The sequence below is a fragment of the Oncorhynchus kisutch genome, linkage group LG10, assembly GCF_002021735.2.
Source record: "Oncorhynchus kisutch isolate 150728-3 linkage group LG10, Okis_V2, whole genome shotgun sequence".
Classification (NCBI taxonomy): Eukaryota; Metazoa; Chordata; class Actinopteri; order Salmoniformes; family Salmonidae; genus Oncorhynchus; species Oncorhynchus kisutch.
The window spans coordinates 9,564,591-9,627,924 of NC_034183.2; the positions used below are offsets into that span (position 1 = coordinate 9,564,591).

At 42.8% G+C, this 63,334-nt stretch overlaps 4 protein-coding genes across 7 annotated transcripts in view; all 4 read right to left on the bottom strand.

Moving 5' to 3' along the window:
- Positions 1-170, bottom strand: part of LOC109897707 (creatine kinase U-type, mitochondrial) — a 10,519-nt gene extending 10,349 nt beyond the window's left edge. The window contains exon 1 of the mRNA XM_020492235.2: positions 44-170. The gene's annotated coding sequence lies outside the window, so the exon portion shown is untranslated. The remainder of the gene's footprint in view (positions 1-43) is intronic.
- Positions 171-3,607: 3,437 nt separating this feature from the next.
- ticrr (TopBP1-interacting, checkpoint, and replication regulator) lies at positions 3,608-19,963 on the bottom strand. Of its 4 annotated transcripts, none has more exons than XM_031833033.1 (22): positions 18,884-19,963; positions 18,525-18,795; positions 18,057-18,295; positions 17,334-17,559; positions 16,059-16,203; positions 15,674-15,816; positions 15,180-15,392; positions 14,671-14,816; positions 13,087-13,181; positions 12,737-12,833; positions 12,538-12,620; positions 11,883-12,107; positions 11,590-11,674; positions 11,339-11,408; positions 10,769-10,906; positions 10,571-10,661; positions 8,593-8,651; positions 8,275-8,406; positions 8,055-8,158; positions 4,752-7,035; positions 4,496-4,624; positions 3,608-4,336 (listed from the first exon to the last, which is right to left on the bottom strand). In XM_031833033.1, the coding sequence occupies exons 1-22, from the start codon at positions 19,559-19,561 to the stop codon at positions 4,221-4,223; spliced, it is 5,769 nt and encodes a 1,922-aa protein (XP_031688893.1). In that variant the 5' UTR covers positions 19,562-19,963; the 3' UTR covers positions 3,608-4,220. The 4 variants fall into 4 exon arrangements, with proteins under 4 accessions (XP_031688893.1, XP_031688892.1, XP_020347827.1 ...); XM_031833032.1 differs by having other exon boundaries at positions 4,496-4,627; positions 11,590-11,671; positions 18,884-19,962; XM_020492238.2 differs by having other exon boundaries at positions 4,496-4,627; positions 10,775-10,906; positions 18,884-19,962.
- A 4,419-nt stretch (positions 19,964-24,382) lies between these two features.
- Positions 24,383-29,644, bottom strand: LOC109897445 (zinc finger protein with KRAB and SCAN domains 8-like). Its single transcript, XM_020491935.2, has 2 exons — positions 29,208-29,644; positions 24,383-27,305 (listed from the first exon to the last, which is right to left on the bottom strand). The coding sequence occupies exons 1-2, from the start codon at positions 29,401-29,403 to the stop codon at positions 26,299-26,301; spliced, it is 1,203 nt and encodes a 400-aa protein (XP_020347524.1). The 5' UTR covers positions 29,404-29,644; the 3' UTR covers positions 24,383-26,298.
- Positions 29,645-38,465: 8,821 nt separating this feature from the next.
- Positions 38,466-40,605, bottom strand: LOC109897446 (uncharacterized protein C11orf96 homolog). The gene has a single exon (XM_020491937.2). The coding sequence runs from the start codon at positions 40,234-40,236 to the stop codon at positions 39,811-39,813; it is 426 nt and encodes a 141-aa protein (XP_020347526.1). The 5' UTR covers positions 40,237-40,605; the 3' UTR covers positions 38,466-39,810.
- Between the last annotated feature and the right edge of the window lie 22,729 nt (positions 40,606-63,334).

Consider the following 63,334-nt stretch of genomic DNA (forward strand, 5'->3'; position numbering starts at 1 on the left):
TGTGACACATTACAGATGTGAAATATATGTAGGATAGTCTCACCTTGTTTCAGCTACTGGATGGTACTGCCCAGTGATGCATTTGGCAGCCCCGGCAGACCTGTGAGGCGTGGTGGCTCCTTATCTCCCTTAGAGTTGATTGTGCCTACACACATGACTAACGCCTACCAGTTAACCTGAGACACACACAGTCTACGAAAACAGAGCCGACCAAGGTCCGTTTGCGTCGCTCACTGGAGTTGGAAGATAAAGGGAGATGTACTTCACAGCTCTGACCTTTGAACAGGAAAGGGTGATTTCAGAGTTAGACTATCAGGTGCCTTATCAAATATACCTGCTGATAAGGTAAGGACAAAAAACACACACAAAAAAACACCCCGACAGGTTTACTGCCCCTCCACTGGGTCCAGTGATGGAGACTGAACTAAAATTGTTATAAATAATAGGCCTAACTTGTATCTTGTTTGAAAAATTGTTACAGGTACAGAAATAAAAACTGGGAATGACAAAAAGTGGTTCAGAACATACAGTTGAAGTCGTAAATTTACATTCACTTAGGTTGGAGTCATTAAAACTAGTTTTTCAACCACTCCACAAATTTCTTGTTAACAAACTATAGTTTTGACAAATCTACTTTGTGCATTGACACAAGTCATTTTTCCAACAATTGTTTACAGACAGATTATTTCACTTATAAGTCACTGTATCACAATTCCAGTGGGTCAGAAGTTCACATACACTAAGTTGACTGTGCCTTTAAACAGCTTGGAAAATTCCAGAAAATGATGTCATGGCTTTAGAATAGGCTAATTGACATCATTTGAGTCAATTGGAGGTGTACCTGTGGATGTATTTCAAGGCATACCTTCAAACTCAGTGCCTCTTTGCTTGACATCATGGGAAAATCAAAAGAAATCAGCCAAGACCTCAGAAAAATAATTGTAGACCTCCACATGTCGGGTTCATCCTTGGAAGAAATTTCCAAATGCCTGAAGGTACCACGTTCATCTGTACATACAATAGTACGCAAGTATAAACCCCATGGGACCACGCAGCCGTCATACCTATCAGGACGGAGACGCGTTCTGTCTCCTAGAGATGAACGTACTTTGGTGGGAAAAGTGCAAATCAATCCCAGAACAACAGCAAAGGACCTTGTGAAGATGCTGGAGGAAACAGGTACAAAAGTATCTATATCCACAGTAAAAGGGGTCTTACATTGTCATAACCTGAAAGGCCGCTCAGCAAGGAAGAAGCCACTGCTCCCAAACCGCGATAAAAAAGCCAGACTACGGTTTGCAACTGCACATGGGGACAAAGATGGTACTTTTTGGAGAAATGTCCTCTGGTCTGATGAAACAAAAATACAACTGTTTGACCATAATGACCATCGTTATGTTTGGAGGAAAAAGGATGAGGCTTGCAAGCTGAAGAACACCATCCCAACCGTGAAGAACGGGGGTGGCAGCATCATCTTGTGGGGGTGCTTTGCTGCAGGAGGGACTGGTGCACTTCACAAAATAGATGGCATCATGAGGCAGGAAAATTGTGGATATATTGAAGCAACATCTCAAGACATCAATCAAGAAGTTAGAGCTTGGTAACAAATGTGTCTTCCAAATGGACAATGACCCCAGACATACTTCCAAAGTTGTGGCAAAATGGCTTAAGGACAACAATGCCATCACAAAGCCCTGACCTCAATCCTATAGAAAATTTGTGGGCAGAACTGAAAAAGCGTGTGCAAGCAAGGAGGCCTACAAACCTGACTCAGTTACACCAGCTCTGTCGGGAGGAATGGGCCAAAATTCACCCAATTTATTGTGGGAAGCTTGTGGAAGGCTAAAGTTGCCCAAGTTAAACAATTTAAAGGCAATGCTACCAAATACTAATTGAGTGTATATACATTTATATAAACCCACTGGGAATGTGATGAAAGAAATAAAAGCTGAAATAAATCACTCTACCATTCTGACATTTCACATTCTTAAAATAAAGTGGTGATCCTAACTGACCTAAAACAGGGAATTTTTACTTGGACTAAATGTCAGGAATGGTGAAAAACAGAGTTTAAATCTATTTCACTAAGGTGTATGTAAACTTCCGACTTCAACCAAATCTAGTTTGCACGATGACTTGCATGAGTACCCTTGCCGGAAAACTAATGACTAATTTTATTCCCCAGAGCTAACGCCTAGGCTTTAGATTATGGCCACATTGAGATTTTGTGTCCGTAAAAATCTGTATTGAGCCAATAGTTTTTCAAATGGAAGTCATCGGTTGCTGGATGAATGACAACACGATTGTTTATGCAAATACACACAATATGTCCGCCTTTGTTAAGTATGCAATTAATCTGAAAAAAAAAGTAGATAATGATGTAGGTCTATCCTCATGTAATTTTTGATTTCATTCAAGTTCATGCGTCTCAGTGTGGGCTTAACCTTCAGCCAAATAGGCTAGCACAATCTTGAATAGTGTAAACAACCCAGACTTGATACCTGGTCAGTCACATACTGAACATTCAGTGATCAATGAACATTGGAGGGAGATTCTAATGATAAAGAATGTTACTTATATATTTTTAATAAACACTAATAATTGTGGTTTTAGTTTTTCACATTTGATTTAATTCAAATAACCATATATAATAAGATATTTAAGTTAACTATTTTATATTGTTTCGTGAATAGGTATTTAAAATACTTTAAAATATAAAATCGACCACAAACAATCTTGAAATATTGATATTTAAAGATTCAACTTTTACACTATAGCCAAAAGTATGTGGACACCAATTCAAATGAGTGGATTTGGCTATTTCAGCCCTACCTGTTGCTGACAGGTGTATAAAATCGAGTACACAGCCATGCAATCTCCAAAGACAAACTTTGGCAGTAGAATGGAACGTACTGAAGAGCTCAGTGACTTTCAACGTGGCACCATCTGGCAACGTCGCCATCTGGCAGTCCGATGGATGACTGAGTTTGAAGGATGCCAGAAGAATTCTACCTGTCCCAATGCATAGTGCCAACTGTAAGGTCTGGTGGAGGATGAGTAATGGTCTGTGTCTGATTTTCATGGTTCGGGCTAGACCCTTAGTTCCAGTGAAGGGAAATCTTGAAGCTACAGCATACAATGACATTCAATAAATCTGTGCTTCCAACTTTGTGGCAACAGTTTGGGGAAGGCCCTTTCCTGTTTCAGCATGACAATGTCCTCATTCACAAAGCGAGGTCCATACAGAAATGGTTTGTCGAGATCAGCGTGGAAGAACTTGACTGGCCTGGAACACCGACTGCGAGCCAGGCCTAATCGCCCAACATCAGTGGCCGACCTCACGAATGCTCATGGCTGAATTGGAAGCAAGTCACCGCAGCAATGTTCCAACATCTAGTGAAAATCCATCCCAGAAGAGTGGAGGCTGTTATAGCAGCAAAGGGGGGACCATATTAATATGAATCCATATTAATGCCCTTGATTTTGGAATGAGACGAGCAGGTGTCCAATTCAGCCCAGTGATGGGTAACTTTACTAATCTAGGTGTACAAATAATACCGTACAAATCATGCGTTTTAAAAAGAGTCAAATTATTAATGTTAATTGCTTTATTTAAATGAGTTTAGCTTTTATTTACAAAATAATTTCAATATATAAACATATGTACATATCTTCCCTTATGAAAAAATAGTATTGGTGAAAAAAAAAAAAGAAGAAATCGACCGACCGACAAACTAGCCAATAAATAAACATCATAAATCTCTTAAACGTTCATGATGTGACTTGATTGTAATATAGTTCAACTAACGCTTTTGATCCAAAGAGGGGAAAATTTTGACCTTATGGAGTCACAAATATCCCAAGCAAGTACTTCAGTCACACACATTCCAAACCAAAGGAACCAGCCATCAACCCAGGGTTGGAGAAACATCCAAGTGTTCAAAGATATTCTCTTTAGGGTTGTGGCAGAACTTTTTTTCTTCTGAGGCGTCATATGAAATAATCAACATTTGGGCCCCCTGTTTAAAGAATACCTTACAAAATTTCTGCTGGATTGAAAGAAGTCTGACAGGGTGACTGCTGGGTCAGTCCAGGCTACTCCAGGTGAGTTCAGGCCAGGCTAGTCCAGATCAGTCCAGGCCAGGCTAGTCCAGGTCAATCCAATCCAGTCCAGGCAAGGTCAGTCCAGGTCAATCCAATCCAGGTCAGTCCAGTCCAGGTCAGTCAAGCAGTCTCTTCCTACTGTCGGTGTTTCTTGTGGTTGACCGCCTAGGGTGCTGGCTGAAGGGAGAGCGCTCCAAATCAAACTCCATCTTCTTCTGACAATGGGCTTCATCTAAAAGACAATCAGATGTACATTTCTTTACACATCACTTTGCCTTTTCTGAACTAAATGGCATATTTTAAAATTCCTAGCTGAGATATTACAAACAAAACAGTGGTTGTAGAATAATAAACATACATACAAGCAAATTAAGTCTGAGCATAATCTCACCTATAAAATTATGAGTTCTCTTGGTGGCAGAACCTGCCTTCCCCTTGAATAACATGGGCGACTGAGTGAGAGCTAGAATCCCACTGGCAGACACTGGCTTCCTCACCTTAGAGCTCGGGGGTGTTACCACTGCTGAAGATAATCAATCAAACCAACAAACAAAAAAATCAACTATTGCTAAATCAATAAACAGATGGAAAGTTCACCATTAGAGGAATCATATGAATAAATTAAATTAATAAAAAAATAAACTCACAGTGAACAGTTCCAGTGGCCAAGATGGAATCTTTATCTTTCAGAGGCTCGGCACCTTTAGCCTGCTGAACCTGGCTCTCCATCCAGTCCATGTCCTCCAGCTGGTCCAGAGGAGAGCCTGCTCTTTTACCAGGGGAGGGCCTGGTAACCTGGCTGGACGTGGGAGTCAGTAGTAGTGCGTCAGTCTCCTCCGTCTCCTTCAGTCTGTAGATACCCTCCAGCTCTGCCTCGTCCAATATCTCCAGCCCCTCTAGCAGGAGCTCCTCCTTCAGTCCCCGCTGCTTTCCGCCCACCACCCCAGGCCGAGCCCTCTTCTTGCGGGGCCAGCTGTTGAGGCTCTCTGGGGTGGACCTCCCCATGCTCTGGGGGGACGGCGTCAGGGGGATGAGCTCAGCTGTGCCCAAGGGGGACATGGTCCCTGCAGGGTAGCGCGTGGGGGTGTAGGACTGGCAGATGTACGTCTGGAAGCCCCCTTTCCCCGGAGTGCCCTTGGCGGGAGTGCCGTGGGTGCATAGCAATGGTGAGACGTGACCAGGGTCTCTGTGTTTGGAGCAGAGCGCAAGAGGGCTGTCCGTGTGGGGGAGGTTCATACGGTCAGTGGGAGTCTGAGACACTGCAGCCCCATCTCCGGCATTGAAAGAGTCCATGCGTTTTAACTTAAGCTTGGGCAGCCCCGACGCTTGCATCTCCAGCTCCACTTTGTATGTTAGGGGGTTTGGGGTGACGAGCTCCTTCTTGCGACTTGTGGGGGTTCCTGAAGTCCTGGGGGTGGAGAACCGACATGGTTCAGTGGAGTACCCCCAACGGACTGCCGCCTCCCTCTGCTGGCGGTCAGGGGTCTGGCGGAAACCGTAGCTTCTCCCAGGTTTACTGGTTTCTAAGGGTCTTGGCTGTTTGGTAGAGGCTTCGGTGAACTGGAAGACTTGGTCGGTCTTTGAGGGTTTCCTGGAGAAAGATATGTTCATCTTGAGGCCGTCAGTGATTTGGGTCATGACCACTTTGGCCTCGGAGATGTCGATGCTCTCGTCCTCGGAGGTGGTGCTGAACTGGGAAGAGTCAATCTGCTGGGAGCTGGCCTCCATCTCTCCCCCCAAGGCCTGGGAAGACGGCTCCCTCTCGTGGAAGTCTAACGGCACATTTAGGCTGGACACGGTGTCACTGGTTTCCTTACTCGTAAGATCCGTGCTTTCTTCTACAACAGTTAAGCTCCCATTGGACAGGGATATCAGATTCTGCCTGGTTTTAGCTTGCACACCCTGGCCAGAGCTAGTCCTGGTCAAATGTTTAGCTGAAGAGGCGGTGACAACTGTCGTTTTATTCAGTTGGGTTTTGACAGGAGTCTTTGGTGACGTTACGGACCGTGACAATCCTGAGGCCCTTTTCGTCGGTGTGCGCATGCCTTGGTGCAGAGGCATGGAGAGAGATTCTTCAACAGGGGTCCCTCCAGAGGGTGTGAGCATGCCGTGGGCAGGGCTCAGAGATTTCCTGGGGGTTGGGGTGGTGGGAGTGGGTGGGTGGTGAGGAGGTGGTGTGGAACCAGAAGAGGGGTGTTTCTGAGTACCATCAGGGAGGTCCTGCTCATCCTTAACAGGTGTGTTGAACTTTCCCATAAGCCGTTTGGAAGACCTCGGGCGTCCACTGTTCTCTGGCGTCACCTCAACGCCACCTGCGGCAGAATTTTCCGGAATCCTGGACAGAGACCCTCGGGGGGAAACTCTGTGCGATCTCTGTACTACTTTTTCTGGAGTTTTAGATATCGCCCGTTTGCTGCTAGGACTCTTAAGTGGACTGCAGAACTTGTCAGGTGTGTTCATCAACAGCCTTGGAGAGCGTCGGGTGGAAAGGTGAGGCGACTCAGGCACCTTGAAGGGTGTGTTAGTCTCCGCGACTCTAAGTTTCTGTGGAGATGGGGACCAGGTGACGTGCTTCCTGGGCGTTCTGGAGCAGGGTGGGCTCTGGAGCAGGCTAGGGCAGATGGGAGACAGACGCTCCAGTAATGTCTTGACCGGAGTCCTCAGGATACCCTTCAGAGGGCTCTCCTTTTGGGGCGTCTCCAGCACCAAGCTCCTCCTGGCTGGGGATCTGAAGGGGCTGCCCCTCAGGGCCATGCCACCCTGCCCGTGAGAGGGCCCTGCCATCTGGCTGTCTGTGACTGAGTAACTCTGGACCCTGGAGGACCTGAAGTTCTTAGGTGTTCTGGGGGTCTGAGGGCTTCTTGGTGTCTTGCTCCCTCTAGCAGACCTACGGTATCTACCAGGCGACTTTGTGGGAGTATTCTTTGGACTCTGAAAAGCAAAACCAATAAAGTATTTCCAATAAGTATCGCAAATTAAAACTCAGCATTGCTATTCTTTGCTTGGGAGAAGACAAATTGTGGAATACAGTGCATTTGGCAATTATTCAGACCCATTCACTTTTTCCACATTGTTACGTTACAGCCTTACTCTAAAATGGATTCAAAAAATAAAAATCTACACATAATACCAAAGCAAAAACTGTTTTGATACATTTATAAAAAATATGACATTTTACATAAGTATTAAGACCCTTCTTGGGTATGACGCTACAAGCTTGTATTTGGGGAGTTTCTCCCATTCTTCTCTGCAGATCCTCTCAAGCTCTGTCAGGTTTAGATGGGGAGCATCGCTGCACAGCTATTTTCAGGTCTCTCCAGAGATTTTCAAAATCGGGTTCAAGTCCGGGCTATGGCTGGGCCACGCAAGGACATTCAGAGACTTGTCCCAAAGCCATTCCTTCGTTGTCTTGGATGTGTGCTTTGGGTTGTTGTCCTGTTGGAAGGTGAACCATCGCCCCAGTCTGAGGTCCTCAGCGCTCTGGAGCAGGTTCATCACCAAGGATCTCTCTGTATTTCGTTCCGTTCACCTTTACCCTCGATACTGACTAATCTCCCAGTCCCTGCAGCTGAAAAACATCCCCACAGCATGATTCTGCCACCACCATGCTTCACCGTAGGTATGGTATTGGCCAGGTGATGAGCGGTGCCAGGCATTGGCATTCAGGCCAAATAGTTCAATCTTGGTTTCATCAGACCAGATAATCTTATTTCTCACAGTCAGAGTCCTTTAGGTGGCTTTTGGCAAACTCCAAGCGGGCTGTCATGTGCCTTTTACTGAAGAGTGGCTTATGTGTATTGTGTGTAGATTGATGAGGATTAAAAATATGTTTATATCCATTTTAGAGTAAGGCTGTAACGTAACAAAATAAGGAAAAAGTGAAGGGGTCTGAATACTTTCAGAATGCACTGCATGACAACTGACGAGGTTCAACGAGATTAAGTAGTTACCTGGAAGACATCAGAGTTAGACAACTGCCTCCAGCTGGACCTGGACTGTGTGGCTTCAAACAGAAGACGTACTGGAGACCGTACTGACCGCAGGTTTACCGCACCTACAGAAATTGAATGATCAATGATGTCAATGTGTGTCAGCTGAAAGACTCCACAGAATATTGAACGGTGGTAACTATATGGATACACCTGAAATAATGGTGTTTAGTCCACCTACCTATTTTGCTGTCACTGAGCGGGAGCTGAAAGGAGAGAGCTTTGTCCAGGTTGCGGGAACGAGGCTGGGAGCTCGAGTAGAAACTGGAATGTCTCCTGGCAAACTTCTCCAATCTTGGACTCCTCCTCAAGTCTGTTATAAATATAATTTCTCATGTCTTTTATATTGTCATTTTAAAACTATTAAAACCACTGATTATTTATCAACTTATACAATTGCATTGTTGATATGGTTGATATTAGAAACGTTTATGAGCATCTCAGAAATGTGCACAGGACATTGAGTGTTTCAAATACACTCTTAGCACCAGTCACTGACCTTCTAGGGGCTTCACTGGCGACTCCTCAACGATGCACTCGTCTGTCGGGACAGACCTCCTGACAAATCAAACAGACAGGACATTTCACTTATCCACTATCGTCCCCACGATGTACTGCTACCAATTCAGTTACAGTAATAGGCTCTCCAACGATGCAAGACTCCCCTTTTTCATATATGAATCAGAGTAAATGAATAACTCATATTAACTAATATTAATTTGTCAATCAAACACTAGTATACTATTTAATTCATACTAGTTAATATTAAAAGCATTCCCCCCCCCCCCTTGTAATCTCAATATCAAATCATTTCTGGGTAACAAAATAATTAGTTTACTGTGATTGTTTCAAATTAAAATGGTCAACAAGAAAAGAAAATGGCTTCTTAACAATTTCTCAAAACATAATTTTACTAGAAGTGGTCTGAGTGGAGAGGGGAAAACAAGTTGGCAGAGAGTTTTGAAACTCTTTCTTATTGGTTCATTAACTAATTTACCACCTGGTCTATGGACCCAGGCAGGCCAAAACTCCATCCCAACAAAACAGGTAGTCATTTCAGGCAGTCTTTTCCAACAGCTCTTACACTAAAAAGGCATTCTCATTTTTACAATATCAAGTAATTATTCCTACCTCATTGTGTGGAAATACACAAAAATATAAAACCCAACCTGCAACAATTTCAAAAAGTTTACTGAGTTAAAGTTTATATAAGGAAATCAGTCAATTGAAATACATTCATTAGGCCCTAATCTATGGATTTCACATGACAGGGGTAATACAAAAATGCATCTATTGGTTTCAGATACCTTTTTTTTAAAAAGGATCAGAAACCCAAGTCAGTATCTAGTTTGAGTAATTTGTCTCATGCAGCGTGACATCTGTCATATAGAGTTGATCAGGCTGTTGATTGTGGCGTTGACCCACTCCCTTTTCAAATGGCTGTAAGAAGTTGCTGGATATTTGCGGGAACCGGAAAACACGCGGTCGTACACTTCGATATGTCTGGTAAGGATACAGGCCATAGAAGAACTGGGACATTTTCAGCTTCTAGGAATTGTGTACAGATCCTTACGACATGGGGCTGTGAATTATCATGCTGAAACATGAGGTGATGGCGGCGGATGAACAGCAAGACCATGGGCCTCAGGATCTCGTCACGGTATCTCTGTGCATTCAAATTGGCATTGATAAAATGCTATTGTTTTCGTTGTCCGTAGTGTATGCCTGCCTGTACCATAAACAGCTCTGGTGGACATTGCTGCAGTCAGCATACCAATTGCACGCTCCCTCAATTTGAGACATCTGTGGCATAATACAGTCAGGTCAAGACCCTGGTGAGGACGACGAGCACACAGATGAGCTTCCCTTGAACCATTCCTGACAGTTTGTGCAGAAATTGGTTGTGCAAACCCACAGTTTCATCAGCTGTCCAGGTGGCTGGTCTCAGACAATGCCACAGGTGAAGAAGCCGGGTGTGGAAGTCCTGAGCTGGCGTGGTTACACGTGGTCTGTGGTTGGACGTACGGCTTATGGTAGAGAAATGAACATTTAAGTCTCTGGCATCAGCTCTGGTGGACATTCCTGCAGTCAGCATGCCAATTGCACACTCCCTCAAAACTTTAGACATCTGTGGCATTGTGTTGTGCTGTTTTGTCACACATTTTAGAGTGGCCCGTTATTGTCCTCAGCACAAGGTGCACCTGTGTAATGATCATGCCGTTTAATCAGCTTCTTGATATGCCACACCTGTCAGGTAGATGGATTATCTTGGCAAAGGAGAAATGCTCCCTAACAGGGACGTAAATACATTTGTGCACAAAATTTAAGAGAAGCTTTTTGTGCATATGGAACATTTCTGGGATCTTTTATTTCAGCTCATGAAACATGGGACCAACACTTTACATGTTGCCTTCATATTTTAGTTATATATAAATATCTTGTATAATCAGGATTTTAAGAAAACATGTTGGACTCACCTGCCCATCTGTTGCCTGTGCAGCAGACGGTTGGACACCTGCTTATGAAGGGGCGTCTCCGTCACCTTTTTGGTCAGGAGGGAATGTCGATCTGAAAGGGCAGATATCCTCTGTCAGTCCCAGGTGCTAACAAAACCTTTTAAGTTGTGTTACTAAGCTCTTGGAATGTTGAACTATCATGGAACTCAGTGTCGTTACCACCACCTTCTGTTGCCTGGGAGCCTTTACGCTTCAGTCCATCCATGGCTGAGACAGACCGACTCCTGGGCATCTTGGCCTTCTTGGAAGGGGACATAGTCTCCTGGTTGAACAAGTTCCTCCGGACCTTTGTGACCTCTGTAGACCAAATGAAGTGGTATTAACATTGGACAATTACAGCACAAGATGGCTGCCTGCCCTACAGGACACCTAGGGCGGGCCCAAGAAGATCATCAGGGACTCCAGCCACCTGAGCCACACCCTGTTCTCCCCGCTTCAATCACTCAAGTAGCGGGCAGTACAGGAGCATCATGACAAGAACTGTCAGACTGGCCAATAGCTTCTACCCTCAGACCATCAGGCTGCTGAATAGCCACCACTGCTACCAGTTCCAACCCACCACCCTCTCAACAGTCATTTACCTTACCTGCTGATTCCCCTATGGATATTCTAAGATTTTCACTGTACCCTGCAATCACACCTGCAACCCTGTTCATGTAACTATTAGACACTGAATCTGTGTGTATGAGACAAGGAGTTTGTTGATCTAACAGAGTTGGAGGAAATGACCTTGTGCAGCCTGCTTTGGGGGCGGTTCAGCGGCTGGTTTCTCCACAGCAACACAGAGCTTAGGCTTGGCCTGTTCATACGACAGAGAGAGAGAGATCAACATTTGGGTGATAAGTAAGTTCATACTGTACATCCATCCAGACAGGACTAACAAAAGATCAATATTACAAATTTGGATCTTTTGTTAGCCTATTTTATTGGACTTTACAGCTGTGGTAGAATTTTTTTTAATGTATCCCGTCTTAGCTCACCGCTCTGGTGGTCTTCCTGGGCACCTCGATCTGTAGACTCTGGGATGCTTCAGTCATGCTGCGATGGCGAGTCAGCCTCCCACTCCTCAAACACAACACGGGTTAGTTAAGGAGGGTTATATGAAAGTGTACTAACGGGTTAGTTAAGGAGGGTTAAATGAAAGTGTACTAACGGGTTAGTTAAAGAGGGTTATATGAAAGCGAACTAACAACAGACAACTTGGAACAGTCATTGTATCACATCCACACAGCTGCACCACAGCAGATAAAGCCTCCGGACCCAGGTAACTCACCTCCTCTTGCTGGCGGAGCGGTCGCGGAGCTCCTGTAGCCGCTCCCCGCTATCGGAGGCCATGCTGAGGGCCGTGGAGAGGGGAGGAGAGGAGGAGACGCTGTCCTTGGTCACGGACTCGTCGCTGAAGAAGTCCGAGGGCAACACGGCTGACAGGGCGGCGGGCAGCTGGGTTCCCAGGCTGTGGTATACGTCTGCTAGGACCCTAGGGATGGTCGTCAGGAACCTGACAGCCCATAACACCATTTATTCTAACTTTTTATAAACTGGGTGGTTCGAGCCCTGAATGCTGATAGGCTGACAGCCAGGGTATATGAGACCGTATACCACAGGTATGACAAAACATGTATTTTTAATGCTCTAATTACTTTATTGGTAACCAGTTTATAATAGCAATAAAGCACCTCGGGGGGTTTGTGGTATATGGCCTATATACTACGGCTAAGGGCTGTATCCAGGCACTCCTCGATGTGTCGTGATTAAGAACAGCCCTTAGCCGTAGTATATTGGCCATATACCACACCCCCTCGGGCCTTATTGCCTAACTTTATATAGAGCTATTTTTATTGTAACTTTATATAGAGCTATTTTCCTCATCTCCTTAATCTGGATTCAACCCCTAAAGTTGAGTCCGATTTCACAGAGAAGAAACTCACACAGGAAGGACCTCATCTTGCAGGAACTTGGCCAGGTACACCGGGTCTTTGGTTAGAGAGATGATCCTCAACATGTCAGCCACCTGGGAAGAGGGAAGGAGAAATCAAAGCCTGTCAAATGACTCTGTTTTGAACGGATTCAGGTAGGAGGAAGTAATATGATGGGTTGTGGAGGTGGCAACGATTAGTCATTTCCTACCTCCTCCACCGTCTGCTCCACATCCGGTGTGTCGGCCTGCTGCTCAGAGGGGAGGAGTCGGCACATCTCCAACCTGAGAACCGCCTGCAGCTGGCACCTTAGAGAGACATAGTGTTGGTAATTGGTCATGTTCAGTAGGGCAAACAGTAGTAAAACATTATGAAACCAAAAACAAAAATGAGCGTTTCTTATTGGAACAGCCCAGGTAGTCTGTTTCAGTCGGTTTGGCACTCGATGAAAGCAATCCTCTATTTAAATCACACTTTTCGGTGAAGACCATAAGTTACTGTTCAATATAATAATAATATTTTGAAACCAGGAGACTACTTTGTTTAACAGTCACTACTTACTCTCTGAGTTTGCTGTCGGCGTCAGGAGTGTTGCTGTAAAGCTGGCGGATGGACTTGCTGGACTTGAGCAGGTTCTGTTGGACGAACAGCCAGACCTGCCGGGCAGAGAGAAAGAGTGAAGTCAGACGTATTCCGACGAACATAAGGAAGTGGAACCCTTGTATTAAGGTTGGCCGATATCCGCATCTACATATCATCTAACTTGTTCAATATCGAGATAAATCAGTTTTAGTGCACGTGTAACCTTTATTCAATTAGGCAATTAAGTTAAGAACAAATTCTTATTTTACGACGAAGGCCTACCCCGGCGACGCAGGGCCAACTGTGCACCGCCCTATGGGACACCTAATCACGGCCCGGATGTGATACAGCCTGGATTCGAACAAGGGACTGTAAGTGGCACCTCTTTCACCGAGATGCAGTGCCTTAGACCACTATGCCACTCGGTAGCCCCATGATATACAATATCCTAATATTCTCCCAAACCTACCTTGCATTCACATTTTTTATCACGTCAAGTCAGGTATTACATCACATTAGCCGTTTATCACGTCAGGTATTACATCACATTAGCCGTTTATCAAGTCAGGTATTACATCACATTAGCCGTTTATCACGTCAGGTATTACATCACATTAGCCGTTTATCACGTCAAGTCAGGTATTACATCACATTAGCCGTTTATCACGTCAGGTATTACATCACATTAGCCGTTCATCAAGTCAGGTATTACATCACATTAGCCGTTTATCACGTCAGGTATTACATCACATTAGCCGTTCATCATGTCAGGTATTACATCACATTAGCCGTTTATCAAGTCAGGTATTACATCACATTAGCCGTTTATCACGTCAAGTCAGGTTTTACATCACATTAGCCGTTTATCAAGTCAGGTATTACATCACATTAGCCGTTTATCAAGTCAGGTATTACATCACATTAGCCGTTTATCAAGTCAGGTATTACATCACATTAGCCGTTTATCAAGTCAGGTATTACATCACATTAGCCGTTTATCAAGTCAGGTATTACATCACATTAGCCGTTCATCACATCAAGTCAGGTATTACATCACATTAGCTTGTTTACATCAAGGGAAGAAGAGATAGTAAGTGACCTTCAGGATTTTCAAACAGAACATGTCCACTAGGTATTTTCTTCTCTACGTCTTTCTTACCCACAGGTCTGGGTTGGGTCCCTGGAACGTCTTACCCCCGGGTCTGTCTTACCTTACCCCCGGGTCTGTCTTACCTTACCCCCGGGTCTGTCTTGCCTTACCCCCGGGTCTGTCTTGCCTTACCCCCGGGTCTGTCTTGCCTTACCCCCGGGTCTGTCTTGCCTTACCCCCGGGTCTGTCTTGCCTTACCCCCGGGTCTGTCTTGCCTTACCCCCGGGTCTGTCTTGCCTTACCCCCGGGTCTGTCTTGCCTTACCCCCGGGTCTGTCTTGCCTTACCCCCGGGTCTGTCTTGCCTTACCCCCGGGTCTGTCTTGCCTTACCCCCGGGTCTGTCTTGCCTTACCCCCGGGTCTGTCTTGTCTTACCCCCGGGTCTGTCTTGTCTTACCCCCGGGTCTGTCTTACCTCCGGGTCTGGGTTGGGCCTCAGGAACATCTTGACTGCAGAGAGGAGGTGCTGGGCCTCAGTGAGGAGGGAGGAGTCTCTCTCAGCCACCGTCTTCTCATAGCCGGCCTTCAGGTGGGACACCAGCTCGGCCTCGCTCTTGAAGTCTGACAGGAGAGTAGGCATGGAAGTTTGTGACAGTTATTAACTGGTGTGATGTTCAGTACATTCATTGAAGATAAACAGAAAGTACAGAGCTGGCATGATTTCCTATGCTACATAGAACACCAAGAACCAACTCTGTTCTACAACAGTAAAATGTTTTATTTGAATGCTTTGTAATATACCCATCTTCATTCCGCTGAGAATAGGCCTCTTATCAATCAATTGACCATTAAAAGCTGAATCTGAACCATTGAGACTATGGGTTAGCCCTTTGAGAGCAGAACACTTAAGATATATCCCTGTTGTTGTGGTGGGGGCCAGACAGACAAGACACTTACATTGGGCCAGACAGACAAGACACTTACGTTGGGCGTGGGGTCCAGTCTTGGCCCTGTTTCCTGAGCGTCTTTTCCCCAGCCTCTCCTGTCCCCTGCAGCCCTCGGACCCCGACGCCCCCACCTCAGTCTCTCCCGCCTGGCTTTTCTGGGCCTTGACATTCAGACGGGCCACGTTCAGCATCTGCAGTGAGCGGCTCATCGTCTTCATCTTCTGCCTCACTGGAGTGCGCTGGGCACCCCCTGCAGGCGGCAGGAGAATAGACAGACAATCAGCAGGGGAAGAACAACATGATAACAAGTGTCTCGTCATTGTAGGTTATGAGCTGCTACCCCGATGGCGTATCACAGAAGAATCGAAAGCCATCTGTTCACACGAGAAGCTCACTGCTTAGTACAAAATAATATAGAGACATTTCTAAAATACAAACAGAAGTCACTGACAATTGGGGGAGGGAGAGTGGGGGGAGAGATATGAGTGGGGGGGGGATATGCAGTCAGTAGGGTCTGAGGCGTTTCCTTACGTTTCTTCCCAGTCTTGTCACTGTGGGACTGGGAGGTCATTCTCTGGTAGAGTTCTGCCAGGCTGATGACCAAGTCCTGCTGAGGGCCCGACAGCTCCTCTTCCTGACCCTCGGTTTCACCCTCTGGCACCGCATGGAGCAGCCTGGACACACACGGACATGGAGATAGTCAACAATAGGTTAAAGGTCATGATAAAGCAGTTCAGCTACATCTTTTATATACGTGTAAGAAAGACACTAACCACCGGGAAATTGTTATTTGGCCCTAGATCTATGTATTTAAAAGTTAGGCGACAGTGTTCTAATGACATATTTAATATTAAGAAATTGTGATGTTTCAAATACACATAATTACAGACATAACGGTAAAAAGGGCAAATCATACCTCATTGACTCCATTAAGTGGGAGCTGACTCCTGATTGGTCTGCGTGCGGGAACCAGCCCTCCACCAGCCCAGCGGTCAGAGGGCTGGACCAATGGCTGAGCTCCTGCTGTGCCCAGTCAGGAACCTGGTGCTCAACTCGAGGAGCTGTGGAGGAAGGACAGTCTGTTACGATAACACTGCACCAATAAACTAATAGAGTGAATCATTTTCTGGAGATCTGTAATTTAATTGAAAACTCAATTTGAAATAAAAGGTAAGAAAAGTCAGACAATTAAAGTGACAGCAATGCCACAGAAGCAATGTGGAGCTATCGCTCAGACCCTACCGGTGCCGCGAGTCGTCTCAGACCCTACCGTCGCCGCGAGTCGTCTCAGACCCTACCGTCGCCGCGAGTCGTCTCAGACCCTACCGTCGCCGCGAGTCGTCTCAGACCCTACAGTAACCGCGAGTCGTCTCAGACCCTACAGTAACCGCGAGTCGTCTCAGACCCTACAGTGACCGCGAGTCGTCTCAGACCCTACAGTGACCGCGAGTCGTCTCAGACCCTACGGTAACTAAGTCGCTAGTCGTCTCAGACCCTACTGTAACTAAGTCGCTAGTCATCTCAGACCCTACTGTAACTACTAGCCGCGAATCGTCTCAGACCCTACAGTCACCGCAAGTCTTCTCAGATCCTACGGTAAACGCGAGTCGTCTCAGACCCTACGGTAAACACGAGTCGTCTCAGACCCTACGGTAAACGCGAGTCGTCTCAGACCCTACGGTAAACGTGAGTCGTCTCAGACCCTACGGTAAACGCGAGTCGTCTCAGACCCTACGGTAAACGCGAGTCGTCTCAGACCCTACCGTAAACGCGAGTCGTCTCAGACCCTACCGTAAACGCGAGTCGTCTCAGACCCTACCGTAAACGCGAGTCGTCTCAGACCCTACCGTAAACGCGAGTCGTCTCAGACCCTACCGTAAACGCGAGTCGTCTCAGACCCTACCGTAAACGCGAGTCGTCTCGGACCCTACCGTAAACGCGAGTCGTCTCAGACCCTACCGTAAACGCGAGTCGTCTCAGACCCTACCGTAAACGCGAGTCGTCTCAGACCCTACCGTAAACGCGAGTCGTCTCAGACCCTACCGTAACCACGAGTCGCAAGTCACCTCAGACCTTACTGTAACTACTAGTCATCTAGTCATCCCAGACCCTACTGTAACCACGAGTCGCAAGTCATCTCAGATATGTCGAGGCGTATAATAAAGACAGAGGAAACAGAGCCAATCATAACCTCCATCTCCCTCCATGATGTCATAGAACCCTCCCAGAACACTGCTGACTATCTCGGGCAGGTCTGAGGAGTTGTCCGCCGCTGCTGGTGCGATGATATCCATGGTCAGGGTGTGGTAGCCGGAAGCGACACTGGGCCGAAGGACGGTGAGCAAAGCCGTGAGGGCTGAGAGGGGAGACAGGAAGGCCGAGCACGGCAAGTCTCCTCCGTCACTCACCTCTGCAAACTGTGGAGACAACAAACTATTTATCAGCCCCAAAAACATTGATCATTTTGACATTACAGTAAAATAATAATTTTGATAGTTATTAGCCTGATCGGTTGGGAGCATCATGACCATTGTGGAGCGGACCACACAGCGGAGTGGACCACACAGCGGAGTGGACAACAAAGTGAAGTGGACCACACAGCGGATTGGACCACACAGCGGAGTTGAGTGGACAACACAGCGGACGGGACAACAGAGTGAAGTGGACAACAGAGTGGACAACAAAGCGGAGTGGACAACAGAGTGAAGTGGACAACACAGCGGAGTGGTCAAATGTTTGTTTCAGTTTAGATTAAACCCTCTCATTTCAAATTGAACACAACACACTGACAACTAAACCAGGAAGACAACAGTAGTTCTATGTCCGACACATTGTTGCCATATTGGGTGGTTTTATTCCCATTTGGAAAGTGTCAACAGAATCTGGCAACATTGGCGCTATGGTGTGGCTTTACCATGTGAAGAGCCTGGGCAGAGAGCTCCCTTAGTAGCTGTTGGAAGACAGCTTGGCCCTGGTCTGTGTGGTTGTTGATGGAACACTGCAGCACCCAGGACTCTGAGGATGCCTCTGTGAGGGAGTGGGCGTCCCAGCCCTGAAGGACCCCTTTCAGACACACCTCCACGGGGGCCGGGAGGAGCCTCTGTCTGAGGGCAACCGGCTCCAACGTCACCCTGCAGCTCTGTGAAGCATCACCTGAGTACATGACAAACAGCACACAGGGGAAAAACAGCATGTTGATGTGAAACCAGATGGTTGTACTCCTATATCAATGATGAATACTATTCACTACTACAAGATTTACAAGTGTGGCCTTTTATTGTGGTTTGGTTAACATGTGTAGGCATAATAGCTTTATGTCATGAGAGTTATCCAGTGACAGGGAGATTTTCCAAATGACAGTTCACGTCCATGCATCACAAACCTTGCCCCCATCTCAGGACTCCCCCCAGGACAGGAAACGCTAGGCGGTACAGTCGTTCTGAGGACAACAGGTATCCCATGCTAGAGTCGAGTGGAAAGGTCTCTCTCCCCAAAATGGCATCTGAAGGGGAGTCTACGGGGGACTGAACACTGGAGGGCTTGTGAGGACAGCAGAGGTTTAGCAGGGCGTCCATGGGGACGACTCTACCACCCATCTCCCTCAACATCTCAGAAAGCATATCTGAGCCCCAGTGCTCCTCACTTCTCATAACCTGGAATGAGAAAGACAGGTCCGCAAGTATTTTAACAGATTCCCAATTACATTTGTCCAGTTATTTGAAAGCAACTGTCACTATTTACCTGGACGTATGAAGTGCTGTCCACCCAGTGAAGGACAACTTGACGTTGGACCAACATTTCATGGAGTCCCTTGGGTAGGACACGGTCAGACATGTCTGTGTGACTGGCACCTACAGGGATTCCAGCGAGGGACACATATTCTCCTAAATCTGCCCTAGAGTGAGGACAGCTTGACAAGAGGAATAACACATTTCTCCCCAGGCTTGACAATTCATCCTCTGGAGAAAGAGGGCCTCCTTTACCTGCTCGACCTCTCCTGGGTCTCAATGTCAATTTGGTGGGAGAGGTGATATCTGGTCTGTCCCATTGGAAGTCCAACAAAGCTTCTTTCAATGCATTCTGTATGGAAGCAGCAGGGCTGGTGGGTTGATTCCTTGGCCGAGCCGAGATTGTCTTCACACTTGCATCGAACTTTAATTGAAACTCCACCTCGAAGTCTTCAAAAGTTTTGTCTCGTAGTTCTTTAAAATCAGAGCCCCTGGATATCAGGTTACCATTGCGTCCAGTTCTTGATTGACAGAATTTGTAACCCCATCGCACCTTCTCGAATCCATACTTATATCCAAAATGAAGCAGAATACGGAGAATGCCCTGCTTCAGTGGATGGTTTTTGACATTGACGTGTCCTGATGGCCGATAATCCACATCAATGACAAAAACTAAGTTATGCAAAGCCATAGCTGGAACGGAACACTTGCTCCATGTACACCAAGTAGATAGTAGTCACGAAGTTAGCAAATTTCTCAGCTGGTTGAACATGAACTGGCTAATGCTAACTTCAGATACAACAGTTGCTAACGTTAGTTAGCTTGCTAGCTTCTTGGCTCAAGCTAGCGAAACAAGCTTTGTTTACGATTTTTTGTTTGTTTACCATAAACCGGTTTAGGAATGAGCAGACGCCCGCAACAATATAGTTACGACGTGTTGAATAGCTAATTATTTAGACGCAAAATTGCCACACGTTTGTTTTTTGTTTTTATCATATTAAAACGTATCTACCATTATAGTTTTAAAGATTCGCCATTTTACAGCTCCTTCTCTCCTCAAACTCTTCGCGCCCCCGACTCGAAGCCCCTCCCTCTTTGCTGTGATTGGTAACATTGCACTCGATCGTATCTCATTCGCCCAATGTGAGTAGAATACTTGTCGATGATTTGCCACCACTGTCACAGTAATCTCCGATTGGATAACTATAACATCAATCATCTCTGTAAAATCTAAATACCCTATCAAAGTTCCGTAGTGTTTTTGAATGGGCTCCACGCTAATATCAAGTTCATGAAAATGAATTCATGAAAATAAATCAAATTAATTCATGAAAATATCATGTGAGTGCTTCAAATTCCTTAGTGTCCACATCAACAACAAACTAGATTGGTCCAAACACACCAGGACTGTCGTGAAGAGGGTACGACAAAGCCTATTCCCCATCAGGAAACTCAAAGGATTTGGCACGGGTCCTGAGATACTCAAAAGCTTCTACAGCTGCAACATCAAAAGCATCCTGTACGGCAATACTTATTTTCCACCATAATTTGCAAATAAATTCATTAAAAATCCTACAATGTGATTTTCTGGATTTCTTTTCTCATTTTGTCTGTCATAGTTGAAGTGTACCTATGATGAAAATGACAGGCCTCTCTCATCTTTTTAAGTGGGAGAACTTGCACAATTGGTGGCTGACTAAATACTTTTTTGCCCCACTGTATATACTGTACTCTATACCATCTACTGCATCTTGCCTATGCCGTTCTGTACCATCACTCATTCATATACTTTTATGTACATATTCTTCATCCCTTTACACTTGTGTGTATAAGGTAGTTGTTGTTGAACTGTTGGGTTAGATTACTCGTTGGTTATTACTGCATTGTCGGAACTAGAAGCACAAGCATTTCCCTACACTCGCATTAACATCTGCTAACCATGTGTATGTGACAAATAAAATTTGATTTGGATTTGATTTGCTGTAAAATATTCTCTCATAAGGCTGCCGAGTGGGTGTGGTATACGGACAATATTCCATGGCTAAGGGCTGTTCTTAACCATGACGCAAAGCGGAGTGCCTGCATACAGCTCTTTGCCGTGATATATTGGCCATATACCACCACTGTATGCTGCAGCATAAATTATGTAATATGCCAGGGAAATATGTACATACTGTTGCTAAGAAAGTAATACTAGGTGTATGTTGTGTAGTCAGCTATTAGTAGCCCATATGCCTCACCCTAATAAGTCGGTCTCTTTCCCCCTCATAACTTAGCCTACTGTTCTGACTTGGTGGTGCAGATGTAGTCTATAGCCTGTTTTAGAGAAATGTGATCATCTAATATTGTAAGAGGTGTCATTGTCTGCTTATATGCCCCCTTTATTTATCCTATTGTTCTGACCTGGTGTAAAGGGAGAAGAATACTGAAAGAACGGCCCATCTTCTGAATTCTGTCACTGTACATTACAAAAGTATTGACAAAAAAATTGCTATATTGACTACGTCCGTCTTAGCTCGCTCATGAATGTATTAATCTAAATTATGGATTGCCTCTTATCCGCTCATCATTCCCTTATGCCATAGTTTGTACATCTCAATGGGTTATAAGCCTATTACTCATATAGGTCTATTTCATTACTCTTATTCATCATTTCAGGAAATGTTGGAATTATTTAAGTATTTTGCATAATTTGTGTGTTATATTAAGCTCATGTGCTTTTCTTGAGGAGGAAGGGGTACGATATAATGTTGTTGGGTCTGTAACCATGTAGGCCAAAGAAAGGTCTCTTCCCATTCAAATATTTTTAATAGACATGTGATTCCAGTTGATATCGCGAGGGTTGTTTTGTTTACGCATGACGTATATTGTCTATAAAAGTGGATCTTCATGATTGTATTTTCCTTCCTTTTGAGACCACATGGGCCTAATAAAATACTTCAAATGGTAAGCTAACAACTGACTCTGGGTCTCTGTCTTTCTCCCTCTGTGTGGTGACTTAAAGAAGAGTAAAGTTAAGGCCACAACATCTTACTGAATGTATCTGAATTTCTGTCGGTGTCCGTTATGTAAGTGTTGAACAAATAGGCCTACCTCATCGCAGCTCGTTTGTTTGCATTTGCTTATACTTAATAATAGAACAACCATTATGAATTTACTGAACATAAATGTAATAATGTTTGTGTATAGTTCAAAGGTCAAAACTCATGTCGAGGTTCATTATTATTGAAGGAGAATGCGTTTTTTCTCGACTCGCACAAATCCACAAGGAGTCAGTAGAAACCGCATTTGTTTAAGCAATTCAGCCATAATCAGCTATGGTTTTTAAAAAGGCAGAAAATGAGGCTGAAGGAACTGTTTCGCTGCCAGACAAGGCTCTATTGATGTGTGGCATGTGTAACGGTGGTAAGGATCTACTCCATGGTGCAGAAAAGAAAGCTCTGCAGTTGGGACAGCTTTATGTAGGCCATAACAGTTTGTGGGCACCGTTTGTCACCGTTACAGGGCAATTCATGTATTCTTTAGTGTTGTGCTGTGGCTTTGCAGGCTGCATAAAAAAATGGAGTTTGCCAAAACAAGATTTATATGCTAAAATCGCCACTGAGGGGAAGGACGTGGATCAGAAAACCAGTAAGTATATGGTGTGACCACCATTTGCCTCATGCAAAGCGACATCTCCTTCGCTTAGGGGAGCTGTTGATTGTGGCCTATGGAATGTTGTCCTACTCCTCTTCAATAGCTGTGTGAAGTTGCTGGATATTGGCGGGAACCGGAACACGCTGTCGTACACATTGATCCAGAGCATCCCAAACATGCTCAATGGGTGGCATGTCTGGTAAGGATGCAGGCCATGGAAGAACTTGGGACATTTTTAGCTACCAGGTATTGTGTACAGATTCTTTCGACATGGGGCTGTACATTATCATGCTGAAAACTTGAGGTGATGGTGGCGGATGAATGGCACGACAATGGGCCTCAAGATCTCATCATGGTATCTCTGTGCATTGAATTGCCATCGATGAAATGCAATTGTTTTCGTTGTACAAAGCTTATGCCTGTCCGTACCATAACCCCACCGCCACCACAGGGAACTCTGTTCACAATGTTGACATCAGCAAACTGTTTGCCCACATGACGCCATACATGCTGTCTGCCATCTGCCCGGTACAGTTGAACCCGGGATTCATTCATGATGAGCACACTTCTCCAGCATGCCAGTGGTCATCGAAGGAGAGCATTTTCCCACTAAAGTCAGTTACGACGCCGAACTGCAGTCAGGCAAGACCCTGGTGAGAACGACGAGCACACAGATGAGCTTCTCGAAGACGGTTTCTGACAGTTTGTGCATAAATTCTTCAGCTCTGCAAACCCACATTTTCATCAGCTGTCTGAGTGGCTGGTCTCAGACGAACCCACAGTTGAAGAAGCCAGATGTGGAGGTCCTGAGCTGGCGTGTTTGCACATTGTCTGCGGTTGTGAAGCCTGTTGGACATACTTTTCTATGGTAGAGAAATTAACATTAAATTATCTGGCAACAGCTCTGGTGGACATTCCTGCAGTCAGCATGCCAATTGCACACTCCCTCAAAACTTGAGACATATGTGGCACTGTGTTGTGTGACATAACTGCACATTTTTAGAGTTGCCTTTTATTGTCCCCAGCACAAGGTGCACCTGTGTAATGATCATGCTGTTTAATCAGCTTCTTGATATGCCACACCTGACAGGTAGATGGATTATCTTGGCAAAGAAGAAATGCTCACTAACAGGGATGTAAACACATTTGTGCACAAAATTGAGAGAAATAAGCTTTTTGTGCATATGGAACTGGGATCTTTTATTTCAGCTCATGAAACACGAGACCAATACTTTACATGTTGCGTTTATATTTTTGTTCAGTGTAATTTTACATTTACTATGTTATGTCTTGTCTGAGACCAGGCTGCGGGTCACAGGTCTACTGTTAAAGTCTGTGGAAGTCTTCACAAAGTGGACTTTATTAGAAACAATCATTTCTGGTAATCTGTTTTGAAATGCATCTCAGGGTGATGAGTTAGTGGCCAGACTGATGTTATTGACGCATTGAATCAAATGTATACTTTCCAGAAAATATATTTTTCTATTACTTAAAGAGTATTACACATACATTTTCTCCTAAAGCCGCTCATTTATGATGTTGCTTTAATTTTGTATGGATTAATTTGCTCCTGATGAATAATTGATTGTCCCAGATCATCCTGTGCTTAAAGCCTATACGTTCAGCCTTAAAGTTTATGACTAAAATACGTTTTTCAATCAGAATTCTTTGCATCTCTTAGTTGTACACGTACCACAAAAATCTCAGCAGGCAACTTAAGAAGTCCACTATCACGCAATACATAAAAAATGCCCACTGTTACACTCGTACCTTGTTGTCTGTCCTGTGCAGTTGAGGCATTAGAAGTCGTGGGCGTGTTCCAGTGGATCAGTTTTTATGAAGTCGGTGCAAATCGGTTAGACATCTCTTCAACCAGTTAATTGAACACGTTTATTTTGAAATTATAAAGAACAACTTTAATCAACAATGGCAGCTCAAGATTCACAATAGTGTTTAGTTTGTTAAAATAGAGACCTTGAAAATGTTTTCTGTTGAAAAATAAAACACTTAAATAAACTATAATTATTGATTTATGTTGGCCTAGATCGGCGGCGCACAATTGTCGCAGCGTCGTCCGGGTTAGGGTTTGGCCAGGGTAGGCCGTCATTGTAAATATGAATGTGTTCTTAACCGACTTGCATGGTAAATAAAAGGTTAAATATAAAAATAAATAAAAAATAAATAAAAAATCTCTCTCTGGTACAAACAATATATTTTGAAAAAATGTCCTTTGTCTGGGCTCTGTCCATTTTATTGCCAAAAACCATGTACAACAAACTACAACGTGTTTCAAACCTGATATAAAAATGTACCACATCACACACCATTAGAGCTTTGTTAACAGACATATGACAGTAGTTGTCATGTATCAGAAAAAAATCATAAATTACATTTCTTAGAAATGAAAGAGATTTCACTGAAAATTAAAGTTTGTCATACGTTTTCAGACTTGAAAAGAAGAATGACAACATCCCAGTACCGAGTTTGTACTGGTAACCCGTGTTATCGTTTGTGTATTGTGTATTATTATTTCTCTATATTGTTCGGAAGGTCCTGTAAGTAAGAATTTCACTGTTGTTTACGAAGCATGTGACAAATGAAATTAGATTTGAATCCCAAATGAATGGACATTTTTACATGTAACCTTTATTTAACTAGGCAAGTCAGTTTTAATAACAAATTCTTACTTACAATGACAGCCAACCGGGGAACAGTGGGTTAACTGCCTTGTTCAGGGGAACAGTGGGTTAACTGCCTTGTTCAGGGGAACAGTGGGTTAACTGCCTTGTTCAGGGGAACAGTGGGTTAACTGCCTTGTTCAGGGGAACAGTGGGTTAACTGCCTTGTTCAGGGGAACAGTGGGTTAACTGCCTTGTTCAGGGGAACAGTGGGTTAACTGCCTTGTTCAGGGGAACAGTGGGTTAACTGCCTTGTTCAGGGGAACAGTGGGTTAACTGCCTTGTTCAGGGGAACAGTGGGTTAACTGCCTTGTTCAGGGGAACAGTGGGTTAACTGCCTTGTTCAGGGGAACAGTGGGTTAACTGCCTTGTTCAGGGGAACAGTGGGTTAACTGCCTTGTTCAGGGGAACAGTGGGTTAACTGCCTTGTTCAGGGGAACAGTGGGTTAACTGCCTTGTTCAGGGGAACAGTGGGTTAACTGCCTTGTTCAGGGGAACAGTGGGTTAACTGCCTTGTTCAGGGGAACAGTGGGTTAACTGCCTTGTTCAGGGGAACAGTGGGTTAACTGCCTTGTTCAGGGGAACAGTGGGTTAACTGCCTTGTTCAGGGGAATAGTGGGTTAACTGCCTTGTTCAGGGGAACAGTGGGTTAACTGCCTTGTTCAGGGGCAGAACGACAGATTTTTACCTTGTCAGCTCGGGGATTCGATCCAGCAACCTTTCGGTTACTGGCCCAATGCTCTGACCACTAGACTCCCTGCTGAAAACCATCTAATTTCCTGGTTTGATTTGGTTTCTTATCTTTTCCATTCATTTGGGGGTGAAGGCAAATAACTTAATCTACACAACAGATGTTGTGGGATGTGATTTATCTTCACAGACTTCTTCAGTTCTGAAAATGTCTAACTTGGACTTGAGAGTGTAACGTTTGTAAAAAGGGCGTAATAAATAGTTGATTGGAATTTGATAACGTGATAGCGTTCCGTAAAAATGGCCATTGAACAGATTCCCAGATTTCAGACTGTAGCAAGAGCCATGACCTGAGGGGTGTCCTCTTGATATAGTCTCTACCTTCCAACAACACATTTTACACAACGTGCATTGTTATGTGTTTTCAGTCATTGGCAATATTTATTCTGTGAGTTCGCAGATGTCTCTTCAGACTTGCTGCTAACTTCAAGTAAGTTCCACACAAATGACATTGAACTCCTTCCCCCGTATGAGTCCTCATATGCACTGTCAGGTTTCCCTTGAGGTTGAAGCGTCTGCCACATTCGTTGCAGCAGTGTGGTTTCTCCTGTGTGTGAGTCATCATATGCTTTGTCAGGCTTCCCTTCTCGCCGAAGCACTTGCCACATTCTTTGCACTGAAACGGTTTCTCCCCAGTGTGAGTCCTCGTATGCTTTATCAAGTCTGACTCGCAGTAGAAAGCCTTGTCACATTCTTTGCATGGATGCGATTTTTCCCCAGTGTGATTTTGCCTATGCAGTTTCAGACGCCCTTTTGTCGACAAGCATTTCCCACACAAATCACATTTAAAAATCAGCCCTGTATGCAGATTAACCATGTGATTTTTCAGGCTTTCCTTGTGAAAGAAACGTTTGCCACATACCGTGCAGCGATGTGGTCTCTCCACTGTGTGAATCTTCATGTGTCGGGTCAGGTATCGGTTTAAGGCGAAACACTGGCCACATGTATCGCACATGTATGGTCTGTCTTCACTGTGCCGTAACTGCCGGTGCCTTTCCAGACCACTTGCTGTCGCAAAGTATCTTACACACACATCACACTTTGGATCCGTCAACTCACTGGTTTCTTTTCTTGGCCGTCCTTGTCGTCTCTTTAACCCCGATAGAGGTATTCTCTTCTCCACTCCATGCACTTCTCCGCCATTACTTTCATCATTGTCACTTTCTGGATTTACTTCCGAGGGGGGCTGATAGTCACTGGTTGATTCTGATTCTCTGTTGCCATCAGATTCCTTTTGGTTCTCTACCGTTATGATGTTGAAAGAGTTCCAAGTAGACTCTTCGGTATCAGACTCCACTGGCCCCAGATAGGAGCTCCACTCCTGCTGCCCCGAGTTAACCTTCTCTTCAGAGACAGTGAGCCGCTGGAGGTCTGGAGGAAAGGAGAAAGGATGAAATTTGATGAAAACTTAAAACGCTGAAAAGAGACAAGAAATAGGGCTCTACCTCTATTTCCTGTCTTGTTGTGTCAGATGTAAGTGAAGTTACATAACATATGTATTTGAAAACCAGCTATAGGCTAAGGCTAACAAAGGCTGAGTACTGAGGCTAACAAAGACTGAGTACTGAGGCTAACAAAGGCTGAGTACTAAGGCTAACAAAGACTGAGTACTGAGGCTAACAAAGGCTGAGTACTGAGGCTAACACAGGCTGAGTACTGAGGCTAACAAAGACTGAGTACTGAGGCTAACAAAGGCTGAGTACTGAGGCTAACAAAGGCTGAGTACTGAGGCTAACAAAGGCTGAGTACTGAGGCTAACAAAGGCTGAGTACTGAGGCTAACAAAGGCTGAGTACTGAGGCTAACAAAGGCTGAGTACTGAGGCTAACAAAGGCTGAGTACTGAGGCTAACTGTGTACGGTGGCAATCCAACAGTTGGCTTTTGCTTGTGAATTTTTTATTCATTGGACTGAACAAGCATGATGCGTCCCAGTAAATAGCCCAGGTATTATCAACTTCACATCGCCTACCTTACCTAATAAATCAGACATTTAAACACATTCTTCATATACAGTCTGAAACTAATGACTGGGTAAATTCATATGAATTCAATCGTTTTTTGACAGTGTACCTTTTGATTTAAACAACAAAAACTTTCCATACATGTTTGTCCACGGAAGAAGTGGCAAAACATTGTCAAAACATTCAGGAGATTAAGGTGCTCTAAGTTGACCCATTTTGCATACCCCACCATACCATGAGACATCCGTGTCTTCTTCACTGGAAAAGATACAAAGATACAGGCGTCCTTCCTAACTCAGTTGCCGCAGAGGAAGGAAACCGCTGAGGGATTTCACCATGAGACCAATTGTGACTTTAAAACAGTTACAGAGTTTAATGGCTGTGATAGGAGGACTGAGGATGGATCCCCAACATTGTAGTTAATTCACAATACTAACCAAATTGACCAACCTGGTCTCAAAACATTTCATATGATTCTGTATGTACATTAGAGAAACAGCATGTTTATATGGTTACAGATGGCCACTTAAGACAAAAACAAACAAAAAAGGTGTTTGGTCGGGGTGGATCTGTGGGCATACAACGCAAACGTCTAGCAACTCAAAGATTGTCAGTTCAAATCTCATCACAGACAATTTAGATTTTTTTGCTACTTTTCAACTACTTTACAGTGCATTCGTGAAGTATTCAGACCCCTTCCCCTTTTCCCACATTTGGTTAAATTACAGCATTGTTCTAAAATGGATTAAACAAAAAAATAATCCTCATCAATCTAGACACAATACCCTATAAAGACAAAGCAAAAACTGTTTATGAAAAACAAAGAAATAATTACAATTTTTTTTTTTTTTTATAGAGACCTTGGTGATTGTATGAGTGTAATCAGATTGAAAACATTGGGAAATGTTATTGACATTGAACAGATTATATAGCCTACTAAGCAGATGTGTAACAAATTGTGTTTAATTTGTAGCATAAGGCCTATGAATTGGGCTGATATGTTCTGTTGTGCTGACTATTGGCTGAGAAAAACAAAACAGGAGTTCCCATACCTGGAATAAATCAAATTTACTTTCACCCCTGAAAATACAGTTGAATCACGTTTTTGATTGCACTGGGCCTTTAACCATTTTAAACGTCAACTCAATAGGGTGATGTCAGTTGGACGTCCCAAGGATCTCGGATTAATTTGAGTCAGTAGCTAGATAACTATGTGACTAAGTGATGTATTACGCAAAGCCTCTCAAATCAAATGACACAAATTAGGCTACAATGTAAAATGAATGTCAAATAGAGAGACGTAGTCACAAACCTGCTAATCTATGCAACTTTATCTCTGGTTTGAAAACCAAATCCAGCAGTCTTCGTAGACGTGCATTCGCCCGTTCCAAACGGGATATTTCTTCCTGATACTCTGCGATCGTTTTTTTAACTACTACAGATATCTCCAAAGGAACTGCTGTTAATTTTTCGTTGAGAAACACATTGATCTGCTGAAGTTTAGACATGCTTGGGAGCAAAGGGATTAGTGGGAGAATATATAATTATTTGCTATTCAAGTGTCACTATAACTACGGGTTTGAGAAACAGGAAATTACGTTTTCTTATTTGCATTTGTTTGGCGGATCGCAACAAACTGGAAAGTTGCACACACCGCCGCTTACTGTACTGGAGTGTGAGTCCGGTCACGGTCTACCTACACAATTATATTATGTTACCAAAACCTGTATAAATCCATACAAACCTCACCCCCCTACCCCAAATCCCATCCAACCTGTCTGACCAATCAAACAAACCCTACCTACCTGAATCACACAGTTCACAATATAATAAACATGTCCAACAGTTTCCTCTACCGTACACCCATCACCAGTGTTTAATTTGAGCCGGATCCTGTACACATCTCCGTATTGGAATATTTCGTTCTGGAACCTTTTGGCCGGATCCGGTACCTCTCGTGACATGAAAAATAATTGGCACTTTTTTTGCAACGTAAAGATTATAATTAAAGCGATTAAAGTTAATTATAGTGGCCTCTTCGTTAATTGTTCCCCCGGACCTGATATTCTAAAAGTTGATTCGGGTTGAGTCGGCCCGGCGCGCCTGCTCTCACACAGAACTAGAATGAGATTCACTTTCAATTATCTCTCGTCCTCTCTCTGCTCTGACAGACATGAGCCTGCAACTCTAATCTTTCCAGCGTTGCACCTTTCGGTTACTGGCTCAACGCTCTTATCCACTAGGCTACCTGTCGCCGATTGCATGGTAGTGTGCTTGATTTTATACACCTGTCAGCGACGAGCGTGGCTGAAATAACCGAAACAACACTAATTTGAAGGGCTGTCCACATACTTGTCTATGTATAGTATATAATATTTTGTTTTCTATCCATGGAATTAGTCCACTGTGTCACCAGGATGGAGTTAGAGTTTCATGTTTTTTTACGCATATAAAGCTATTTATTTTAGTCTATTCAAACAGACCCCATTTCAGAGGAAACAAACACTCATGAATTAAGATCAGGTATGGCCAATTAGTGGGCGTGGCCAACACACCTGAAAACACGTAACAAGATAGAGGACAGAGAAAGTTTTGTTGATACTGAGAACGTAATTGATGTGTGTTTTTAAATAATATTCTTTAAACTAAAGTTTTCTTAACGTTATCGGGAAATATGAAAACATAACTTCAAATAGAACCACGAGGAAATGTTATGCTGATGTATGGAAATTCCCTCAGAACGATGTTGTTTCTTAACATTCTTGGAACAAATTTGAGAACATGACTTTAAATAGAACCCTGAGGTAACTTGTAGGAAACGTTATGCTGAAGCACTAAAATGACACAGAACGTTGTTTCTTAATGTTCTCTGAACTACTAGAGAACATTCCCAATGTCAAACCAGTTGGACGTGGTCTAGAAAATGTACAAAATTGAAATGAAATGTAGTAACCATGTTTGAACTTTTAGGAAACGTTCTGTTAAAGTAATTTAAGTTCCTTAAATATGAATGTTCCAGCGCCAAGCAACTATCCTGCACCATTCCCAGAAAGTTGTGGAAAGGTTGTATGCAAAATAACCATATGAAGACCACGCTCGCCAAGCTCAAAGAAACATATATTCTATATTCTCAGAACAATATGTGCTTGCTGGGAAATGTCTTATTTTCAAATATTTGAATACAAACTGATGTTCCAATGTCAGTTTAGGTTTGTGTGCCGCCGATAAAAATATATGGTATCAGATTTTATGTATAGAACATGTTTGGGAGTCCTCGAACGATTTCCATTGGGAATTGTTTATGCCTGTTGCCGCCAGCAGGGAGCGTAGAAGGAATACCAACCAAGTGTGATAGGTTACAAAATTGTATTTTTAACAGTAAAAGACGAATGCTCCAAAGGGTGTTATTGAACAAAACTTTCCATACAAATTTGCCCATGTTAGAAGTGGTCAGAAAGTATGAATGAATGAATGTCAAAACATAGAGGTGAGGTGATAGAGATAGAGGTGCTCAAAGTTGACTCATTTTGCAAACCCGACCCTAACATGAGACATCCATGTCTTCATCACTTCAATTTGAAAAAGTTTACAAAAAGGGTTGCCAAACTATTTGATAATTTATTGAAAAAAAAAACAGTTTTCATAACAAGTATGTCGTTTTTTAACCTTTATTATATTGTCTAAAAATGTGTGGAATCAGATTTTTATTCTCCATTTTTGCATATGTTGTAATTTTGGCCCTATTTTACATAATCTGAGGTGTTACTGTTGTGCCCTCCTTTGGATGGGACACAGCGTGCTCTTGAATACAGGGTGGATGTCATGTTCTGGCTGTATTGAAATTTGGGTACATTATAATGCTAACTGTACATTATGATGCTAACTATAAATTATAATGCTAACTGTACATTATGACGCTAACTGTACATTATGATGCTAACTGTACATTATAATGCTAACTGTACATTATAATGCTAATTGTAGATTATGATGCTAACTGTACAGTATAATGCTAATTGTAGATTATGATGCTAACTGTACAGTATAATGCTAACTGTACATTATAATGCTAATTGTAGATTATGATGCTAACTGTACAGTATAATGCTAACTGTACATTATAATGCTAATTGTAGATTATGATGCTAACTGTACAGTATAATGCTAACTGTACATTATAATGCTAATTGTAGATTATGATGCTAACTGTACAGTATAATGCTAACTGTACATTATAATGCTAATTGTAGATTATGATGCTAACTGTACAGTATAATGCTAATTGTAGATTATGATGCTAACTGTACAGTATAATGCTAATTGTAGATTATGATGCTAACTGTACAGTATAATGCTAACTGTACATTATAATGCTAACTGTACAGTATAATGCTAACTGTACATTATAATGCTAATTGTAGATTATGATGCTAACTGTACAGTATAATGCTAATTGTAGATTATGATGCTAACTGTACAGTATAATGCTAACTGTACATTATAATGCTAATTGTAGATTATGATGCTAACTGTACATTATAATGCTAACTGTACAGTATAATGCTAACTGTACAGTATAATGCTAATTGTAGATTATGATGCTAACTGTACAGTATAATGCTAACTGTACATTATAATGCTAATTGTAGATTATGATGCTAACTGTACATTATAATGCTAACTGTACAGTATAATGCTAACTGTACAGTATAATGCTAATTGTAGATTATGATGCTAACTGTACAGTATAATGCTAACTGTACATTATAATGCTAATTGTACATTATGATGCTAACTGTACAGTATAATGCTAATTGTAGATTATGATGCTAACTGTACAGTATAATGCTAACTGTACATTATGATGCTAATTGTACATTATGATGCTAACTGTACAGTATAATGCTAACTGTACATTATGATGCTAATTGTAGATTATGATGCTAACTGTACAGTATAATGCTAACTGTACATTATGATGCTAATTGTAGATTATGATGCTAACTGTACAGTATAATGCTAACTGTACATTATAATGCTAACTGTACATTATGATGCTAACTGTACATTATAATGCTAATTGTAGATTATGATGCTAACTGTACAGTATAATGCTAACTGTACATTAACTGCATTTGCTGCTAATAATTGTACCTGCTGCTATTTAGTATTTTAATTTGTTAATTTATATATAATGTACGTACATTTTATATGATTTAATTTGTAAAAAATGTTGTCTTTATAATTGTCATGGGGAAAAAAAACATTAAAATAAAATAAAATAAAACGACCCCAAAGCAAATAATGAGGTGGAAAATATCCATCAATGTAATGACCAAGTCTACATGAGGCTCATGATGTTGGCCTCGTCAAAACATCTGATTGGCATCAGTGCTAGTTGTAGAATATGTCCTAAATGGTACCCTGTTCCATATAGACAACTGAGATCTCAGTTTTCCTTTGGGTTCCCAAGTGGTGCAGCGGTCTAAGACACAACATCTCAGTGTAAGAGGTGTCACTTCACTACCTGGTTCAAATCCAGGCTCCATCACATCTGGCTGTTATTGGGAGTCCAGTAAGATGTTGGCTGGGGTAAGCTGTCATTGTAAATAAGAATTTGACTTAAATAATCAAATGAGGTGACAGAACAGCACCTTTTATTTGAGTGTATTTTCATAGATATCTGTTTTACTGTTTAGAAATGAAAGCCCTTTATTTACCCGCCATTTGAAGATCAAGACTTTAACCTTTGGGATAAATATATATAACAGCTATATTTTGGTTGTTATATATATATATTTGGTTGTTATATATATATATTTGGTTGTTATTTATATATATTTGGTTGTTATTTATATATATTTGGTTGTTATATATATATATTTGGTTGTTATATATATATATTTGGTTGTTATATATATATATTTGGTTGTGTTTCAGATGACTTTGAATGAATTCAGGGGTCGTTTGAACTTTTTTCACGCAGAAAAAAAGTTAAACACATATGAAATATCTTGCTGCATGTTGTAAATACAGATCTGAAATGCTTCGTATTGTAATTTTTTCAGCATCAGACTCATTTTGCGCTACTGGAATTCGTAATAATTTACGTCAATTGACAGTTGATAGTAGGATCGGATGATAGGCTTCAGGCTGCTCATGATCGAAGAAAACGGAAGTGTTTTAATATAGATGTTGGAAAAATACCTCCCTGCACTTTCTCATTGAAAAAAATCTGCATATTTGGACCAGCGCGCGGAGGGTTGTGCGCGTGCCATCTCTGCAGCGGGCAGCCACGAGCCTCGTTAATGTCACTCAGCCAGAATGCCCATCCGTTTTATATTTTCCCCCTATCCTTGTTAGATACTATGCACGTTGACAGCAAACATCCTCGCCATGTGATTTATCTGATCAGACCTAAAACATGCAAGGAAAAGTTATCGGGTGAAATTATGAAGCGAGTGTACAGAAATACTGTTTCTCTCTATCCAATCAGAGCAGCAGGATCTACGTACAGCCCGGCCTTCTCTTTACTACAGACAGGCAAACTAGCCAGTTGAGTTATTTAGACCACGTAGAACCTTGCACATGACTGACTGACATGAGAAAGATACTTGATGGCTCCTGAAAATTTTATTTTTCTTCCGATCTCAGATAATTACAAAAAAGTACTTGGATTATAATCGTATCCTGAAAATAGCACATATCCCTTAGATACTCGTTTTGTCGGAACAGGATTTACAAACCGGCATGCTGACAGCTCTGACTGAGGTGTAGTACTTTTCTCGGTGTAGCCAGTAAAATACAAGGTTAACTTCCAACAAAACATTAGGAAATGTAGATGTCTCCATTCTTTCTATGAGAAATATGAGAAATATGGCCACCATGCATCGTTTTTTTTTTTATTATGCATGCCAGCAAAACCACTACACAACACTAAACAATACATTAATTGCACTATATTGGTGACAATCGATGCCAACAAATTGTTAGGGCCTACATAAAGCTGTCCCAACAGCACCATGGCATGAATCCTTACCACTGCTACACCTGGCTATCAGCGAAGCCTTGTCTGGCAGAGAAACAGTTCATTCAGCCTAATTTACTACTTTAAAAAAACCATAGCTGATATGGTTGACTTGCTTAAACAAATGTGGTTTCTAATTACAATTGAGATGTACAAACTATGGCATAATGGGACGACGGACAGATAAGGTGCAATCTTTAATTTCAATGAAGACATTAATGACCGAGCTAAGACGGATGTAGTTAATATAACTATTTGTTTAGCCCATTTGAAATTTACAGCAACAGAATTCAGAACATGGGCTGTTCTTACCGTATTCTCCCTGTACACCAAGTCAGAACCGTAGTATAAATAAAGGGGGCATATAAGCAGACAATGAAAGCTTTTACAATATTAGATGATTACATTTCTCTAAAACAGGCTATAGGCTACATCTGCACCACCAAGTCAGAACAGTAGTCTAAGTTATGAGGGGGAAAGGGACCGACTTTGGGGAGGCACATGGGTTACTAATAGCTTACTACACAACATACACTTAGTATTACATTCTTAGCTACAGTACACATATCTCCCGGGCATATTACATTTTATGCAGCAGCATACAATACATGTTTGGACTCACCTTGTTGTGATGTGCTCACCACAGGAAGGTGGAGCGGTGGTCCTTGTGGGCAAATTTTGTCATCTAATTTGTCATCAAAGTCTGGCATTCTCTGGATTTATGGTTCTTTCAAGACTACTGAGAACTCTGAAAAAAAAAAGTTGAATCAGGACATCAGTGATCTTCAGGTCAGCGCTCTAGAAAGAGGCCTGAGTTCCCTCTTAGAAAAGAGACCCTTAAACCCAGACTTGGACCACACACCCACTCCACTGAATAGCAGGCTAGTGATTGCTATGCAACGCTTGCAGTTAGCCACTGATTCCTTCCAAACCACTCATTGTTAAATTTGCGATTTCAACTTGTTGTGTAATGTTTATGTCCGATACGATTTATCTACATTGTCTTTTCATGTAACAAGGATTGAAAAGTAGATTGTTGACTTGATTCATGACGATGACTGTTTGTCTAGCTTGCTAGCTACGATTTTGAAAGTATGACGTGGATATTATCAGTCCAATCAAAGCTACTGTAGATATAACGTGATTTGACGTCATTTTATCTGTGGTCAATGACATTGAGCCTTCTTGGATGGGCACTTCTAATGCAACTCTATGGCAGCACCCAAGGGACTTGAACTTTCGAGCTCTCCTCGTAGATTAGAGAACATTACCAACCCCTACGCTCCATATTGTCGTCTGCTGCACCGCCGCCGCCGCCGCCGCCGCCGCCTTTTGCATTTTGGAGTGGCCTTACTTAAGAAAGCAAAAAGAGACCATGTGTGTATGCGGCTTTATCAACTCAATTATTATTATTTTTTACATTGTTTGCAAACAATACAGTATGTGATACGTGCTAATGCCCAAATAACATGCAAAACAGACAACAGCTAAACATGTGGGGCTCCCCATCTCCCCTGAATGACGGGTCACCATTTAACGTCTGTGTTTTTGCATGTACATTGATATTTTAGTATTTAGGCAAAAATATGAATTACTACAGTATTTACACAACAAACTGTTTTTCTAACAACATTGTCCAGGTTCATTCCATTTTAATTCAGTCAATTCAGAGAAAGAAAAATCAATTCAAGAATTTAAAATCTTAACAGGATCATCAGATTACAATCTGTTCACAATGTGTATTTCGATCGTCTACACACCTACAAACATGGGCACAATCAGGATGTGGGCACCATCAGGACAAAGGACACATGCTAGCACAAGGTATAAACGGGGCTAGAGATTCCTATCTCAATGAGACTCACCTTCGGACACATCCAAAATAAGCATGACTCAAGCAGGAGTTCTGCGAGAGCCTTTGTCGTTTACTGCCTTCTTGGCACGACTCCTGTCCCCGCCAGCCTCTCTCCCTGAGACTCCATCTGATCTCGATCTGAAACTGACCTCTTTATGTAAGAGAACAGACTGTTACATAAGTAAATATCAGAACAACCGATGATTCCACAATGCTGCACAGAACATATTTTTTTATTTTTTATGAATCAGAACACAAACACATCAAATAAACAGTAGACTTAACTGTTCATGGAGACGACCTGGGGTGAGAGAAAGTGTTAATTATACTCGTGTATATCAATATCCGAGCGGCCAAAATGCATCAGCACAGTGAGGGCCACCATCTGTGAAACATTAACAAAGAGGGAACTGAACATGTTGTTGTGCCGGAATGGTTCCTCCTGGCCAAAATGTCAGAGAGAGTTAGCATCAGGGTCATTGAAGCTGTGTTGTGTATCCGACTGGGAGGGAGGTGTTGCCAACAGCCAAGTGTGGGGGAATGAAAATGAAAGATGCAGTTCATTTTGCTGACGTTTTTTCGTACATCACATTTTCATCACTCTCTCTCTCCCATCTCCACGGCAACAGTATAAAAAATAGGTTGTGGGAGACGGAGGGCGAGAAATGGAGAGATGAACTAGAGTGGCCAATCTGTCACCACGACACGAGAAATGAGAAACACATCTCTCTTTCCTTCTGCCTCCTCTCTCCCCTGCTCCCTTCCTCCTGTCCTGTCCTCTGATCCTTGACACAAATGTTTGTAGACTTGAATCAGCTGGTAAAATAAGCAAATACGATTTGAGATTTGTCAACTAGTGAAGTGCATGGTAAACACAGGGTCTAGTGTGTGTTTTTTGTTGTTGTTGTTGAGTGAATGACATTGGCCATTTTATGTGCATGCAGTTGTCATCACTCAGAGATGGCTGGAGAACAGAAAGTGGTTTGTGTTCGGACTTCTGGATCTGTTGACGTCGTGACACTAGCAGGGTTCACAACCAATTCACACAACGTTGGTATGGATTGGAAAATAACATGATGTGTATAGATGTGTCTGCACACATAATCACACACACATGAATCAAGTGCGCGCACTCACACACACACACACACACACACACAGTGTTATCCCAAGATTTAGCTCTACTGTGATTATTTTTCGTTGCTGCACCTGCACCACACACATCAACAAAGTCATCTAGCTGCTTCTCTCTTTCTGTAGTTACACTTGAAACAGGAGGCCTACTTTTTGTATATGTGCGCCAACCATCAAGCAGGTGCATGCCTAATACAGTCTAGCATTGTGTGCTCAGTAATGTACTGGTGAAATGGCCACTGATGAACCTGCTAGGCCTATCATTTGTCACTTGTCATTCAGCAGCTGAGAGTCTTCTAGAGGTCTCCAAGGGTCAGCTGTGTAGGTGCCCCCTCCCCTAAAAAAAGAAGAGGGATGTTCCCCAATGCTGGAAGGGAGGCCTAAGTGACAGAAATATTGTCCCAGAACTCATTGCATATCTCATCCTATAATGATATAATAGATTGATTAACATAGTATCATTCAGTTAACGTTCAAGCCAAAATTTGACGTAAAGAATAAGCAACTAAAGTTCTATCGTGTTTGCATGTGAGCAAAAAGAGAAAACAACAGGATATATTTGCAAATATTTATTAAAGTACAACATAACAAATATAGATGTAAAACAAAAGTATAAATGATATTTATCTTAGAAATCAAGAGTGACTTTAAGAAGTCAAAAGAGGCAACGAACAAAATAAAAGGTATAGTTTTGGCATGTTATAAACAAAATAAGAGAATACATATTTTCACGTCTGGAAAGCGCTTTTTTCGTTCCTATCTTCAAGATGAAGGATGAGAGGCGTTTGCTATCTGTGCAGCTTCACACAGAAGTAAGAGCTGTGCCAAAAGCGTTTTAAAGTATCTCCTAACTTTTGTTACCATTGAATCACTTTCAGTGGTCGGTCGATGCTTTCAGAGTTTAGTCAGTCAAATCTCGAATTAGCATTTTGTTGTTGTTGCTATTGTCATTACTACACTTCAATCTCCTTGAAGCAGAATATAACAGGTACAAAAAAACAAAAACAAGGCCTCCTGTCCTGAAGTCCTCGGCAGTAGAAAAGGAATCTATCTGAAGAGGTGTATTCAACACTGTGTCAAAGCTAATGTGCTAACCCTAGCTTCTCTGAGAAGCATTAGCAATATAATCCAACCATATTACTAGGTAGAGTTCTTTACAAAAAAAATGCTTCAAATGCATATACCATAGCCACATACACTGAGTGTACAAAACATTAATAACCCCTCCCTTCCTTGCTCTCAGAACATCCTCAATTAGTCAGGGCATGGTCTCTACTGACTTGCCTAGTAAATGAAGGATGGCCCAGTTGTGTCAAGTTGGCAGGATGTCCTTTGGGTGGTGGACCATTCTTGACAGACACGGGAAATTGTTGAGCGTGAAAATCTCAGCAGTGTTTCAGTTCTTGACACAAACCGGTGCGCCTGGCACCTACTACCATACCCCGTTCAATGGACCTTCAATGTTTTGTCTTGCCCGTTCACCCTCTGAATGGCACACATACACAATCCATATCTCAATTGTCTCAATGCTTAACAATCCTTCTTTAACCTGTCTCCTCCCATTCATCTACACTAATTGAAGTGGATTTAGCAAGTGACATCAATAAGGGATCATAGTTTTCACCTGGATTCACCTGGTCAGTCTATGTCATGGAAAGAGCAGGTGTTCTTAATGTTTTATATACTCAGTGTATATCGATATGCTAATATACAGTATATTTGTATGTAGAAACATATATTTTCAAGGAGAATGGCCTCTATATACACAGGAGCAGCTTGGAGATCAGTCGAGCTCAGTTCATTGGGCCCCCGTGTGCAGCAAAAAATTGTAGGGAAAAGGGGGCGTGTCAGTGCCAGGAAGGCGGCGTACGCGTTCTATTTCTCCTCAGGCTCCGCCCCTCACTGGGCAGTGTCAGAGTCACTGGAGTCCAGGCTTTGCTGTGGGGGCGTGGCTGTGCGGCGGCCGGTCGTTGGGCAGTAGAGCGCCTGTGTGCTCCGGCGAAGGTTCTCCAGGGACTGCAGGAAAGACCGGCGCGCCCTCTCCTCCTCCAGGGGTGAGGCGCCCTCCTCCTCCACCTCAGCGATCTCGGCGAAGGTGACGGGCTGGGTCTTGAAGCGGGCCTCACGGGGTCGACGGGGGCGGCTCTTGCCACGGGCAGGCCCCTTGGGGACGGGGAGCTGCTGGGGGAACTCCTCCATGGTCGAGGAGAGCAGGTGGGCAGGCAGCACGTGGTGGAATCCCTGGGTCTCCAAGGGCATCTGACGGACAACAGCCATATGGTGGAAGCCCTGGGTCTCCATGGGCATCGGACGGACAACAGCCATGTGTGGAGCACTGAGTGTGAAAGCACGTGTGAAAAGCAGTTGTTTTTTTGCGTCCCAAAGTTCTTCTCACTCTTTATTTGGTGCCTCCTCTTCTGTCAGAGGCTCTTTCTCTGATAGTGAAGCAGAGTTCTCTCACAAACACATCAAACTCTCATAGAATCTTCCAAAGTCGCGGATGATGAAACTCAGTGTCTGTACCAAAGAGCTGCTCTGTCAAGCCTTGGCTTCTGTTTTCCAATTCTCTAGTATTTGAATCCTAGTAGAGCCCGTGTGAGTGGAGATCCAATATATTTGTCCACACAGTTCTTCCTTCTTGGTTCTCTATAGCTCTGCTACTGACACAGACAGTTCCGGCAATGGCTTTTATAGCTCTGTCTCGCTACCCAGTCAACTTCACTGCCCCTCCCTCATTCTCTCTCTGTGCCATCAACCCCCCCCCCCTCCTCTTAGTCACGGTTCCGGCTTCCATATCAGTCGCCCAGAGTCAGTCTCCCTAAATAAACAGAAACGGAGTGAGAGAGGAGGAAGGGAGAGAAGTGTGTTTGGTAGAGATGGGGAATGGTGGAGAGAGGGAACGAATGTAAAGGGAAAGACTGAAACAAACAAAAAGATTTAGAGGGATCCTAGATGTGTATAGGTTAGATCATCCAAATGGTTGTGGGGGGAAACCATATAGCTAGTCAGCTGTGCTTGCAGTGTACATATGCATGGTTACACGCAAAGATAAACATTAAGGTATTAAGGTATGCAATCCCTACATAAATACATATACAGTGGGGCAAAAAAGTATTTAGTCAGCCACCAATTGTGCAAGTTCTCCCACTTAAAAAGATGAGAGAGGCCTGTAATTTTCATCATAGGTACACTTCAACTATTACAGACAAAATGAGAAAAAAAATCCAGAAAATCACATTGTGGGATTTTTTATGAATTTATTTGCAAATTATGGTGGAAAATAAGTATTTGGTCACCTACAAACAAGCAAGATTTCTGGCTCTCACAGACCTGTAACTTCTTCTTTAAGAGGCTCCTCTGTCCTCCACTCGTTACCTGTATTAATGGCACCTGTTTGAACTTGTTATCAGTATAAAAGACACCTGTCCACAACCTCAAACAGTCACACTCCAAACTCCACTATGGCCAAGACCAAAGAGCTGTCAAAGGACACCAGAAACATTGTAGACCTGCACCAGGCTGGGAAGACTGAATCTGCAATAGATAAGTAGCTTATAATGAAAATTACAGGCCTCTCTCATCTTTTTAAGTGGGAGAACTTGCACAATTGGTGGCTGACTAAATACTTTTTTGCCCCACTGTATGTAGGTACAAACACATAGGGACGCGCATGCAGAGAAACGATGAAGCACATGCAGGAGAATACCAAGGGGTTTAGAGCATTATGTGTAGGAATAGAGTGGCGCAGCCGTCTAAGGCACTGCATCTCAGTGCTAGGGGAGTAACTATAGACCCTAGGTTCGATTCCAGGCTGTATCACAGCGGTCTAAGGCACTGCATCTCAGTGCTAGAGGACTCACTGTAGACCCTGGCTGTAATCACAACCAGCCGTGATTAGGAGTTTTATAGGGGCGGTGCACAATTGGCCCAGCATCGTCCGGGTTTGGGTTTGGCCGGGGTAGGCCGTCATTGTAAATAAGAATTTGTTTTTAACTGACTTACCTCCTTAAATAAATAAAATACATGTAATTATCCATTTAGATCCTACACTCTTAGAAATAAAATATTATTTGGCTGTCCCCGTAGGAGAACCACTTGAATAACCCCCTTTGCTTCAAGGTACAAAAAAAGGTTCCAAAAGGGTTCTGCGGTTCTGCGGTGAGTGCACACTCACAGTATATGGATGTATGGGATCTGTACTCTTCTCTATAGGCCCTAACTGGAAATGTTACCGTTGGCATGGCGACACATAACCGAACACCGGGTGTCCCCCAGGGCAAATCCCAGTGCGGTCTATATTAGCATAGCTGTCGTCAACGCCTTCACCATCATTACTGTAATGCATAGCGGTAATGACAACAACAACAAAAAATGATCCCATGTGGCTGTGGATTGAGGCGGGTCATCTCCGAGGCACGTTTGTCAGTGCTCAGACCACATTGACCATAAAGAGCGGTAGGGTTTTAGCTAGGATGTCACCCTCGGGTTACGGCAATGACGGCAGGCTCTAAAAACAGATTTCATTTCATCATGCATTCCTAGGATGATACCTGAGGAGAATTAGAAGGAGACTAGCTCACTGTTTACCAATACTCTTCACTTGCACGCATTTGGGCACACAGAGACACACACAGTCACAGACACAGTCACAGACACAGTCACACACAGTCACAGACACAGTCACAGACACAGTCACAGACACAGACAGTCACAGACAGTCACAGACAGTCACAGACAGTCACAGACAGACACAGACAGTCACAGTCAGACACAGAGAGACACAGTCACAGACACACACAGTCACACACAGTCACAGACAGTCACAGTCACAGACACACACCGGGGGTGTAAGAAGATGTAAAGTTGTAAATACACCCTAAAGCCATCAGCTCTATTTTAACTCAGTATGAAGGTCATCTCCTCCAGTCACAAGTTGCCATTTAGGTGACCTCACGTTCATAAGACATTCTTGTCTGGTGGTAAGACTGTGTGTGTGTGTGTGTGTGTTTGCATTTGTGCATGTGTGTGTGTGTGTGTGTGTGTGTGTGTGTTTGCATTTGTGCATGTGTGTGTGTGTGTGTGCACAAATGCATATGATTTACTGGTTCTGTATCCACCCATGCTTCTTGACGAATGAGCAGTGTTGCACCGTGTTGGCCCAGAGACCTTTGTGGGGCAAAGAGTTGTTTTTCCTATTATGATCAGGCACACAATGCTTCTACTGTACATGGGGTTTGGACCAGCGCTGTAAAGACCAGGAGAAGAACCAAGAGGACTTCTTTCTGCTCCATTCTGTCTTAAACCCAAGTCTGGTTGAGTAGTTACTCAACGAGGCGGACGGGCGGAAAACAAATGTCCGTAGTTTTAATTAACGGGTAGGCTTGCCTTTCACTTTCCACTGAATGTGTAAAGTGATGCCGGAGCGTCGGAGTACAGGGGTCTACAGGGGGAGTAGTATTACAGCGCTCAATAGAAGAGATGCTCGGAGTCCAAGGGGCTGCAGGGAAGGAAAGGATTGTTTTTCCGTTGTTATATATCACGCGAAGGCCAGAGGACAGAGGAGGCTCGTCAATCTGTTACTATGTGTGTCATAGTAACAAGGACCTATACACTGAGAGGACAAAACATTAGGAACACCTGCTCTTTCCAATGACATAGACTGACCAGGTGAATCCAGGTGAAAGCTATGATCCCTTATTGATGTCACTTGTTAAGGCCACTTCAATCAGTGTAGATGAAGGGAAGGTGACATGTTGAAGAATGATTTTTAAGCCTTGAGATAATTGAGACATGGATTGTGTATGTGTGCCATTCAGAGGGTGAAAAGGGCAAGTCAAAACATTGAAGTGCCTTTGAACAGGGTATAGTAGTAGGTAACAGGCGCACAGGTTTGTGTCAAGAACTGCAACGCTGCTGGGATTTTCACGCTCAACAGTTTCCCGTGTGTATCAAGAATGGTCCACCACCCAAAGGACATCCTGCCAACTTTCAACACCTTGTAGAGTCCACGCTCCGATGAATTGAGGCTGTTGTCAGGGCAAAAGGTGATACAACTCAATATTAGGAAGGTGTTCCTAATGTTTTGTATACTGGGTGTGCGTACTGTGTTCATGCGCGCACGCCCCCCACTTTTCCCTTTCACACAACACAGGTTCAGACGTAGACTACGATCCAGGCTACCTACTGTTTGTGTTTGTGTGAGAGGGAAAAGTCATGACCAGCCAAGTCTGCTCCGTAAAGGTCAGAGGTGAGGGGAACACAGGCCACATTCCTGACCCAGCCGCTTTCCTCCCTCTACCCGGCATATTGACACCACCCGTCACCGTGGTAACCGTGCAAATGTCAGGGCACGAAGAAGTGGAGGGGTAGGTACCACAGTTGAGTACGGTGAAAAATAATCCGAATACCCGTACTAGCGTACTGCGTGTTGTGTGTACATACAGTGTGTTGTGTGTACATACAGTGTGTTGTGTGTGCATACAGTGTGTTGTGTGTACATACAGTGTGTTGTGTGTGCATACAGTGTGTTGTGTGTGCATACAGTGTGTTGTGTGTACATACAGTGTGTTGTGTGTGCATACAGTGTGTTGTGTGTGAATACAGTGTGTTGTGTGTACATACAGTGTGTTGTGTGTGCATACAGTGTGTTGTGTGTGCATACAGTGTGTTGTGTGTACATACAGTGTGTTGTGTGTGCATACAGTGTGTTGTGTGTACATACAGTGTGTTGTGTGTGCATACAGTGTGTTGTGTGTACATACAGTGTGTTGTGTGTACATACAGTGTGTTGTGTGTGCATACAGTGTGTTGTGTGTACATACAGTGTGTTGTGTGTACATACAGTGTGTTGTGTGTACATACAGTGTGTTGTGTGTGCATACAGTGTGTTGTGTGTGCATACAGTGTGTTGTGTGTACATACAGTGTGTTGTGTGTACATACAGTGTGTTGTGTGTACATACAGTGTGTTGTGTGTACATACAGTGTGTTGTGTGTGTACATACAGTGTGTTGTGTGTGTACATACAGTGTGTTGTGTGTACATACAGTGTGTTGTGTGTACATACAGTGTGTTGTGTGTGTACATACAGTGTGTTGTGTGTACATACAGTGTGTTGTGTGTACATACAGTGTGTTGTGTGTGTACATACAGTGTGTTGTGTGTACATACAGTGTGTTGTGTGTACATACAGTGTGTTGTGTGTGTACATACAGTGTGTTGTGTGTGTACATACAGTGTGTTGTGTGTGCATACAGTGTGTTGTGTGTACATACAGTGTGTTGTGTGTACATACAGTGTGTTGTGTGTGTACATACAGTGTGTTGTGTGTACATACAGTGTGTTGTGTGTACATACAGTGTGTTGTGTGTGTACAGACAGTGTGTTGTGTGTACCTACAGTGTGTTGTGTGTGCATACAGTGTGTTGTGTGTGTACATACAGTGTGTTGTGTGTGTGTACATACAGTGTGTTGTGTGTACATACAGTGTGTTGTGTGTGTACATACAGTGTGTTGTGTGTACATACAGTGTGTTGTGTGTGTACATACAGTGTGTTGTGTGTACATACAGTGTGTTGTGTGTACATACAGTGTGTTGTGTGTACATACAGTGTGTTGTGTGTGCATACAGTGTGTTGTGTGTACATACAGTGTGTTGTGTGTACATACAGTGTGTTGTGTGTACATACAGTGTGTTGTGTGTACATACAGTGTGTTGTGTGTTTACATACAGTGTGTTGTGTGTACATACAGTGTGCTGTGTGTGTACCTACAGTGTGTTGTGTGTGTGCATACAGTGTGTTGTGTGTGTACATACAGTGTGTTGTGTGTGTACATACAGTGTGTTGTGTGTGTACATACAGTGTGTTGTGTGTGTACATACAGTGTGTTGTGTGTACATACAGTGTGTTGTGTGTGTACATACAGTGTGTTGTGTGTGCATACAGTGTGTTGTGTGTGTACATACAGTGTGTTGTGTGTGTACATACAGTGTGTTGTGTGTGTACATACAGTGTGTTGTGTGTACATACAGTGTGTTGTGTGTACATACAGTGTGTTGTGTGTACATACAGTGTGTTGTGTGTGTACATACAGTGTGTTGTGTGTACATACAGTGTGTTGTGTGTACATACAGTGTGTTGTGTGTACATACAGTGTGTTGTGTGTGTACATACAGTGTGTTGTGTGTCCTCTATCTGGAGTGTATACATATAAAGGATGTGTGTATAATGTGCATGAAGCCTCACATCTTAATGTTTTCACATCTCCATATAGAAGGCCAGTAAAGAGGTAGGATGATTTTTTTACCTTTATTCAACTATTGTAAGTTAGTTAAGAACAAATTCTAATTTACAATGACGGCCAACACCGGCCAAATCCTAACGACGCTGGGGCCAATTGTGCGCCGCCCTATGGGACTCCCAATCACGGCCGGTTGTGATACAGCCTGGATTCAAACCAGGGTGTCTGTAGTGATGCCTCTAGCACTGAGATGCACTGCCTTAGACCGCTGTGCCACTCGGGAGCCTCGAGCAGGAAGTGAGGGGGGAGGGGGGGAATAAATATAGCCCCTCTAGGGAGTTAGATATCCCTCAGAGATCAGACTCACCCTGGAAAATACAACACAACAAAATCAATGGTGGACATTGAAGTTTGAAAGGGTCATATGTACACTAATTTCAGTGACCATATGAGTCCCAATGTACTGGTGTTTAAAATAACACTTTTTCTTTGTATTGTCTTTTACCTGATCTAATGTGTTAACATTAATTTCATGAAATACCTTAATTTCACATTTCCACAAACTTCAAAGTGTTTCCTTTCAAATAGTATCACAAATGTGCATATCCTTGCTTCAGGTCCTGAACTACAGGCAGTTAGATTTGGGTATATGTCATTTTAGGGGAAAATTGAAAACACTTTATTTAGAGTTACCTGGACTCACTCTGCTTAGTGCTGATGCTGTTACACTTTGTCATTGTACCAAATGAATACACGGAGTGTTACAGTAAATCATTTTGGGGTGTTGTTTTAACACTGTATGTTGTAAAGCCTCATTTGCATATTTCCCAAGGTGCCTTTTCTTTTCGAGTGAAGTGTAGGGTTACCACCCATGACTATATTTGTAGAGTTTACCACCCATGACTGTATTTGTAGAGTTACCACCCATGACTGTATTTGTAGGTACCACCCATGACTGTATTTGTAGAGTTTACCACCCATTCCTGTATTTGTAGTTACCACCCATGACTGTATTTGTAGGTACCACCCATGACTGTATTTGTAGGTACCACCCATTCCTGTATATGTAGAGTTTACCACCCATTTCCTGTATTTGTAGGTACCACCCATGACTGTATTTGTAGAGTTTACCACCCATTCCTGTATTTGTGGAGGTACCACCCATGACTGTATTTGTAGAGTTTACCACCCATTCCTGTATTTGTGGAGTTACCACCCATGAATGTATTTGGAGAGTTTACCACCCAGGACTGTGTTTGTAGAGAGTACCACCCATGACTGTATTTGTAGGTGCCACCCATGACTATATTTGTAGGTACCACCCATGACTGTATTTGTAGGTGCCACCCATGACTATATTTGTAGGTATCACCCATGACTATATTTGTAGGTACCACCCATGACTATATGTGTAGGTACCACCCATGACTGTATTTGTAGGTACCATCCATGACTATATTTGTAGGTACCACCCATGACTATATTTGTAGGTACCACCCATGACTATATTTGTAGGTACCACCCATTACTGTATTTGTAGGTACCACCCATGACGGTGTTTGTTAGTGACAGAGACATGGTTATTGAATGATTTCCTTTTAAAGGCTTGTGGCTTTCACCAAGTGAGTACCTTGGCAAATGCCATCATTACAATTAAACTCTATGACAATACATATAGTATATCCTAAGGCATTAGTTTGATGGCCTAGGTTTACTCTAACACAGTGGTGTTAGGAAACTCCTGGTTTACAGGCCACATCAGGCCTGCAAGTCACATTATACTGGCTTGCAAAATTATTTGTAATTCCTATTGGAATCCAGTTAGGAGTTAGGATATCCAACAGTTGGAATTTTCATTAATCTGCAACCTGCATTCAGAATGACTGTCAGGGTTAGGTAAATTGATAAGTAGACTACCTCAAAACCATTTAAACTTGAACAGCAACTAACTGACTGATTGGATTAGTTTAGAAAAAAATATGTTATTTATCTTTGTGTAGCATAAGATTAATCAGTTAATCAATGTACATGCAAAAACAAATCAACCTGCAATATAGCATGCTGGGAAATATGATAATAATGGATATGGTTTTGATGGGACTGTTTTGCTCTCCAAAGTATAAAACAATAACACTGGTTATTAACACCAAAACTGGGGGTTATTTTACACCACTGAGTGTTAATTTCACTGTTACAGAGTGAATCTAATTCCCGAATCAACAGTAGAAATGTTACACTGGAAAATCAACACTAGCCAATTTACTGCGCATGATCAACAAGATTATTTATAGATAAAGGCTTCTGGCCGGGAAGACATTCCCACGCTGGGTCAACAACCTTCAGATAGCGTTCTATTAACATACTCAGATGCACATTCTAAAAGCCAATTTATTCTTGATCTGTCATCTGCGGCTATAACTTCGCTTTTAGCCTCTGATCCTCTTAAAAGACAGTGACTCATTGGTAAAATAGGAATATGTAAATCTAACATCAATCTGTTCATCATATATGCATAGTCACTTTAACCATATCTACATGTACATACTACCTCAATCAGCCTGACTAACCGGTGTCTGTATGTAGCCTCGCTACTGTTATAGCCTCGCTACTCTTATTTTTCACTGATGTTTTCATTTCTTTACCTACCTATTGTTCACATAATACCTTTTTTTGCACTATTGGTTAGAGCCTGGAAGTCAGCATTTCACTGTAAGGTCTACAACACCTGTTGTATTCGGCATTTCACTGTAAGGTCTACTACACCTGTTGTATTCAGCATTTCACTGTGAGGTCTACTACACCTGTTGTATTCAGCATTTCACTGTGAGGTCTACTACACCTGTTGTATTCAGCATTTCACTGTAAGGTCTACTACACCTGTTGTATTCAGCATTTCACTGTGAGGTCTACAACACCTGTTGTATTCAGCATTTCACTGTAAGGTCTACTACACCTGTTGTATTCAGCATTTCACTGTAAGGTCTACAACACCTGTTGTATTCGGCATTTCACTGTAAGGTCTACTACACCTGTTGTATTCAGCATTTCACTGTGAGGTCTACAACACCTGTTGTATTCGGCATTTCACTGTAAGGTCTACTACACCTGTTGTATTCAGCATTTCACTGTGAGGTCTACAACACCTGTTGTATTCAGCATTTCACTGTAAGGTCTACTACACCTGTTGTATTCAGCATTTCACTGTGAGGTCTACTACACCTGTTGTATTCTGCATTTCACTGTAAGGTCTATAATTTTTTACAGTCATGAACACACAGACAGAGACTGTGAGGTTGACAAAATCTCACACATGAAAGTGAATCATTTGCATACCGAGAAGAGGACATTTGCTAAATGGTGTGTGAACTGAACAGGCAATTGGGTCATTCCACGAAATGAGTGCCTTTTGCGTTCCTTTGATATTTTCAGTAAAAGTTGTGCACCAATGTTGAATTTTAAAAGCATGTTATATAAAATGAAGTGCGCTTTAATATAAACCACACAGAGAATTCAATAAAATCTGAATAAAGGCTTATTAAAGTTCCAAAATGCAGCATTTTGACATGTTCCTCCGTCAACCCTGTGTCATTTTAACCCACTTAATCCCAACATTTCTCCAAGTTTCACCATCATTGTGAAGCCATTGTTATTTTTGTTGCTTTGACCAAGTTATTTCTGAAGACTATTATTATGTGATTAGTGATTCATTTACTGTCTGTCCCTCATTTTAAGGTTTATCCTGTTAAGTGACCTAAACTTTTTTTTTTTTACCCCTTTTTCTCCCCAATTTCGTGGTATCCAATTGTTTTAGTAGCTACTATCTTGTCTCATCGCTACAACCCCCGTACGGGCTCGGGGGAGACGAAGGTTGAAAGTCATGCGTCCTCCGATACACAACCCAACCAAGCCGCACTGCTTCTAAACACAGCGCGCATCCAACCCGGAAGCCAGCCGCACCAATGTGTCGGAGGAAACACCGTGCACCTGGCCAGCTGAAACTATTCCTTTCCAAATATTTATTTGAAAAGAAACATTGAACATATAATAGTCAATTGATAGAATTAAATGACCAAGTTGCACTTCTCAAAAGGCACCGAATTGATGGAACGACCCAATTAGTTCCCCCAATTGACACCCAATGTCCAATCGACCCTTCCCCATAGGGCGGCGCACAATTGACCCAGTGTCGTCCATGTTAGGGTTTGGCCGGGGTAGGCTGTCATCGTAAATAAGAATTTGTGAACGGACTTGCTTAGTTAAATAAAGATTAAATAAAACATTTAAAATAAACAGCACGTCAACCCTGTTACGGTCAACCCTGTTACGGTCAACCCTGTTACGGTCAACCCTGTTACGGTCAACCCTGTTACGGGCAACCCTGTTACGGTCAACCCTGTTACGGTCAACCCTGTTAAGGTCAACCCTGTTACGGTCAACCCTGTTACGGTCAACCCTGTTAAGGTCAACCCTGTTACGGTCAACCCTGTTAAGGGCAACCCTGTTACGGTCAACCCTGTTACGGGCAACCCTGTTACGGTCAACCCTGTTACGGTCAACCCTGTTAAGGTCAACCCTGTTAAGGGCAACCCTGTTAAGGGCAACCCTGTTACGGTCAACCCTGTTAAGGTCAACCCTGTTAAGGTCAACCCTGTTACAGGCAACCCTGTTACGGTCAACCCTGTTACGGTCAACCCTGTTAAGGTCAACCCTGTTAAGGTCAACCCTGTTACGGGCAACCCTGTTACGGTCAACCCTGTTACGGTCAACCCTGTCACGGTCAACCCTGTTACGGGCAACCCTGTTACGGGCAACCCTGTTACGGTCAACCCTGTTACGGGCAACCCTGTTACGGTCAACCCTGTTACGGTCAACCCTGTTACGGTCAACCCTGTTACGGGCAACCCTGTTAAGGTAAACCCTGTTACGGTCAACCCTGTTAAGGTCAACCCTGTTACGGGCAACCCTGTTAAGGTCAACCCTGTTACGGTCAACCCTGTTACGGTCAACCCTGTTACGGGCAACCCTGTTAAGGTAAACCCTGTTACGGTCAACCCTGTTAAGGTCAACCCTGTTACGGGCAACCCTGTTAAGGTCAACCCTGTTACGGTCAACCCTGTTAAGGTCAACCCTGTTACGGGCAACCCTGTTACGGGCAACCCTCTTAAGGTCAACCCTGTTACGGGCAACCCTGTTAAGGTCAACTCTGTTACGGTCAACCCTGTTAAGGTCAACCCTGTTACGGTCAACCCTGTTAAGTTCAACCCTGTTAAGTTCAACCCTGTTAAGTTCAACCCTGTTAAGGTCAACCCTGTCACGGTCAACCCTGTTACGGTCAACCCTGTTACTTTATTTGGCACTTACTATATACTATTGTATCAACCAGTGAGTGCCCAGTGGTTTGTTCCCTAACCATCAACATGTTATTTTATAGATTAGAAAAATAAATCGGTAGAAAACGCTCTGCCTGGCCAAGTGGTAGACTGCTGCTTACACCTTCCACCCAATTTATGTGGCATTAAGAAAGGGGCCCTGGGATTTGGGATTGGTCCAGAGAGTGGTTCATACATTCTACTGGGAGTGTTAGGAAATGGTGGAGAGGAGGAGGGGGAGTGGCGAAGGAGAGGGAGAGGAGGCGGAGGAGAGGAGGAGGGGAGAGGTGGCGGAGGAGAGGGAGAGGAGGCGGAGGAGGGGGAGAGGTGAAGGAGAGGGAGAGGAGGAGGAGAGGGAGAGGAGGAGGAGAGGGAGAGGAGGCGGAGGAGAGGGAGAGGAGGCGGAGGAGAGAGGGAGGAGGCGGAGGAGAGGAGGAGGGGAGAGGTGGCGGAGGAGAGGGAGAGGAGGCGGAGGAGGGGGAGAGGTGAAGGAGAGGGAGAGGGAGAGGAGGAGGAGAGGGAGAGGAGGCGGAGGAGAGGAGAGGAGCAGTCCCATAAAGGTTGTAAAGGATTGTGGAGCCATATGGCCCATGAGTAGGGAAGCCGTCTGTCTGAGAAACTGAGCATATCGGTCACCTCGTTCTCAGACAGCAGGCCTCTCAGTAAAACACAGTGGCAGCCAAGTGTTGCAGCCAAGAAGACGAGAGCATGCGTACAGCACACACACACACACACACACACACACACACACACATGACCAAGTTTCCATCAGCCCATGAGTGCATATTGTAATGTTTTGTTTAGTGTGATGAGGGGTTTGGTTAAATGCGGAAGACACATTTCCTTCTTTTCTGAGTGCAGATAATACCCTGTCTGCTATGTCATACACCAGAGATCATCCCTTAGGAGTGGATTACACATAAATATGGATTACAAATATTTTTCAATGGAGTTCACTTTTTAGTCCAGGCCTGGCTAGGCTTCATCTGTGTCCGGGAAACTGCCCCTTCAGCTTTAAACTACAACCTCCGAACTCAACTGAATCTCACTCTTTTCCCTAGCCTAGCACTTTTGTCCATTGATTTTTGCTGATCTTAAAAAAAACTATAAACAATGTGGCGGGAGCTCCAGGCCCATTGGAAACCTAAATTGAGCCATCGTCATACTGATCCGGGTAGGAAGGGACACGTTTCATATCGTCATACTGATCCGGGTAGGAAGGGACACGTTTCATATCGTCATACTGATCCGGGTAGGAAGGGACACGTTTCATATCGTCATACTGATCCGGGTAGGAAGGGACACGTTTCATGTTCAGTAGGCACAAAACAGGAGACAAAGTGGAATTACGAGTTACAGGCTACTAATCAGTAGGTCTACTAGTCTAATTAGGGAAGGCTTGTTTTTCCCCCTTTTTTTTTCCTTTTTCGGTGCGCTAAACAGCGTTCGTTCAAGCACAAACAGAACCACCAAGAGCCAGTTACATAACAAATACTTCTGTTACTTCATTTACCATACTGAGATGAGCCAATGAGTCGCTCAGTTGACAATACCACTTTTAGCTTAATCCCATTTTGACGCAAGGTTTCGAGGACCCTATTTTAGTAGGAAACATGAGCCGAATCAAGTGAGCTGTTTCTAATGAAAAGGTAGGCCTTGGTTCTGGGTTCTGAGATTACCTTGTGAGGGATATTTCTGTCAGCTACTGACTGCACAATACACTCCACACTGCTGTAAAAGCGTTAACAGTATAGTCACTGGGCTGAGTTCAGAGGCTCCCGTGGCTATTGTTTAACCAAGGCTAACGGGCTTCAGCAGAAACCGAGGAGGGGCAACACTGGTCTGATGTAACAAAAACAGACCACAAGGACTAATGTGAGAATTCTCAGCACGAAGCTACTGAACACATGCCAAATACCTTTCCAGACCAAGAGAAAACGTCAACAATAATAAGCTGTGGCTCAAAAAAGCCTGGGAGATGAGTGTTCATATTTAAGTGTTCAGATTTAAGTGTTCAGAGATGAGAAATGAGATATGTCTTGTTCGTCTTTGGTCTTGTTTTCAGGTCTTGGCCGTTTAGGTCAGTTTCGTGACCATTCGGACGCATGACAGACTGGTTTCACTCCCAGATGTGTTTGTGTTGTATAGTCAACTCCTATGATGACTATCGTTGTGTCAACGACCATAGAAGGTGAGCTACACAAACAGATATGGGTCCAGGCTAAGAACACGAGGACTTTCAGTGTAAATGTTGCACCTGTATTAGTGTTTTTACAGTAAGAATACGTATTGTACACGAGCGCTTCACTTTCAAACTCGGTGCAGAGGCATTTCTCAGTCCGTTTGGACACAGAGTTCTACCTTCAACCAAATAGTCCCACCACAGTGTGGGATGGCCAGAGTTACCTTCACAAATGCGCGCACACACACACACCCCTGGTCAACAGAGGGCCTAAAACCTGTTACGCAATATCACTGTGCTCGCTAGACACACACACACACCCCTGGTCAACAGAGGGCCTAAAACCTGTTACACAATATCACTGTGCTCGCTAGACAGACACACACACACCAATTATTCTTCATGGGATGTTAATTGCAAAGTGAAGTTGCCAAGGTAGCCCCCACTGAGCCCATCACACAGCGTGAGTCTCCATGCTTCCTGGGCATTTGTCCGACTGAAACGCACACAGAGCCCCAGTGCTACCTCTCCAACTCTCCTCTCTCCCCCCCTTCATCTCCTTCTCTCTTCTCCCCTCCCTTTCTCTCCTCTCCCCTTCAAGTCAGTCCCACAGAGGAATGCAGGGGAGAAGCACGGGGTAGTGGTTAGGGTGCCACTGCCAATTAAGTGCTTGGGAACAGGTTATTACTTTCATTAAACACATCAACAAATCACCGGAGGATAATAATTCACGGGCCTGGGTCAGAGGTCAGAGGCCGGCAGTCTACAATGGTACTGAATGGTATTGAAAAGGTAACGACTACTGGTACTGAATGGTATTGAAAAGGTAACTGTTAGACTACTGGTACTGAATGGTATTGAAAAGGTAACGACTACTGGTACTGAATGGTATTGAAAAGGTAACTGTTAGACTTCTGGTACTGAATGGTATTGAAAAGGTAACGACTACTGGTACTGAATGGTATTGAAAAGGTAACTGTCAGACTACTGGTACTGAATGGTATTGAAAAGGTAACTGTCAGACTACTGGTACTGAATGGTATTGAAAAGGTAACGACTACTGGTACTGAATGGTATTGAAAAGGTAACTGTCAGACTACTGGTACTGAATGGTATTGAAAAGGTAACGACTACTGGTACTGAATGGTATTGAAAAGGTAACTGTCAGACTACTGGTACTGAATGGTATTGAAAAGGTAACTGTTAGACTACTGGGCCGTGAATGGAGAGACTATGAGGAGTTTTATAGGTCTCTACCAAAGTGCTTCATCACCATTAGTTGTATCTTCCCAATGTCTCATCAGTCACAGTTTTGTTTACAGGTTGACTCAAGCCAGGGTCTATCTCAGTAGGCTTAACTGGCATTAGTTGGCTCAAGCCAGGGGTCTATTTCCCATAGTCAACTGGCATCCTTTGTTTTTCTCAAAGAGAGAGGGGAAGCCCTCCAACCAGAGAGCAGGGTTGTGTTAATTTGGCAGAAAATGGAACAAAACTGACCAACAGGAGAGGTACTAACTGAACTTGTCCGATAAGAAACACCGGTTTTCTATTTCTATATGCAAACATATATCCTAATAAACATGGCCCTGGGATGTATTCAGTAAGCACCAAACTAATCAAACTGACTAACAGGGAGGTAAGACCTGATGTTATCCAATAACAAACGCATTTCTGTTTTCTGTTGCAAAAAAAAAAGTGTTAAAACACTGTGCCCTCATGAAGACGGCCCTGGTCCAGAAACTCTCCTGGCACTGTCACAAAGGGGAGCTTCCTGTTGCAATGAGACATCAGATGCTGGTAATAGATATCATACTAACACCCTATTAATAACTAGAGCTTGGAATAACCTGAGCTGCCCTTGTATGACTGGACTATGTGCTCTGACATGAGGATGTAGCCTACTAGCTATAGATTGAGTTAGTGTCTATATATATATATTTTTAAACATATCGTAGCCAATCGTGCTTCAGGCTTACATTTCAACCACAGGCTTATGTCGTCACGGTAACCAAGCCTTGTATAAAATGTTAAACGTATATCTTTAAAACAATGTCAGATCTTCAATGTTATATCCACCATCAGGAAAGAAAAAGGAAATAGGTTGTGCAGCACCTCCTACTGGAGAGTTGATCTATCTACAGCACCTCCTACTGGAGAGTTGATCTATCTACAGCACCTCCTACTGGAGAGTTGATCTGTCTACAGCACCTCCTACTGGAGAGTTGATCTATCTACAGCACCTTGTACTGGAGAGTTGATCTATCTACAGCACCTCCTACTGGAGAGTTGATCTATCTACAGCACCTCCTACTGGAGAGTTGATCTATCTACAGCACCTTGTACTGGAGAGTTGATCTATCTACAGCACCTTGTACTGGAGAGTTGATCTATCTACAGCACCTCCTACTGGAGAGTTGATCTGTCTACAGCACCTCCTACTGGAGAGTTGATCTGTCTACAGCACCTCCTACTGGAGAGTTGATCTGTCTACAGCACCTCCTACTGGAGAGTTGATCTGTCTACAGCACCTCCTACTGGAGAGTTGATCTGTCTACAGCACCTCCTACTGGAGAGTTGATCTATCTACAGCACCTCCTACTGGAGAGTTGATCTGTCTACAGCACCTCCTACTGGAGAGTTGATCTGTCTACAGCACCTCCTACTGGAGAGTTGATCTATCTACAGCACCTCCTACTGGAGAGTTGATCTGTCTACAGCACCTCCTACTGGAGAGTTGATCTGTCTACAGCACCTCCTACTGGAGAGTTGATCTATCTACAGCACCTCCTACTGGAGAGTTGATCTATCTACAGCACCTCCTACTGGAGAGTTGATCTATCTACAGCACCTCCTACTGGAGAGTTGATCTATCTACAGCACCTCCTACTGGAGAGTTGATCTATCTACAGCACCTCCTACTGGAGAGTTGATCTATCTACAGCACCTCCTACTGGAGAGTTGATCTATCTACAGCACCTCCTACTGGAGAGTTGATCTATCTACAGCACTTCCTACTGATCTCCACTTAAAAACTAAATAGATTCACAATCTAAGTCATTCCAAACGTTAGGTTTAACAGAGCAAATGAAATTCAACTATAATTTCTATGTCATATATCAATGCTACTATTTATGCCTATATGGCATTTGCAAAGTCATCAACAGCTATTGTTTAAATTCAACCCAGAATGTTTTGTTTTTTGACAATACAATAGTCCTAGGATTTCAAGCTCTGGTTGATATAAGATTTAATGATATTTAGTGATTAATGCTTTGTGTTTGGTTGTCAACGCAACCAAATATCAACATTTAAATGGGATTTTTCTTCTGCTTGGATAGTTCCATCTGTACCACTGACTTAGTCTGGCTTTAATTCCAGTTTGTCTCCAAATTAATAATTTATATGTTGGATTCACATCTCCATCTCAACAACAAATCGAAGTTAAAGAATAGGACTAAATCAAACTTTATTTAAATAATTAACATTTAAATAATTTAAAATGCATTTCATGTTTGATTTGATGTAATACTATTCTTTAGATTCGTTGTTGAGATGGAGACATTAATTAATTTGGAGACAAACTGGAATTAAAGCCAGACTATGTCAGTGGTACAGATGGAACTATCCAAGCAGAAGAAAAATCCCATTTAAATGTTGATATTTGGTTGATATTTGGTTGCGTTGACAACCAAACACAATTCAATATCACCTTTTGAAATACAGTAAATAGATGACAAGTTAACAAATGATGGATTCACGTCTCCAACAAGTTAACGAATGGGATGAAGCCAGTGGCTCAGACGGAACTCTCCGAGCACGAGATACGTCTCCTTTAAATGCTGATATTTGGTTCCGTTGACAACCAAACACAATTCAACGTTACATTTTTCAGTGTTTACAGTAAATAGCCTAAAGTTAAGTCTATCTCACAAACTAACATAACATTCAACCTTCAAATTTGTAACACATCCATGGCTACATTCTGAGGTTACTGGAACTATTTTTTTTTTTATGTAAACATAGAGAGCGTGCACATTAAAGATCGCAGGTCATAGGTCATAGGTCATGGCAGGTCTGTGGAGATCTTCACAAGACCTGTAATAATCTGAGCAGAATCTCAAAACGGCATGGATCACTTCCACCATGTACTTTTTATGTAATCTCAACCGTAGTCCAGGTCATGTGGTTCTGCACAGTGATAACACACAAACTGTTGTTTAAATAAATAAAATATCTGACATTGTATTCCAAGTTGAACTTTGCTGTGCTTTTAAATGGTTTAAAGCTCAGTGATAGACATTTGGGTGACGATTGAACAAAACAATTGGACATTGTTTTCCCTTTGGAATATGGTTGTGCTTTTAGATGGTTGAAAGGATAGTGATGAGACATGGGAAAGGATAGTGATGAGACATGGGAAAGGATAGTGATGAGACATGGGAAAGGACAGTGATGAGACATGGGAAAGGATAGTGATGAGACATGGGAAAGGATAGTGATGAGACATGGGAAAGGATAGTGATGAGACATGGGAAAGGACAGTGATGAGACATGGGAAAGGACAGTGATGAGACATGGGAAAGGATAGTGATGAGACATGGGAAAGGATAGTGATGAGACATGGGAAAGGATAGTGATGAGACATGGGAAAGGATAGTGATGAGACATGGGAAAGGATAGTGATGAGACATGGGAAAGGATAGTGATGAGACATGGGAAAGGATAGTGATGAGACATGGGAAATTCAACTAACTTTCGGCTGTCTTTTTGAGTGGGTGAATATACTGTAGGTTGTAATATCATTGATCAACATCTCAACTGAATATTACCCAAATTATCCACATCCCTAAGATTTTTACCAAATCAGTAGTGGGGTGTCCCCTTTGTTATTGTAAGAACTGCAGATTACCCATTTAAGTGTGTTGCAAAGATAAATGTATTACTGAGATTTCTTTAAATTCATTACATAAATTCAAACTCATGTTCATTATATAGCATATTAATTTCTCTCTGCAAACATTCAGGTACATAGGGAAATAATGACTTCCGTATGTACATTTGCATGTCAACACAGACAAACCATAAGGACAACCAATCGAAGAGGAGACATTCTTCTAAGGTTGGAGTAATGAGATTGGCTAATGTCGTTACGAAAGGAGAAGAAGTGCTCCGTAGTTGTGATGGGGGCTGTGACTATCTCAGCACCAGGTCCAAGCTGTGACGTGTGTGAGGAGAACATTACAGACTTAAGGCTAATTTATTTCTACATAAAACTTCACAGACACACCAACGAAACGTATACATAACGAGGGTGAGGGGGTGGGTGTGTTGGCTATATCCATGCAACCACTCTGGAGTTGAATAAAATGTCTCGATACAAGGTTAGTCCAAGGCACACTCTTAGGTAAGTACCTTGATAATGCCTCACAGCGGCCCAGAAAATAAGGCCATGAAAATACCTGATAGTTATATAAATGGCATTGAAAATAAAGTTGCAAATAGAAGGTAGAACCAACATGTTTAACTTCCTGATAGATGCTGATAATAAAAGTTAAATCGATCTCATTAAACTTTAGCACAAGCTTAACATGGTTCTCTAGAATACAATCATCTCTCTGTTGTGTTTATTTACCAAACATTCAAAACAACAACAACCTCATCCTTTGTTATTACAAAAAAATAAATAATAATAATTCCCAACAGGGCTATATTTGGTCAAATTGACCACTTTAGTTGTTCTTTCACATTTTATATTGCTGGGACGTTTTCCCCAAAAAGGTAACAAAACAAGGGGTTGTAATTGTAAACAGAATAGCTGATTAAGCAAAATAAAAGGCAACTAGGTAGGAAGCCAAAACGCATTCTCCCCCTTTTCCTTGTCTAAATAAATAATACATGTGGATAAATTATTCAAAAATATATTTTTTTACTTCATAAGGCCACACATAGAACTTGACCCCTGAGATTCCATTCCACAAAAACTCGTAAGTGTTAAACTAATCTGTTATGGGACAGAGTTAAGGCTAAATGTACGGTATGATGCAATGAAACAATAACGTTGCTCTTCACATACTTAGTGAGAAAGCATCCCACTGGGCACACTATGTAATTTCAACGTGGATAATTGGGTAATATTTGGTTGAGACGTTGATCAATGAGATTTCAACCTTTATTCATCCACTCAAAACAAAGTCAGCCAGAAGTTTGTTGAATTCCCAATGTGTTATCACTATACTTTCAACCATCTGAAGAGCACAACCAAATACCAATGGAAAAACAATGTCCGATTTTCATTTAGTTGTTACACAAATGTCTATCAATGCGCTTTCAACCATTTATAAGCACAGCAATGTTCAAGTGGCAATACAATGTCAGATATTTTTTTTTATTTATACAACCAAATAATGTGATATCATGGTGCTTCTTCTAATAGCAAAACCAAATGACCCGGCCATCCATTACCTCTATACCAGGCGGTGTCAGAGGAAGGCCCTAAAAATTGTCACAGACTACAGTCACCCAAATCATAGACTGTTCTCTCTGCTACCACATGGCAAGCGGTACCGATGCACCAAGTCTGGAACCAACAGGACTATGAACAGCTTATACCCCCAAGACACAAGACTGCTAAATAGTTAGTTAAATAGTTCGTTAAATAATTAGTTAAATAGTTAGTTAAATAGTTAAATAATTAGTTAAATAGTTAGTAAAATTATTTGTTAAAAACCGGACCATCTGCATTGACACTTTTTTGCACTAACTCTCTTGGACTGACTCTATGCTAAAAACACACTGGACTCTACCCACACATACACTGACACCCCAAGACACACACACACACAAACACGCATACTGACATCACACACTCGCTCACAACATATGCTGCTGCTACTGTCTATTATCTATCCTGTTGTCTAGTCACTTTACCCCTACCTACAGTATACTGCTGCTACTGTATATTATCTATCCCGTTGTCTAGTCACTTTACCCCTACCTACAGTATACTGCTGTTACTGTCTATTATCTATCCTGTTGTCTAGTCACTTTACCCCTGCCTGCAGTATACTGCTGTTACTGTCTATTATCTATCCCGTTGTCTAGTCACTTTACCCCTACCTACAGTATACTGCTGCTACTGTCTATTATCTATCCTGTTGTCTAGTCACTTTACCCCTACCTACAGTATACTGCTGCTACTGTCTATTATCTATCCTGTTGTCTAGTCACTTTACCCCTACCTACAGTATACTGCTGCTACTGTCTATTATCTATCCTGTTGTCTAGTCACTTTACCCCTACCTACAGTATACTGCTGTTACTGTCTATTATCTATCCTGTTGTCTAGTCACTTTACCCCTACCTATAAGTACATACAGTGGCAAGAAAAAGTATGTGAACCCTTTGGAATTACCTGGATTTCTGCATAAATTGGTCATCAAATTTGATCTGATCTTCATCTAAGTTACAACAATAGACAAACACAGTCTGCTTAAACTAATAACACAGAAATTATTGTATTTTTCTTGACTATATTGAATACATCATTTAAACAGTCACAGTGTAGGTTGGGGAAAGTATGTGAACCCCCAAGGCTAATGACCTCTCCAAAAGCTAATTGGAGTCAGGAGTCAGGAGTCAGCTAATTTGGAGTCCAATCAATGAGACGAGATTGGAGATGTTGGTTAGAGCTGCCCTGCCCTATAAAAAAACACTCCGAAAAGTTTGCTATTCACAAGAAGCACTGCCTGATGTGAACCATGCCTCAAACAAAAGAGATCTCAGAAGACCTAAGGTTTAGAATTGTTGACTTGCATTTAGCTGGAAAGGGTTACAAAAGTATCTCTAAAAGCCTCTACGTTATTCAGTCCACAGTAAGACACATTGTCTATAAATGGAGAAAGTTCAGCACTGTTGCTACTCTCCCTAGGAGTGGCCATACTGCAAAGATGACTGCAAGAGCACAGCGCAGAATGCTCAATGAGGTTAAGAAGAATCCTAGTGTCAGCTAACGACTTACAGAAATCTCTGGAACATGCTAACATCTCTGTTGACGAGTCTACGATATGTAAAACATTAAACAAGAATGGTGTTCATGGGAGGACACCACGGAAGAAGCCACTGCTGTCCAAAAAAACGTCTGAAGTTCGCAAAAGAGCACCTGGATGTTCCACAGCACTACTGGCAAAATATTCTGTGGACAGATTAAACTAGAGTTGAATTGTTTGGGAGAAACAGAGAACAATATGGGTGGAGACAAAAAGGCACAGAACACCAACATCAAAACCTCATCCCAACTGTAAAGTATGGTGGAGGGAGCATCATGGTTTGGGTCTGCTTTGCTGCCTCGGGGCCTGGAAAGCTTGCTATCATCGACGGAAAAATGAATTCCGAAGTTTATCAAGACATTTTGCAGGAGAATGTAAGGCTATCTGTCCGTGAATTGAAGCTCAACAGAAGTTGGGTGATGCAACAGGACAACGACTCAAAACAGCTGTACAGTGTTTCCTCAGACACATTGGTGCGGCTGGCTTCCGGGTTAAGTGGGTAGTGTGTCAAGAAGCAGTGCAGCTTGGCAAAGTCGTGTTTCGGGGGAAGCATGGCTCTCGACCTTCACCTCTTTCGAGTCCGTACGGGAGTTGCAGCAATGGGACAAGACTGTAACTACCAATTGGGGAAAAAGGGTTAAGTACACAACAAATATAACATATAAAATGTATTTTTAAAAATTATTATAAAAAAGGACATGGTGCAAAGTGATCAATAGCGAGTGAGATTCCTTGTGAAGATGCTGGAAGAAACAGGTTCAAAAATATCTATATCCACAATAAAACGAGTCCTATATCGGCATAACCTGAAAGGCTGCTCTGCAAGGAAGAAGCCACTGCTCCAAAACCGCCATGAAAAAGCCAGACTACGGTTTGCAACTGCATATGGGAACAAAGATCGTACTTTTTGGAGAAATGTCCTCTGGTCTGATGAAACAAATATGGAACTGTTTGGCCATAATGAACATCGTTATGTTTGGAGGAAAAAGGGGGATGCTTGCAAGCCTAAGAACAGCATCCCAACCATGAAGCACGGGGGTGGCAGCATCATGTTGTGGGGGTGCTTTGCTGCAGGAAGGACTGGTGCACATCACAAAATAGATGGCATCATGAGGCATGGAAATTATGTGGCTGTATTGAGCAACATCTCAAGACATCAGTCAGGAAGTTAAAGCTTGGTCGCAAATGGGTCTTCCAAATGCACATGACCCCAAGCATACTTCCAAAGTTGTGGCAAAATGGCAAAGTCAAGGTATTGGAGTGGTCATCACAAAGCCCTGACCTCAATCCTATAGAAAATGTGTGGGCAGAACTGAAAAATCATGTGCGAGCAAGGAGGCCTACAAACCTGACTCAGTTACACCAGCTATGTCAGGAAGAATGGGCCAAAATTCACCCAACTCATTGTGGAAAGCTTGTGGAAGGCTTCCCAAAACATTTTACCCAAGTTTATCAATTTAAAGGTAATGCTACCAAATACTAATTTAGTTTTTGTAAACTTCTGACCAACTAGGATTGTGATGAAAGAGTTCAAACCTGAAATGAATAATTCTCTCAACTATTATTCTGACATTTCACATTATTAAA

What these genes read in the sequence shown, in the direction of transcription:
- ticrr (XM_020492237.2), bottom strand. Translation starts at nt 19,561, where the DNA reads ATGGCTTTGCATAACTTAGTTTTTGTCATTGATGTGGATTATCGGCCA. An exon ending in CATCATGGAGGGAGATGGAG is followed by an intron (nt 16,204 to 17,333) that starts GTTATGATTGGC and finishes CTTCCTCCACAG; the next exon opens with CTCCTCGAGTTGAGCACCAG. An exon ending in GGCCCAACCCAGACCCGGAG is followed by an intron (nt 13,182 to 14,670) that starts GTAAGACAGACC and finishes TCTGCCCGGCAG; the next exon opens with GTCTGGCTGTTCGTCCAACA.
- LOC109897445 (XM_020491935.2), bottom strand. Translation starts at nt 29,403, where the DNA reads ATGTCTAAACTTCAGCAGATCAATGTGTTTCTCAACGAAAAATTAACA. An exon ending in AAAGTTGCATAGATTAGCAG is followed by an intron (nt 27,306 to 29,207) that starts GTTTGTGACTAC and finishes CCTTTCCTCCAG; the next exon opens with ACCTCCAGCGGCTCACTGTC.
- LOC109897446 (XM_020491937.2), bottom strand. Translation starts at nt 40,236, where the DNA reads ATGGCTGTTGTCCGTCCGATGCCCATGGAGACCCAGGGCTTCCACCAT.